Here is a 70,704-nt window from a genome sequence, read left to right as displayed (position 1 = left end):
TGTAAAAAGAAACAGATATGTTGTGGGCGCCACCAAAAAAGAAGAAGAAGAAGCCAGTGGGCACGTTGAGGGAATTCGCAAAAGATTAAGAGGGTGGTGGGCCATCATCTCAAGATGCCCACGTCAGATTGGAATCCCGGCCTAATCCGACGAGATGGGCATTCCAAACTTATTCCTAATCGCATCTGCTTTTAAATTTCGGGTTGAGTGTGTCAGGAGAGAGACGACTCTCCATTTCTTTACTATTTTTTTTATTTTCACTTTTCAATCATGACCGTACAAATTCATTTAACCAATAATTATGATTGGAAAGTGATGGAAAAATGAGGACACAAAAATGAAAACACCCCTCCACCTCACAAAAGGTATGATTTGATTCACTTTTTGTTAAAATATAAACCAAATCAAATCAATCACTTTATATAAAAAATGATACTTAATTAATTTTTTACTAACGTCAGTTTGGTTTAATTTTTAAACGATTTAATTCAATTTAATTCATACATAAATTAAATTTTAATATTTTTTAAGGTGTTTTTGTACTTTCATGTTTTAATGTTAAGTCACATTCTCAATTTTATTATTTATAAATGAAAATAAATATCATATAAAAAATAAAAATATTCAAACTTTGTTATTAATAAACATCAGATTATATGCATTGTAAGTAATGTTAACACAAGTTAAATTTCATTACAAATTATCTAAATATCTATAATAAAAAAAAACTTATTTTAAATCAATAAAAGTGAGACATGCTTCAGTAACAAGTTGTGAAATATTTAACCTCAATTAGCCACATCAATACACCTCTCTTTAGTTTGGACTCTCTTAAACTCTAAAAATAATTGGCAAGATTGAGAAAAGGAGAATTTGGAATTCTATTAAAATATTTTTGACTTAGGTTGGACTTTAGTTAAAGTTAAAATTTAAAAATAATAAACACTAATTAATAGTCTAACATTAATTATAAAAAATACATTTAAAATTATAAAAATGTATGGTTTAGGTTTGGTTAAGATTTCAAAAAAAAAAAAACTCAAAACTTAGACCAAACCATTCAGTTTTATAATTTATATAAAATCAAACCAAACCTTGCCAATGATAGGTTTTATTTGGATTGGTTTTGTTTTGGTTTTGCTGGCCCTTACCTCATATATTGTCATAAAGGTAATACATCCACTCTTAGGGAGAGCATTCGGTGGTTCGATTCCAATTTCTCAAAAATTGGACGACTGAGTTAAATAAAAAATTTAGATCGAATCGAATCAAAATACTTGATCAAATCGAATTAAAACCAAACTAAATTATAATGATTCAATTCAATCAGTCTGTTAATTTATAGATTTTGATTTATGAAATCAAATTATTTATATATTATTCTATCCATTTTTTCCTTAATATTGAAGGTCCAACCAAAAAATAACAATTTTATACTATAACTCATAAAAAAATTAATAAAACTCAATACTATTACATTAAAAATTAAATTATAGAAAAAAAAAATAAAACACTACATTAAACAAAAAAAAAATACTACTTTGACAAGTGGTAGAAAGATATTTTTTACACACATTTTTAAAAATATAAAAAAATATACATATAATTCAATCAAGTCAATTTATTTGATTTAAGAATTCAAAACCGAATCGAACTAATTAATCAAAATTTTCATTAAAAAAATTAAATCAAACTATATAACCAAATAGATCAAATCAAATAAATCAAATTCGATTCAACCTTCAGTTTTAATTCGATTTTGCTCACCCGTGTCCACTCCAAATAGTTAAAACACAAGTATTTGAATTTAAATATGTTAAATTCTTTAAATAAAAAAAATATAAACACATTATCATGAATGTTTACCCGAAAACTTAGTTTAATCGACATTACAAGATTGTTCTTATTGTGTTTTACTTATTTTAAACATAACACAAAGAATGAAAGTTCAATCCAATAAAATATAAACTGTTTAACTCAGGCAATTGGAATCATCCCAAAGTCAGCATTTACATTCCAAAAAACTTGAGAGAAAAACAGAGGGATGATATGATATTAACCCAAAGCTAATACATGACGAACCACTCTCGTTCGGAAAGCCAGACAGAGAACCATCGATCATGAACATATCGGACGTTAAAGACGAAAGATAAGCCTTCATGGAATGTTATGTACTGCAAAGGTATTTCTAAAACACCTTGGCATGACAACCATCCAAACAAAAATCTACAACGTAACAACATGCCGAAAGCAAAAATTCTACAGCCGACCGTATATTATTAGCTCATGTCTTTTGAGTATGCAGACGTTTCGTCAGCAAGCTTCTCCCACACAACTGCCATCTTCTCTGCATACCCCGCCTGCAAAATGCATCTAGCGATTCAACCACAAATGACCGTGTAAACATACAAAAAGGCTGCTCAACTTTCAACAAGAAATCATTTCAACATCCCCGTGATGCACGGGAACATGCCTGGTTTACACCGTTTTTTATTTTTGCACCCATGTAATAGCATCTCACAAAAAATAACTTACGTCATTCATTATCTCTAAACAAATCAATAGGCATGAAAATGAAGGTAGCCAACTGCAATTTCTCAGATGTAAAATTTGACATGAAAATAAACGTAAGCTTACCTGATTGATAACAAAACCGCGCAACATGCTTATGAAGTCATTATGTCTCTCTTGCTCAATTCTATCAAGTTCGCTCCTATTATTTTTCTGCAAACATTCCACAGTCAAACCTGATATTTTGACAAAATCTTCCCACATTATAAATTCCTAATGACGGTTCTACAAAGGCAAACTAGTTTACAAGGTATACAATAAATTGTGCATATTGACTTGAAAGCCCTTGAACATATAACAGAGACTTGATTTTCCTACTTTTCTGCAAAAACCGCATTCTTAACTTCAACATACACGTTGAACAAAGAGCTAGTATATTATTTCTTTTCGTCTCTCTCTTTTTTTTTAAAAAGGACACGTGTAATAATTCACCAACAACTTCATTCATGGGGTGAAGTTAAATTCCTAACTTTTGGGGTCTAAACTTACATTAGACAAAACAAACATTTAAAACAGATCTCACAATTAGTACATGTATAACTCTGTTTCTGCCACAAGTGAACTGATATGCCTATTCCATCAATCAACTTATGTCTTGAAGCAATGTTACAGTTATTCGAGCTCAGAATGACAACATAATTTGAAATCAAGTTTAAATCTGTTCCCAACTCTGCAAATGAACCACTATTGTAAAGTTAAGAGCCTAATGCAGCCCCAAATGAAACAATCATAAATAAATCAAATAAGAATCTTTGCACTCGTCCATTCTCATACTTGCATAATAGACAACAAGAGAATCATGTGAGAACTTGATAGTATGATCAATTTCATTATAATTTCATTTCACCTCACCGTCAACTTTCCATAGGGGCTATAGGCAAGTTACAAGTAAAGCAAATATAGAGTCAGCATTTGAGCAACAGTGTTATGGCTTGTTCTCCATGATACTAATCATGAAAGGAAAACATTGAGGGCAAATTAAGTAAAAAAAAAAAACTTCAAAACTCGGTGCAATTGGATGCAGCACTAGCATATAATGTCAAACAAAGCATAGAAAAGTCATTTTTTAATGTGGATATATCTTTATATTTATGGGGCAAGACCTAAGATTGCAAGAAAACAGATGAGTTGAATATGTAGAGTTAGCGGGGGGAAAAGTCAAAGAATAAGAAAGATGCTACCTTGATACGCTCATACTCTCTATCTGCACATAATTTAGCATTTTCAGTGACTCTGATGGCTTCTTTTAATTCTTCTACTTTTCGCAACCTAGACTTGTCCCCACCAAATATTTTGGATGAAGCAGCTTCAAGCTTCTCAATACGTGAATTTAAAGAGACTAGTTCTGATGAGAGTGTTTGAACTGTTAGTAATGCGCTTGATCGGTCAGCAAATGCATTGTCGATGGCTAGCATAGTTCCAAGGTATTCATGCAACTTATCCTGCAACATAGATAACATATTAAATTATTAATCATGAACAACAAAGCCTGCTTTTGCTTCCAATTGACATGTAAAAACATGCACTACAGGACTCAAATACAGCAATGAGATAGTTTCTCTTCTTGATTATATACGGGCCGAAAATTTCTACCAAGGTAAGGAGAAAATGTTTTACCAAATGTTTTATGGTTTGTGTGTTCAATTCTCTATATAATCTGCTTGATTTAACAGCTGCGGTTGCCACATTTCTCATGTCAGCTGCTCTTACTCTCTGAGCCTCAAATATGGCTTCTTCCGTCTCAAACTTAGTAAGCTTTACAAAAGCCAATCCTAGTTCACCCATTGTTTCACCCATGTCTTGCTGTGATTTAACAAGAGATTCAGCCTGGATTCGACAAGGACAAAAGTTATTAACCATTAAATAAATCACAGCATTGGGAAGAAAAATACTAGATGCTTATATATAAGAGTATCCACTCAGATACACAAGCAAGTTGACTAGCAAAATACATCAATATGAATGGTTCTAGTACCCAAGCTCCAGAACCCGAATAATTATGAACCGTTTAAACACCTCCCCCAAGTGATTGTAATGTGAGATTCAAGAGGAATTGTTCAACCACCTAGATCATATCGACAAACTCGCATAAAGCACCACTATATAATCATAAACCTGTTGAGAAACGCTGCTCAGTTGCTGCTCAAACTCTGCCAACTTATCCTTTCTCTCCAGAAACTCCTTGTCTTCTTCTACGACCAACGGCTTCGTTCCGCCCCAATCATTGGCAACTGACTGTTTCAGCTCCTTAAATAACCGCAACAAGTCCCTCCCACCCTTAGCAGGCTGTGCGACTTCACTTGCATCCACTGCCCCCACTGCCTCGCCCCCAAACAACTGCCTGGGTAGCTTCACCGCCCCATCAAGCATCCTCGACCCCACATCTGTACTTTTGGAGAGAGGCAGCTTCCCTTTTACCTCCAGAAACACTCTAAGCTCCTCGCTCGTTCTAATCACCGGGTGCGCAGCCAGTTTCCGCAGGTACTTCTCCAATGCAAGCCTCCTCTGCTCCACAAATTCCTGTTTTTGCATCACCTGGCTCTCTACTGTGTTCTTGTCAGGTCGTATGGGAATGAAGTATCCTCGGTACGACTCTGATAACCGATCCGACAGGGTTACCACGTCCCTGAACCGCCTGCGGACGCTAAATTCGGACCCAGCTCCTCCATACTCAGGAAAATTCGTTCTCGTCGTAATCAGGTAAGTGTAATAAGTATTGCCGCCGGGGACAAGAGAATTTGTCAATTCTTGCTCCTTCTGCGGATCCGAGACCGATATATACAAATATTCGGAATTAGAAGGGTTCGATCTGGAAGAAAGGTCCGGGATATCGTGGCCATTCGAAGAAGAATCGAAGGAGGTGAAGATTGCTTCGGCGTAAGATGGAGGGTCAAGGAAAGAATTGAAGGGAGATTTGGGGCTCTGGTTAGATGCGAGCGAGGAAGGGGATAGATTCAGCGGGTTATCCAATGCGGAAACTGACTCCGATGGAAGATGGCCGGAGGGGGATTGACCATTAGATGGCTCATCGAGGACCAGAGTTTCCATTTCATCATGGGGCACGTGCAATTGAGCGTCTTGGTAATCCTGCTGGACCTCATGATTCATCATCTTCAATCAAATCTCTGAAAATCGATATTGAGGGAGCTACGGGTTCATATCAAAGTCTCGGCGGGCGATGAAGGTGTAAGGCAGAAGGGAAGCTAGGGGGTGTAGCAGCATGCGGTGTCGGGCATTACACGGAAAGCAACGGCGAGAGTGAAGCAATCGAGGGAGCGAGACTCGGCCTAGTCGAGTCAACTCGGTTGGCGTTCACATATACGAACGCATCGATCTGGCGGTTTTTGGCATGGAGCGAGGCAAACGTGATATCCACTTGTCCAGCATTGCGACCGCTAATTCGAACGGGTTAGATTTGTTTAAATTGAATTTAAAATACTCTAATATATTAAAAAAAAAGCTTATAAAGTTAAGTTCGGCTTTAATATTTTGAGCTTTCAAGTTAACTCAGGTTAATTTAAATATAAGAAAAAGAAATTTGGGCTTATATTTCTTCAAATTTATTTAAATGACTTGAATAAATTTAAAGTAAAAAAAAATCTTCTAAACTTTTAAATATGACTTTAAGATTTTTTAAACTTATTTGAAATTGACCTATTCACTTAAATTTGGTTAAATTATCATTTCTAAAAACACATCATTCATGAGTGCCTGAAAACTGGCAAGAGCATTTGTGAGGCCAAACGACATGACTACTCACTCGTAATGGCCACGGTAAGTGTGGAAAGTGGTTTTAAGTCGGTCTGCTGGCTTAACCAATATCCGATGATATCCTAAATGGAGATCAAGTTTGGAGTAGAACTGAGACCCATACAACTCATCCAATAATTCATCAACAGTCAAAATGGGATAAGCATCCTTCACAGTGACCGCATTTAAAGCGTGGCAGTTGGTGCAAAAATGCTATGTGCCGTTTTTCTTATGAACCAACAAGATAGGGCCAGAGAAGGGATTTGGCTCAACTGAATAAGTCCTGAAGCAAGCATTTTAGTCACTTGATGCCCAATTTCTATTTTTTGTATAACCGAATAACGATATGGTTGGACCTTAACAGGGGGTGCGTTCAGCAATAGAGGAGTACTATGATCATGGGATCTCGGTGGTGGTAACCTTGTCAAAACCTAAAAAACACATTTTTTAATTGTAATAATGCTGCCAAATTTGAGGAAGATGATGTCAAAATTAGCAATGACACTGAAGATGATGGAGGATTTGTCAATTCATAGCTTAAGAGAAAACATTTTGAGATAGCAGCCATAGCGGACAATTGGCAGAGTTGGTGAAACTGTGAAGGACGAGGGGCAGGAAAATGAAAACCTTGCAAAATGACAAAAGAACCATCAAGAAAACATTTCAGGGTGGTAGTGTTTTAATTTACATATGATTGCCAAGCGTAGCCATCCAGTTGGCCCCTATAACTAAATCAGAACCAATGATCTGCAAGACAAAAGCATCTAATGTAACAGGGTGATCGAAAATCACAACACAGAGGTCACGAACTATCCCTTCACCCTCTATGAGAAACCCATCTCCAATCTAGACTCGCAATAGACAAGAAAGAGGCTCTATCGGAATACGAAAATGCTGCATAATTTGTGGATAGATAAAGCAATCTAAAATACCCTCGTCTAACAAAATCTGGATTGACTCACTCTGTAAAAAACCATCAAAACGAATAGTGCAATGGCCACCTACACCTTGAAAAGCCTGTAATGATAAATGATGTAGTGTTACCGAAGACGTCTCAATTGTCGTATCGATAATAGTGGATGAAACAGGATCAATAATCTCCTCAATGGTCACAAGAATCTCATCATTGGTGATCATTGTGAGTAACTTCTTGTTAGGACATTTGTAATTCAAAAAAAAAATCATCACAATTATAGCATAATCCCTTCTCATGTCAAAGTTGCATGTCGATAAGGGAGATACGTCGCACTGGACGTTGAAGCTTGGTGGTCAGCGTAGGAAGGAGGCCGGAAGAAGATCCTGACGACCTAGCACTACTACCTTTCGACAAAGAGGATGAAACTAGCCGTGGAGTAGAATTGAATGAATGAGTTGGTGTAAAGCTCGAATGTATACTAAAAGATGACTTAGGAAGGATCAAGGGCAGTAATTGCTTCTCAAAATACGAATGAGCAAGAGCCACAGCACGTAAGAAACTTAAGGGCTCCTTTGCTTGTACTTCCCGCTTCAAATCAAAGGGAAGGCCATTAATCAAGCAATCTTTCAAGGCAGCATCATCCAACCCATCAACCTTGTTAGCAAGTATCATAAACTCATGATAATAAGAATCAAGAGAGTCACACATAGTAAGCTTAAACAACTGGGCCCGAGGACAATCAAAGTAGGAAGGACTAAAATGATCCTCAATAGCTCACACTAGATAAACCCAACTAGAGAGCATATTGGCCTTTGTCAACATCTGAAACTAAGGAACTATATGACTATCAAAGTGCACAGATGCCACCAAAAGATGGTGAGCATCTGAAGTGTTGTAATAACAAAAAATTGCTCAACATAAAAAATCCAATTAAGAGGGTCAATGCCATCAATCGAGGAAAGTTCAGCTTAACTTGTCGAAGCTAAAATGGTTGCAATAGGGGTTTTGAAAATGATGACCCAGATAAAGACTGGTGCAGGATCTGATCACAGCGGTTGCCAATCATCTCTAACCAAATAGTCAAAGTATGCATAGTATCCTCCAAATGATCAAATTTAAAATTAGCCATAGCCACACTTTCCTCAACATGAGGTCACGTTGCTCCAACCGATATTGAAGTAGCTTATGATCACCAACGAGCATCGTCAAGTGTGTATCATCAGCCATTGAGAGGGCAATGAAAGCACCAATGATACGTATGCAATTAAATGAAAGAATTTAACTGTCAAAAGAGTACAAGGGAAGGTACTGAATGGTTACAAAGAGAAAATAACATAAAGCATAACAAAAAAGGAGAAAAACAACTTAGGAAGAATATTCGCGTAAATCTGCATGCTCTTTTTCTTACGTCCCTTGTCTTATATAGTTGCTACTGCACACTCTCGAACCTTTCACGTAGCCTTCTTAAGCCTCATGCTTCACCTCACATTGGGTCGATTATCATTAAGCCCATCCTTATGCAATACATTAGGCTCATAAGATGTCCTAATATCCCGGTGTTGCTGGATGCTCGTAATACATTCTCTCTATTTCTTCCCCTCCTCGTATAACATTGTGTTTGACGCAATCTTTTGTGTAGGAAAAGTATTTGCAAGTTAGTGATGATGAAATTTTTTTGTCCTTTCTTGTATTGCTATAGATTTTAAACCAAAACTCTGAAGCAGTGAGCAATAATTTAGTTTTTTTGATCTAGATGTGGCAATTGTTGTACATTTTTTAAGAAAGCTTCATTTGAAATCAAGGCTTGGAATGGATTATCTTATAGTAGGACTCCTCAATTTTGAGTAAGCAAGCTATAGTACAAATTGGAGATGATATGATAAAGCCACGCATCAAGAATGCTGAGTACTAATTCCAACGACACCTTATGCCTTATTTTTGAGACTGTGGCAGCAAATGGGGGCAACGAGGCTTGCCATTTTGTTAAAAAACTATGAACCTACTTTGTCTCTACTGAAAGTTTGAAATGCAGCATTAGCTCATCGGTAGTTCTAAAGCCCAAGCAGAGACCCCAGAGACCAAAGGCAACCCAAAATTCGGGATCGGTTTCCATGGATGAGCATGTGCTCATTCATGAAATGAGATCTGAACTATCCATATTTTAATTTGAATAGTCCAAATTTAATGTATTATTATATATATTAGATTTATTAAAATAAAAATTTGTAAAATTTATAAAATATTTTTAATAAGTTTTTTATTCTTGGTCTGATACAAATTTAATCTAGCAGATTCAATTCAATATTAAATTTTTTTAATTGATATATATTGATTATTCAGATGTACTCTGCACAATTATAAATTGTATAAAATAAATCTGAATAATTAATAAACATCAATTATAAAATTTTAATATTAAATTGAATCTTCTAAATTAAATTTAAACTAAATTAAAAATAAAAAATTTATAAAAATTATTTTATAATTTTTATTTTAATAAATATAATATATAATAATATAATAATATTTTAAATTTAGATGATTCACATCTTATTTTTTAGGATGAGCATGTTAAAATCAACAGAGAAATTAATTACGGTGCTCACTCTGGGAAGAGCAGGGAACCAAATCTCCCAAAATTCCTGTCTACATCAATGTTGACACCATTCTCATCCCTGTCCTTGTTGCCAATAACATCCACCTCAACGTGAACAATGCGGGGGAGTCCCTGCCTGGCATCAATCTTCATTTTTAATTATATTATGTCCTTTTTAAAAATAAATATCCCTCTCTTTTTTTTTTTTGGGATAAAACTGAAATGTATTTTAAGAGAAATAAAACGAACCAGTACAAATAAAACCACAAAAAGAGAGTCAAGAAATCAATCATCATCTATCCCATCAGCTAAATTATTCAACAAATTGTTTATCATTTTAATTTCATGTTCTTGATTGTTAGCTTCAATACGTACTTCTTCAAAAATCATCAAAAGGCTGCTACGATTGTGGCAGGTAATGGATCTTTCTGGCATCGATTCCCGTCCTATTTGGTCATGCTGTGCATTTTAACTTTTAAGGCATTTTTTAATCTATTTTTTCTTCCCCCACCCCACAACAAGGATTGGTTTCAGAGGTAAGTGCAGTGATAAACATCATGTTGTTGAGATTTAAATTTAAAATACTATTATATTTTATATTTATTAAAATAATAATTTATAAAAATTATAAAATAATTTTAATAATTTTTTATTTTTAATATGATTTAAATTTAATTCAAAAAGCCTAATTTAATATTAAAAGTTTCATAATTAATGCACATTAAATGTACTTTGTATAATCCAGATCTAATATGGTGTCAATCTAGACCATATTAAGAATAAAAAATTATTAAAATTATTTTATAATCTTTATCAATTTTTATTGTAATAAATATAAAATAAAAATATATAATAGTACTTAAATTTGGACCATCTAAATTAAATATGATTTAAATTTTGTCACAATAATAAGCATAAGCACAGAAACCAAACGTGATCTTGTTTACCTTTACCCTGCAGAAAAGAGCAAACCCTTGATTAGTATGGCCAAAAAAAAAAAAGAAAACGACATAAATTCCATTTAAACTTATAAATATGTGACAATTTAATGATTTTAGAAGGAATCAGGGTAACCCCCGAGCAAATGCACAAAGGTTTAGAAGCTTGTGCGCAAGGAAATGGAAGAAAAACGATGAGAAAAAGAAAATTTATGTGGTAGAGTGGCAGCGCAAAACATCCAACTTTGAAGAAAAATAAGATGAAAGGCCTTGGCGTCAAATTTCACTGACAAGGAACAACATAACAATTAACTGGACATTTGTGTTTTTTTGGTACAAAAGAGGGCCATAGCCCACGTAACATGCTAATTTTTATTTTTAAAAATTAAATAACATTATAACATTATAAGAAACGAAAGAAATAAGGGAGAGGAATGGGCGGAACATTGAGGGAGTATTAATTTACTAAGCTAGCAGCAGCACAAGTGTAAAAACAACAGTAAATCTCTGATCAACTATAACCCTCATAAACAAGCTGGTTGTCGATCAAAGATGTTAAAAAACATTATCAAGGGAATGACAAGTCCTGGCTAAACAATAAGTAGTAACATTAGCTTCCTTCTACGTGAAGCTAAGCGAGGCATTCCACTGCTCGTCCAATAAGCTTTTAGTGTCATCAGTGATTTCTTGGTAAGGATGATCAGAGGTGGAGGGTATTAGATTTAAAAGAAGGGGAAGAGAGAAGAGGGGTGGCTTGTATCGTGGGACACACACTAATATTTTAAAAACACCCCGAACCCTCTCTCTTTTCTTCATTCTTTTATTAAATCCTTCCTCTGCTTTACGGAGAGACAGAGCAAGTGCAGGAGTGAAAGGAGGGAGTGATTTTTTATTCAAGGCACTATAGGATGTTTTGGATGGGATTTTAAATTTTTTTTAAATTATATAAGTATTTTAAATATTTTTTTTAGTTACACATCCTCTTTAGTTTTTGATTTCTTGATAGTGAAAAACCTAAAGCTTGAAAGATTTTGAGTTTTTGGATATTTTAATTAATTATTTAACTTTTAATGAAGCTTAGAATAAGAGTATGTGTGGTTTAGATTTACTCAAATAATTTATATGAGGAATTAAAATTAGGTTTGAATTGAGAAAATTGTGATTTATGAATATGATGGTGATTCATTCGAATTTAATGGTTTATTTTAGTTTAATGAAAATTTTATTGATGATTAAATATATTTATTTTGAGGTTTATGAATGAGTATGAATGTTACTAATTTTTGTACGTATCATACAACATGTTGGAATTTTAAAATTAAGGATGATTTGAAAATATTATTGCTGTACAATGGCTCTAATGGGTGAAATAAGATTATTGAATGATAAGAACATAATTGAAATGGAGAAATTTATTTGTGATAGTGAACTGAAATTTTTAAAGAAAATAAAGTTTAGAAAAAAAATTAAATTTTTTTAAGTGATTAGGAGTTTATTTAGGTTTAGAATGATTGTAGGGTGTTGGAATAATGATTTGTGACATGAGATTAATTTTTTATTTATGGGGTATTTTTGTGCAAAATTATGAGACTAAAAAAAAACGAAAAATGACAATGCTAAAAATAAAGGGTTAAGATCTGAATTTATCTCTATACTTATTTTTTAAAAGTGTTGTGCATCTTTTACTCTTATGTGGACAATTTTTTACCTAAAGTATTTTTTCGAGATCCATGAATGCCTCTCTATTAGGTGGCTTTTAATTTTGCTATTTTCTACTGACATGGTATGTGCGTGAAACCCAGTAGAGTGGCAAGTAAGACTCCAATCATGTATTTTGGTGCTAATTTACCTTTAAATTATTTTTTCAAGAGCGTTGAGTATCCTAAAATCTTTTTTAAGAGTACTGAATACCTTAAAGTTTTAGTAAAATAAAATTTAATAAATATTATTAAAATATTAAATATTTTCATATTTAATAATTTAAATATTATTATTTATAAATATTCATTCAAAATTTATAAATTATTTCTTAAATATTATCAATTCAAAGTAAAATGATAAATTTATAAATAAATCTTTATTTTTTATATATAGATCTTCGATATTCTCTTTAAAATAGTGCCCCTCAGGGCTTATATTTTTAATATTAGTTAAGTTACTTAAATTTTTAGGTCATTTTTTTATAATTTTTTGGGTCAACTAACAATCTTTCTTTAAAATACTGCATTATCCAAAATTTAATACTCTTTGTATATTATAATGTTAGGAGTAAAATTAGAAAAATGATAAATCAGGACCAACAATATATCAATAAAAATGTTTATTTGAAAAATATAGCTTATTCCATCAATGTGCTACAAAAAAGTTACTTAATAAGATAAAAAGGGAAATATGAGGAAAAAAAACCCTTTTGTTAATTTAGAGGTTCATTCTTTTTTTTAAATACAAAATTACAAAATTTCAAAAATATTAAAATATAAAATTAGGTGATGTAATATTTTAAATGATAATATTTAAATTATTAAATGTTAAAATACTTAATATTTTAATAATATTTATTAAATTTTATTTCACAAGACTTCAAGGTACCCAAAACTCATAGAAAAAGATTTTAAGATGCTTAGCACTACTAAAAAAAAAGTTCAAAGGTAAATTAGCACCAAATAACATAGTCAAAGTCTTACGTGTCACTATGCATGACCGTATGCACATGCCATATTTGCAAAAAACAAAAAAGATAACAATTAACTAATAAAAGGAGTTTTTTGCTCCTTGAACAACTAGTTCAGAGGTAAAATTATCCCATTTAATAATATAGGGTACCCAATACTCATAAAAAATAAACACAAGGGTAAAATTAAACTTTAATACATAAATAAATTAGAGGTTAATTATAGCCCGCTGATGTTTATAACTTGTTAAAAGAGGGTTGAAATTTTGGTTAATCATACTAACCTTAGAAATTATGCAAATAATAAAGTTGAAAGTGTAAGTTATATCCTCTAACTCTAAAATTAGAATTATTTTATTAGTTTTAATAATTAAAAATAATATGCTATAATATTAAGACATGCATGGATTGTTTCATTGGTAAAGATTGTTGTAGAAGAAAAGCTTTAAAGGGCAATTTATTGATAAAGTCATGAAGTAATTATATTTTAATTTGTGATTAGTGTTGTCTACTCTTATTTGTATGGTTATTAGCACTGAGTAAGGGCTACAACTTGAGATCAATGAAAGGATATAAGAATGGTTGTTCGTCGTACATTACAATATCTATTGTATTTCTGTTTCAATTATATAATTGATGTTCCCCACTTAGCAAGCACACATATAGTTGATAGCGTACATTACTATGAATTAGCATTGGTTATTAGGACTTTCAAATCTTATTATGTTATTAACTAATTTCAAGAGAAGAGCCAAATGTATGGCACATGAAGAAGTCCTTGAGGCTTAGTGGTGAGGAATCACTTCCTTTTTCTAGGTCTGAATTTATGATTTTTATAACGCACTATTGCCAATGTTATGGCTTTTGATATTTATCTAGCATATATGGATTAATGGTTGTGGTCATGTCTCTTAAAATAGTTTCTACATCTTGTATGTTTTGAGATGACTATAAATCATGCATTGTTGATAAATATTTATGCATTCATTGAGGCATTAATGATATTTGACAATATTAGATATTGTGAAAAGCATATGATAATTGGGCTATATATGTTTTGGCTTACCTGTTGAGTTCGACCAATTGGTCTATCCATAAATGTTGGCTTTGATTTGTAATTATAGAAAGCATAAGGATGGGAAAATGATATTTTGACCTAAGTGTCACGTGGGAGGATAATTTTATGAAGATATTATGTTACGTAAACCAAAGCTAAATGCTAGATGAATTTATATTGATTTTACCTATGTAAATTACATTGGGTGGTTATAACCTAACTATGGTTCATTATATGTCAGAATGTCAGAGCAATATATTTTTATATTTTAGTTGAAAATGTTTCAAAGTTTTTCAAAATGCATGATGGCTTCTAAATTCCTATTTTATTTTATTTTGCAAGGTTTTAGATTATATGGCTTCTAAATGCCTTTCACACTTGTTTTTATTTATAAATGCTTGAGATCCCAACTTTTGAGAATGCATGTTAAAATAAGCTAAACTCTACTTATCCTGGTAGTCATTTTCACAGGATAATTTATATTATATAATTTATGTTTCATTATTTTCTATCATGAAGGTCCCTTTTCTGTCACGGTAATGTTTTTAAATTTAAGAATTATTTTAAAAAGGGATTAGCTGTTTGTTTAGCATGGGAGACACAATGGTGAAGCTAATAAATTGATATATATATATATATATATATATATATTTTGGAGTGTTTAACGCAAAAGGGATTAGAACCCAGGACTCGTTCAGTACCGGGGTCCTCAGGTGTTGAGGAGCCATATCATGAAAGACAGAAATAGAAAGACCATCCGCAGGCAGATTACAGGATTTTCGAGTGTATTGAAGCTTGATGTTCCAGGCCACAGGATCTTAGCCAGACCTCCCTTATCAACAGTGAATTGAATGTGAGAGGGTATGGTAGAGTTGATGTTGGACTTCGGAGTGACGGGCTTTGCTTGAAGTGGATCTATTACGACGCAGGCTCCTGCCTCGAATCTAATAACCATACCTTTTTGTTTCCACTGATGCGGCCTCAATCCCTCGCCGCCCCGCTTTTTCTTTTTGGGCTTACAACCCACACTCACAATATTTTTAATGTCAACAATTTTGGAGCAATTTGTTTTTTTAAGAAACTATAAACCAAATTTTTCAACTCTTCTTTCACCAGAACCCGTTTTTAAAATAAAAGCTGCACTTGAAAAGAAGCCATTATTACTTTATTGGCATTCTACTCGCCATCTATTATGAATTCATGATCCTCGGTAAAAAAAAAAAAAGTATATATAATTTTGTTCCTCAGAGACACAGCAGTTTCATATCCATAGTGCATGCTGCATTATAGCGACGTTCGACCTTTGACTCTCTGGTCCACCGAGACTTTTTGATCGCCTCGTAAAGCTTGCGTCTCCCCGAAAGCCTGATTGTACGATCTCGCTCCTATTTAATAATGCGTGCGTATAATTTTCAGTTTCATCGCCTTCAAAAGCCTCGCTCGTTTTTGGACGGCGAATCAGATCGACGGTGGATTCCTTGTTTCAACTTTTAATTACTTTTGTGCATGAGTTCGCAACAACTCGTAACTAACCATGAAAACGAAAATGTCAAGCAATCAAAATCCCAAACAAGACAATAAACCAAAAATTATAGACAAATTAAGTCGAGAAGCTTTTGAAAGACTGATCACCGGCAAATTTTGACGAGCATAATATATAGATGCACACTTTTCTGCTCTTCCGTCAATTTCACCATTCTATTTCTTTCTTTCTATTGTACTTTCTGTTTTTTCCTTCTTAAGAATCAGCAAAAGTCAATAACAAACTCTGCCAACTTTTGCACTGTGTCCTCTCATTCATTTCTTGTTCACCAATCCAAGTCGAAACAATCATTTTTGTTTCGACACCTCCCCGTGTTAATCTCCATCAGACATCCTCAGTTTTGACGAGCACATGCGTCCTAGTTTATTCGAAGAATCTAACGGCTCTTGACATCAAGAAACAATCCGTGGGGTTCTTGGCTAGACGTTGTTATCAACTCTAAAGTGGCTATTAATCCTGCATACCATAACCGGACAAAACATTCGGACAAGGCCCTCCTAACCGTATATAGCCTCAGAATATGTTAACAGTTAAATTAAAGGGAAACTTTCCATCTTCCTTGCGATTCAAGGATAATATTTTCCGAGAGATGATGTTATCACAAAAGGGACACAATGAAATAGACTAGTCCAAGCCTTTTCATTTCACGTCCTTTTTCAGCCCCCCGTCGTCATAAAGCCACCTTTCTGATCTGTCAAAGCATGAATATCAAATGTGTAGACTGCATAGCAGCTGTACCGGATGAATCTCATTGGCTGGAGTCGTTGAAACTTTAATTTCAAAGGAGCTCCACTTTTATATATTACAGTACCACCATAATTTTAGGTCTGACTTTTGGTAAATATTAAATATTTATTGTCGCATGTGGCAATTTTTGGTGATCCCGGCCAAAAAATAAAAACAAAAACAAAAGTAGCCCAGTCGACCACCCTTCGTCAACGTCGAAGTGAGATGTTATCTGGATTGTGCATTGGAGTACGTATCCATGAGTAGGACATACTTATGCGTGTGTATTGATTCAAAGTGTGAGAAGCTAGTTCTATGACGGGCCACCTAATTTGATACTCCAACTTACATTTTTCATGAGTGCCTCTAACTAAATTCTGGTTAGACCCAATCAAATCATTTCATGCTTTGTTACTATGTTATAGCTAGAAACCTAACGGTAGTCCACTCTTCGCTTGACGCCGAGAGCCTGACGACAATATTCATAGATATTCCTTCAGATTTTATTTAACCCAAATAATGTGCTATGTCCATATGCAATATTTGATATGTTATCGTATAATAAAAACTCTATATTCTATATATAATACTATGAAGTTTATCGAAAACTATAAACAGCGCCGATCTAGTTTGTTAGATATGGGCAATATATTATTGACAAGTGAATGGCAGAACAGGAAGCAGGTGTCTTAATATATATAATAATCAACATTTTTTCTAAAGTGGATTACTTTCTCATCAGACAATAATCAAAAGGATACTTGAAACTCTATTTTCCGCAACAACCAGAAGCGGGAATAGTCAAACTAAGATTAATGCAATTGCAGCACTCCCTGGCAATAACAATTAAGATAATTGTCCCAAATTACAAGAAATGCTGAATTAATGAAAAGGAAAATAACAGTTCTTCATTCCGCCAACCACCCTGCTTTTTTACGGTGGTCATTTTGGGGCCACTTAGCTTCATGATAAAAAGTAAAACTATATTTCCCACCACCGCCCCTTTTTAATTTGGTGGTGTATTTGGTATAAGTAAACTGAAAAATTGGATGATGAAAAGGTAGGGATTAATGGCATCACTTGAATAACAACAACTTTTTTTAAATAAAAAAGGACGGAGTAAAATCTGGGGTAGTAATATTTAGATGATACGAAAGTTCAAAACTAAGGATGGTGAATCCGCAAGGGATTAAAGTCGAGGGAATGGAGACTTTGGAAGCAAGCATATAAATTGAGGGGAAAAAAAAAACAGTGGGTGCAACAACTCGTATAGAGTTGAACTAAGTTTTCTCCGTAGTCTGACCACGATGCCGTATTAAAACCTAATCTGCCAACCACAAGCGACTAATCTCCCTCCTCCAGTTTGCCCTATAAAATTGCCCCCCTCCTCTCTTTCCCTCCCATCATTCACCAACGTTCTATCCTCTCATCACTATCGAACATGGAGGCTCTCAATGCCAAATATTCCTGTGTCTTCCTCGCCATGCTCGTCCTCTTGTCAGCTCTGGCCAACGCCAAACTTCACGAACACGAGTTCGTTGTACGTTATAACTTAATTACGTCTCCCCCGCAATGGCTTTACCAATCTCGGTTCTTTAATTTTGCCTCTCTTTGATTTTACTGTGTTTGACGGAACAGGTCCAAGCAACCCCAGTGAAGAGGCTGTGCAACACCCACAACGCTATCACTGTGAACGGCCAGCTCCCAGGCCCAACCCTGGAAGTCAACAACGGAGATACGTTGGTCATCAAAGTCACAAATAAAGCTCAATACAACCTGACCATCCACTGGTACATACACGCATGCATACATACACTTAAATACCTATATGCTGCACTGTTGTTTGCATTGCGAGTGGGAGTGATCTGTTGCCATTTGGATGGGCAGGCATGGTGTGAGGCAAATAAGAACTGGATGGGCTGATGGGCCAGAGTTTGTGACGCAATGTCCCATTCGTCCCGGGGAAAGCTACACCTACCGTTTCACTATTCAGGGACAAGAAGGCACTCTCTGGTGGCACGCGCATAGCTCCTGGCTCAGAGCCACCGTATACGGAGCTATAATCATTCATCCGAGGGAAGGCCAGCCTTACCCTTTCCCCAAGCCAAACCGCGATTCCGTCCTTCTTCTAGGTACTTCATCATCTACTTCTCTCTCCCTTTAACATTGAGATAGCCAGCTAACCGGCCCGGTTCTATATATATATATATATAGAAGACAAAGATTATGTTAACGATGGCGACAGATTAACGAGAGAATATGTATGATGGCTCGCAGGGGAATGGTGGGACGCTAACCCCATTGACGTCGTGAGGGAGGCCACGCGAACCGGAGCAGCTCCCAATATCTCTGATGCTTTCACTATTAATGGCCAGCCTGGTGATCTTTACAAGTGCTCGAGCCAAGGTTTGTGCGCCATTTTTGTCAACACAGTCACACATGAGAAATTAAACCAATTAAAATTCAAAGCACGCAATCATTAATCTTTAAATGTTTAGAATCATCGTTAATAATCAACTAACGAGCAACATGCAGTATTTGATTAAGGAAAACAAAACGCAATTATGCCCGTGGATCGTGGATAATAATTTTGGCCGAAACTTAATGATTTTAGGCACGTTACGATGTCGCTGGCTATCGTGGCTAGAGCCAGCAAGCAATAAATGACCGTATCTAATTGATATAAATATATAATTGTGCACGATAGTCTCATAAATTTTAAAATATAAAAAGATTATTAGTCCGTGCCCGAACCGATAGGAGGAACTTACTTTTGGTCGATGCCCGTGCAGACACAATTATTGTTCCGATAGACTCTGGCGAGACCAACCTTCTCAGGGTGATCAACGCCGGGCTGAACCAACCCCTTTTCTTCACCATCGCCAACCATCAGATGACGGTGGTCGGCGCCGATGCTTCCTACCTCAAGCCCTTCACCACCAAAGTCCTCATGCTCGGACCTGGCCAAACCACCGACGTATTAATCACTGGTGACCAGCCACCCTCCAAATACTACATTGCGGCGCGTGCATACCAATCCGCCCAGAACGCGCCGTTCGACAACACCACCACCACCGCCATTCTCCAGTACAAATCCGCTCCGTGTCCCGCAAAAGGAGTGTCCATTAAACCGTTGATGCCTTCCCTGCCTGCGTACAATGACACGAACACCGTCACTTCCTTCAGCAGAAGCCTCCGAAGCCCGAGGAAAGTGGAAGTCCCCGCTGAGATCGACGAGAACCTCTTCTTCACAGTCGGTCTGGGCCTCAACAATTGCCCTCCAAATTTCGGGTCGAGTCGATGCCAGGGACCCAACGGGACCCGATTCACTGCGAGCATGAACAACGTGTCTTTCGTGCTTCCCAACAACATCTCCATCCTGCAGGCCCACCACCACAGGATTCCCGGAGTCTTCACCGCCGACTTTCCGGCCAACCCGCTGGTGAAGTTCGATTACACTGGCAACGTGAGCAGGTCCCTCTGGCAACCCATCCAGGGGACGAAAGTATACAAGCTGAGGTTCGGATCCGGGGTGCAGATTGTGTTGCAGGACACCAGCATTGTGACTCCAGAGAACCACCCCATCCATCTCCACGGGTATGATTTCTATATTGTGGCGGAAGGGTTCGGGAATTTTGATCCAAAGAAAGATACTTCGAAATTCAACCTCGTTGATCCCCCAATGAGGAACACGGTGGCCGTTCCGGCGAATGGATGGGCAGTTATACGATTCGTTGCCGATAACCCAGGTAGTGCATTTTTCTTAAAAACACATAAGAGTTAAAAGTAATTTGGCGTCTGATCTCAAAATGGTTAATGGGATAATGTTATGATGGCAGGTGCGTGGATTATGCATTGTCACTTGGATGTTCATATCACGTGGGGTTTGGCGACGGTGCTCGTGGTGGAGAACGGGCTCGGGGAGCTAGAAGCCTTGGAGCCTCCTCCGGAGGACCTGCCTCTCTGCTAGGAATTATCTGCAAAACGATTAAATTAGTTATTTAAATAATGAAGGTCGTCAATTCTTCTTAGTTTGGAAGTTCATTATTTTTGTTTCCCTCCCCGCATTTGGGGAACTTCATAGCTTGCTTTTGCTCTGTTTCTTTGTTCTTTTCTTTTCTTTTGTTTTTTGTTTTTAAACAGAGAGATAAAGAGATGGCAATGATCTGATTCGAGACAGAGTGTCATCTGATATTAGCCACTTGTTAAATTGATCTTAGATCGATGAAATGTTGTTTCTCCTCTTTAACGTGTGAAGTCTTTCTATATTATATTTAATCATGTATGATCGCCCCCACAACTGCCGCTCAGTTATGCAGGTGTTAGAGAAGAACGTAAATGGGGAAGTTAATTTATAGTGAGAATCGATAATGATGGGCAGATGGCATCGGGTTAAGATGATCGGAACTCTATTTTCCTTTTTCTTTTCTTTTTTTTTTTTATTGTAAAGGCTAGTGCAAGAACTAGAGAAGATTACAAGCTATCGGCAAAGTCCCACTCTTGTCAGCTAAAAGATAGGCTAAGGCATTTTCCTGGAGCTTCAAATAATTGGGTCAATCCGCAAGGATTGTGATAGCGTTGTTTCGCAATAAAGTCAGCAAAGAGAGTAGCTTCGTGAGGGGCGTAGGGGACATGTATAGCACAATTGCAAAATTGAAGGAGTGGATTGTCATTCACGTGTTTAGAAAAGAAAACACGTGTGCGTGAGAGCAGATAAATAACGTAGCATAAGCAGTTGTTAGTTTGGGCTATCGGGGATTCCACTGAAGTCAAGGCTTGATGTGGAGGAGCGGTGAAGCGAAGCACGCGCAGAGCAGAGGCAAGGGAATTAAAAACCAAAAAAAAAAAAAAAAAAAACTAAGCCTGACTAGATTCTATTTTAAAAAATAGTTTTTGTTTTTTTTAAATAAACAATTTAAAAATTTATTTGGATGAATGTTTTAAATCTAATTATTTTAAAACTGTTTTCATTTTTTAAAATAAAAAGTATAAATATCTTAAATTTTTTTTTTACAATACATTACATCTGGTTATTGAAAAATATAGTTATCTTGATTCATAATTATTATAAGACATTATCATTAATTGCCCATGACCTTCATTATTGAATGATTTTTTAATTAAATTAACACAGCTAAATAAATTTTTTTATTTTGTTTTGAAAAATAATTCCAAAAATTATATTATAAAACTGTTTTAAAATAAAAAAATAGAAATAGAAGCCAAATATATCCTAAAATTAGAGGTTTCATGAGTGGTGAGTCTTGATGGATTGCCTGGGCCTTGGTATTGGTGGTATTGTGGTAACCATAGTCAACATTATCTGCCCTAACAGGGCTGATTGAAATTACACGACGAGTTAATTTTCATACTAACCAAGTCTGAGACGGATATTTTTCTAAAAACGACTTCGTTTAAATTTAGACAACTAAATTGAACCAAACTATTCGGTTTAGCTAAGTTTAATTTATCACTTCGACTTTGTCTAGATCGTGCTTGAATGACTTTTTTTTTTCACTCTTTTTGTTATCAATAACTTTTCTTCTTTTTGCCCCTCTTTTTTTTTAAAAAAAAGTTCAAGCTAATGTATTATATGGTCTATAATTATACTTTCTCGTTCATTCATTTTTTATTTGTTTATTTATTTTACTGGGAATTCTTTGTCAGTCCTCATCAATTCATCAAGTCCCCACCCTGCAGCAACCATAAATTAGTGGGTCATGGGAAATAATCATTTTTTGCATCAATTTCTTGTTATATCTCCTCGACGAGAGGCTTGATGCTTAGCCTCGTTCTTTCCTGCGCGTTAACAGAAAGATGGCCCCCAATCTCAACATTTCCTCAATCAGTGGGCTGGGCTTTTAGTTTGGTATTGAGTTATATTAAACTATTAGGGCTGGTGGGTTGCAATGCTGGGCCTATATGAGATTTTAGTTTTAGCATGCCAATGAATAATTAAATTAAATATAATACAGATCTGTACAACGACAACCCCTACAGTGTTTATATTTTTTGAAAAATTAATCTGACGACTATCAATTAAAGGATTATTTTAAAAAACTGAAAAAAAATAATACAATTATGTACCCAAAATATATACTTAACACGAATAGACCCGCGGCCGCGTTTTTTCCTCCCCGGGTTGGGCGTCTCACACGGTCACACCATTTAATTCACGAGCGTCCAATTCACAGGTTCTATCCATGTATGGATCATAACCAAAATCCGCGTGGTTGCTTAAATACGACGTGCTCGCCAACGACTGCATAAAGTGGCACCTTCAATAGCAAACCACTTGGCGCACTTGTTCTGACTTCTCCTCCTGACGTGTCAATCAAATCCCAGCTGCCTTGGGATATGCCGTTCTCGGAGTTATCCACTTCTTATCCTATTTACTCTACAGTCTACACGTGCCTTCCATAATCCACTCCTTGGTGCCTGCTTTTTTTTTTTTAGGAAAAAAAAATTTCCATTCATGATTCACAGCATCATGACCCCACCCCCAACTTGTTCTTATTTTTGGCTCATCATTCGTAATCAGAGAAAGCCGAACCCTCATGAGATTTTTTGTTAATCATGAACGAAATTAGGCGATCGGCCCAGTTTTGGTTTCTGTGGACAATCGAGCCCGGGATCTGATGCACGTAATCACTGTATAGGTCAAGGTATAATATATTAGTATGTCAAGATTAATTTCACAATAAATTAAATAATAAGGTTTTTTTTTATTTTTCTTACATCAAGAAAAATTAATTAGAATAAGTTAATTGACTAAAATTAAAATTAAAATTAATAAAGACTCAATGACAAGCTTAAATCCAACAATCATCTAAAAAAGAGCAACTTAGAGTCACTAATTTTCTATTAACTTTTTAGGTTGCGTTTGTTTATTAAAAAAAATAAAATATAATTGATTAAAAAAAGAAAGGTGAAAATAAGATTATTAAATAAGATAAGTGAACATGTTTACAGGAGGAGGGGTAATTTAGTTTGTAGGGTTAAAAATAATGATTTATGATGTTTTTTAAGAGTGTAATGATTCTCACATTTATAATATATATTAATAAGTTTCACCATAATTGTCATAGGAGAAGGGTGATTCAGTTCACTTTTACCTTAATTTTTTTAATCAATTTCATTCTATTTCTCTTTAATAACTAAACGTGGCCTTATATTCCATTTTAATCCAATTAATTAATTTCAAGTTAATTCTATTATTTTAGAGTTTTAATAGTTATTAGGATCTTTCAATCCACTAACAACCCTTTCTTAAGTTATTGTTATTTCTAGCCCAATTATTCAAGAGGTAACTTAAACTAAGAACACTCCATGAAAATTATATGAGGCAATTAGGTACTCCTTTCATTTAAAAATAAAAAAATTTTTAACCGAATTGCACCTCTTAATAAAGTAGTTATTAAACTAATCTCATCTTTTCATATTTACCCCTATTAAACACCTTATAATAAATATAAAGTTATTCATCAATATAATCACTTTTTAAAAAAAGGCAATAATTAAATATTGAAAAACTAAAAATACTTTATATTTATTAACATCAAACTTCTCAAAAAATGCCTTACTTTTTTTTTTCTATCGGAGAGAGTATATGTTTATCCTAATCACATATTAGATAAAGTCTAGCCCTATATTACTCAATCCAATAGTTTAGATGCAATTCCCCTTTGACAAATAAAAATCTTTAACACATAAAATCATATTTAATGGTGGCTAAGTATCAAATAAATATTAAAGCATAAGACTAAGTAATCAAAATCAACATTAAACATAACTAATGGGTAAAATGAACCTAATCCATCAATAAGTTCATGATTCTTCTAAGTCTAAGAGATTCAGCCACATATGAGTTTGGAAATTACAAAACTAAATAGAGAATATATCAAGATAGAAAGGAAAAGCAAAAAAAAATTTAATTGAAGTGATTTTGGACGAAAATCACTAATCTCTTATGAAACTCAAATTTCTTCATTTCATCATCGACATTTTTCTTTTTTCATTGATTAGTTTGTAATTGTTGGAGACGAGCAAAGATAAAGAATGACAAGCAACAACATTTATAAAATACTAAAAATATCAGTTTTTTACAAAAGTTGTGCATTTCATTAACTGATGCTTACACTACGGCATAATCAGGTTACACTGCAGTGTAAACCATTCTGTCACTAATATTGTGCATTATGTTATGTCTTAATTCATATATGCCATAGTATAAACCCTGCTTTTTTTCATCTTCAGTTTTTATTTGTATATTGTGCTTTGACTTTTATTTTTCGATCACCCTAAATAAAAAATAACATTATAAATGAAATTTTAACTCAAGCAATCTTTCATTCAACAAAATACCACCAATTTTCCCTTCTTATATTCTAAAGCACTTTTCGTTCCCTTCTCTCAAATAAAAGTTTCATCTTCTCTCAAGTTACATGACTTCAAATTGTGAACTTAGAATTTTTCAACAACACGTGAAAATATTTGAAGTTTTCAGGATCCCAGTAAGTGAGCCGAAAATAAAAACTCGACGAACTCAACCAGAATGCATCAATAGGATGGCCTCCCTCTTAGAACAAAGGTTTTACGTGATTGGATATATTTTATTACTTAAAAAATAAAATACACGCGAAATTGATCTACGAAAGTTTAAATTTATTCAAAACTACCTCAACACTAAACCAGAGCATATCTGTAAAATTATGCATCGACTGCATTACTTCAAAAATGCTATATTTACAGTTTCATATAGTAGTCCGTTAGTTGGAATATAAATAATAACATAAATTCAACGTTCATTTAAATTTTAAATGCTCACGTTTTCTGTACCTCATGAATTTTTCTTTTTTTTTTCTTTTGACCAGCCATGATTTTATTTTATAAAGCTGATTTGGTGTGTAAGTAAAATAATTGAAATTTTGCAAAAATTAACCCTAAAAAACTTGTTTCGCAGCCTGTTTTGAAAATAAATTTATGTTCTTTAAAATAAAAAAAATCTATTTGATAACATATTTTTAAAAAATATTTAAAAAATTAAATATTATTTTTAAAAATAAAAATATTTTTTAAGTATTCTAGTATTATTGTTTTAAAGAATAACAAAAAATATAAAAAATATTTTTTTATTTTCAAAACATATTTACAAAATATTAGTTCTCACTTTTTGGAGGAATAAGATAAAAAAAAACTATAAACAAACCTATAAATTTTCCTTTTGCTTTTTTGGTGAAAAAAGATCTGCGATTTTAATTCCACAAATATAAAATATTGAAGTAAGGCAGTGGCGTAAGCGTAAATATGTGAAAAAAGAGATGCAAAAGAGGGAAGGAAACGCTTTAAAGAAGGGTAATACAGTAATGCTTGGGGATGAAGAAAGCGACGTGAGGTTTTGTTGGTTCGGGAACCTTCGGGCGACACGTGCTACAAGGTTCGGGAGTCCGAAGCTAAGCGACTCGACTAAGGAAGTGCCACGTCACCTTTTCTGAAGCCATTAAAACTAAAATATCAGAAATATCTAGAGAAGAGCGTTAGAGCTTTTTAGATTTGCTAGCTAATACAGAAAGAGCGAGAGAAGCCTTTGCGAATTCGGCGTTGTCTAGACGAGAACTTTCACAGGCTTGCCGCTGAAGGAAGACCGTCGAGAAAATATCTCAACAAGGATAAAGAAAAGCCCTGATTTTCTCCAAAGATCTTAGCTTGATCGAATTACAATAGGGGAATATTGCGCGCCCGTTCTGTGTACCTACTCACAGGTTGGTTCTCTCGATTAGTCCATTACTTTCAATTCTCCTTCACTTATCTGTTTGTCTTCTGTAGGGAGAAATGTTTGAATGAATCTGATGAGTTTTCTAGGATGGCGTGTTTGTGATCTGGGTTAGTTTTCTTTGTTCATAGAGGATTCTGGGTTTTCTACTCGCGATTCTGGCTTATCTGTAGGTATAGTATGTTTCTGGGGTAGAATGGGTGTTTGTTCTAAAATCCGGCGATTGCTGAAATTTTTTTACAAACAAGTGTTTTTCTGGGACGCGTTAATGGATTTCTTTTATTGATGGTACCTTGCTTGGGGTCCAAGGATTTTCGATCAAGTGTTAAAATTATGTTCATAAATTTCTCTCTGGATGCGTGTGGGAGAAGCATTTTATTTGCCCTAAGATTAGTAGAATTGCCTCCTAAGCTCCATTTGACGTCTCTACTAATATAGTTCTGCTTATCAAGCTGCAGATTTTGAAGATCTTACTTATCCAGATCTGATTGTTGACGGGAAAGACTGTCCAATTATTTTTGTGGTGTACGAAGTTTATCAAGTGGAAGGTGGTTTCCTGTACAAAATTACTGAACTCTCTGTGACAAACCGGGCCATGGGCGTTTACGATCAAGGTTCTAACATCACTTCTTTGCCAATGGATTCTTCTAGGAAGAGGAAAAGTCGAAGTAGGCGCGATGGTTCTAAATCTGTGGCTGAGACTCTTGCAAAGTGGAAAGAATACAATGAATATCTCGAGTCTAGCAAAGGTGAGAGTAAACCAACTCGCAGAGCCCCGGCCAAAGGTTCAAAGAAAGGATGTATGAAGGGTAAGGGAGGGCCTGACAACTCAAGATGTAACTACAGAGGCGTTAGACAGAGAACCTGGGGAAAATGGGTCGCTGAGATTAGGGAACCAAACAGAGGAAGTAGGCTGTGGTTGGGCACGTTCGCTACTGCATACGAAGCTGCTCTTGCTTATGATGAAGCTGCTAGAGCCATGTACGGTGCTTGTGCCCGCCTCAATTTTCCTCACATATCGGATCATACTTCTTGCAAGGAATCCCTCAAGGACTTTTCACCGGCTACAACTTTATCAAGTTCTTCAGTGGCAACTCCTGCTGGTTCGGACACAACAACCATGTCAAATCATTCCGAGGTCTGTGCGGCTGAGGATGTCAAGACAACACATCAACCTACCAAAATCAAGGATGTGGACGATGTGCGTCTCGAAGCTGATGAAGTTGCCTCTGCAAATATCAAAGTGAAGTCGGAACCAAAGGATGGGTCTGTCGATCTCACAGATCATGAGTGCGGGGGGTGTCAATTTGTGAAACCACAAGAACCCGGGATTAGAAGGGATGGCAATGATGAAAGTAAGGATCTAATGGACTATTCTTGGCTTGAAGGGAATGGTTTGGATGGTGATTACTTGCAGAATTTCTCTATGGACGAGATGTTTGACGTGGATGAACTTTTGGGGGCTATGGACAAGAATCCAATTGGTGACTCTGAAACGTTTGGTTGTGGTCAAATGGGCCACGCTGGAGACGGAAACCTCAAGAGTGAAATGCCATCAAGCTTCTCCTATGAACTGCAGAACCCCGATGCCAAGCTGCTGGGAAGTCTGCACCACATGGAACAGACACCATCAGATGTTGATTATGGTTTTGATTTTTTGAAAATAGAGGAGCCAGAGAACAATAGTAGTAGAGAGGATGAACCGCAATTTCTTGATTTCAGATTACCAGATCTGTGATGCATGATAAATGGAGAAGGCTGCATGAATTTTGTTTGATGTGGTTGCGGAGGACGTGCGTTATGGGCAGTATTATTCGCTTTAACACCTAGTACGACTGTAACTTGTAATGTGTTTGCAAGTTGCGGAACGAATGCTGGAGTTGCGTCGTGGGATATGTACATTTGTCCATGCCTTTTTAGAACATAGGCTGAGCTGATTCTCTTAGTTTTTTTTGTGGAATGGAGAATTTAGCGAGTGTCATTTGTTGATTTTTCTCCTTTACTTTTGTATTTTTGCTTTTGTTCGAGTCAGAGTGGCTCTCAAGAGAAGGGCTGCACGAGCAAGGGGCATAGGGTAGGAGATTGGCGCACTTGATACAGCGTAGTGTGCTGTCGACAGGAATTTTCTTAGAACGAAAGTTAGTTTTTCGCTGAAGTCGTCACTGACTCTTGTATACAAGTAAAGATGAATGCAGGAAAAAAAATAGATTTGGTGTTGCTGACTTTTGTTGATAGACTAACGTAAGTGGAGGAGAAGTGATTATTGCGGCTTTACCCGTGTTGGATAAACGTTTTGCCTACTGCTCTTCCTTTATGTTTCAACAAGAGGGAAGACACTTGCCTTTGAGGTTCCATAATATCTGCGAGAATCATGACCCCGAGTCTTTCAAGTGCTCTATGCATGAACATGAGAAGGGACATGGTTTAATTGTTGTGTTCTGTTGCTTGCGTATTTGTGTATTTGAGATTCAGCCTTATTTTGTTTGTTTTTAAAATAAAAAATATTAAAAAACTTACATGGGTGGGTGTTTTAATTCCAATTGTTTCTAAACCCATTTTTTTTAAAAAAACAGACCATAAAAATATTTTAAAGCTGTTTTGATTTATTCTTTTTATTTTTAAAATACATTATTTTTAATGATAGAAAATTAAAGTTATATTGAACAATAAATATCATGAATGCCAATCTCTTTTTTTATTTTCTTATCTCATCACAATTTCAATTTACAAGGAATTCACATTATTGTGAGTCAAACTATGATTTTTATAAAATTTTATGTGTTATTATAGTTAAAAGTCATTAGATTTGTCAGTTAGAACTAAGCTCGTAAGCCCTGTTTGATTGGGGGGAGGAGGGGAGCCCCTCCCCTCCCCTCCTTTGGTTAGAAGGAGGGGAGGGAAAAATTTTAAAATTTTTCCCTCCCCTCCCCTCCAAAGCCTCCCCTCCTTCCCCTCCCTCCTTCCCCTCCTCCCCCTCCCCCTCTTCCCTCACCTCCCCTCTCCTTTCCTCGAACCAAACAGACCCGTAAGGTCGGCCTTTTTAAGCTCCAAAAAATTAAGAGTTGGGTTGCTGCGTTAATTTTTAAAAAGATAAATTGGGCTTAAAAGGAAGCTATTTTAAGCTTAAAAATAAAAGGGTCAGCCTCAACCCTAAAGGGCTGGCTCTTTTAAGCCTTAATATATTTTTTTTTGAAAAAAATAAAAAAAAAATATCACTCAGGCTTAGCATCATTCTCTAATTTAGATAGTAGACACACAAATTATTATTTACTTACTTTGAATTTTTTTTATTTTTTAAATATCTTGAAATTATGATTTTGGTTTATTATTTGTTACAAATAATGAGGATGAAGAAAGAAGATATGAAAAGTTTAACATATTTGTTATAGATGAGAATCCATAAGGAGAATGATCAAATTATATTGATACTGATGATGCTAAAAAATATTAAAATTTAGCTGATAATGCTACTAATGTGTAATTGATGTCGTAGTTAATTTTGAAATGTTATTTTTTTATCAGACTTAAAACTTTTGTTATATGAATTAATTTTATTTTATTTTTTTAGACCCAATAAGATGTGTAATAACTTTGTTAGGATTTTAAATATATTTTTTAATATTAATTAAAAAATTAAAAAATAATTAGGGTTGAGGCCTTAAGGATTGGCCTTTCAACCTTAAAGGTTAAGGTCGGATTGTTAAAAATAAAATTCTGAAATATAATCAAATTTAAAAAGATTAATTTATTTAAACTTTCGCTCTTAAAAGACTGATTTTTTTGAGTCAGGCTAATTTTAATTTATACTTCTAAGAGTCATCACTTACGTGTATTGTAGCGGAAAAGAATGTTTCTGGGCCATTGGGCCATGTTCAAAAACTGTCAGGGTCTAATTGAGCTTTAGTAAACTTTTGGTGGAAAGGGAATTCCAGAACAGGCCCTACTTGAGGTTACGTGGAGGGTTTTGGTTGAGGCACTGGAGGTTAGCTGATGAGTGATGTTTCTAGAAAGTAGTGGCCTTCGTTTTGTTTTTAAAGCTTTGTTTTATTTAATAAAATCCTCCTTATTTTGTCAGAAGCTCCTCAGAACCTAAAGCCTTGTCAAGTTGCCAAATTGAATTGGGTATTTTTCCATGGGCCCAACTCCCAACCTGATTGGGTTCCTTCATTGATTTGATATCCTGGTATTGCACATATCTATCCAAACAGTTAACTATTTGCAACATGCCAACTTGGCTGTTATTTTACATTGATCTTATTATATCACTCTCTCTCACCTCTCTCTTCATTTCATTATTAATATCACGTTTGTTTATTGTTATGTCTGCTTGAATCATTATAAGGCGAACATGTCACTAAAGTTTTAATTAATTGACCTTTTCTGTCACACCCCCCACCCCGATATGATTTATTCAGAGGTTTCTAATATTATCAGAGTAGTGTATAAAAAATGTAGCAAACAATTTCAGATGAAAATTTATCAAAGATGATCCAAATTAAATTTGCCAGTACAATGTTAAAGAACATGTAAATGTTACGATATCGTGGTTCTAGACATAAATATCTATAACCTCGGGATATTTTCACGTCTAGCGATGTTGAGTTTGTCGGTGAGAGAGAGAGAGAGAGCCATTTTCATGCTTCCGCGTAATTAATTAAAATCTAAAGCTAAGTTCAACTAATAATACATGTACGATATACACTGCAATTACTTTTCTTAATTTGATCATATATAGTACTTGGCATATATAAATAAAGGGCAGTCAGTGGGTGGGATCAAGTGAACTGCGCTGGCTGAGTATATAGATGGCAGATGGCACGGGTTAGGGAAAGTGTTAAGTAAAACCGAAGAATTGATCAAAATATTCTGCAAATCTCCACCTGAAATCAAGACACAGTAAAAAGTCAGAGCTTAATTATTCTTCTACTGCTGCAAGACTCGTACGTCGATCGTGGTAGTGCATTGAAAGAATAACATTTGCAAGTTGAAGTAGGAGCAACCGCTCTCCCATCAATTAATCTACGAACAGTTGGGACGAGGAATCTCCCTCATCTGATTTGTCTCTAACATTTTTCTAATTAGTCTTGTTTGAATTTTTCTTCGGAAGGAATAGGGATCTCGAGCGCTAGGAGTACTGTCAAACGAGGATGGATTAGTCACGGAGATAATTCAAAAGGATATATAAAAGAAAATCAAGTTGGTGAAAGATGGCAGGAATAGATAAAAGAAAAAGGATAAAGGATAAAGGACAACAAAGAAAGTCAAAAGAGGACATAAAATCAGTGATTTAAAAATCAAATTGAATTAAGAACTGGCTCTAATTCGGTTGACCTTTTAAATCAATCACAAAAAAACTTGTCATGGCAAAACCGGTTAAAACTAGACCGGTTTCTTTTAAAATGATTTGAATTAATTAAAAATTTAAAAAAATAATTAAACCAAACAACAATTAAGAATAATTAATATTAATCATATATTCATCAACAATATATTATTTTACCAAGTATTTATTAATATTTTTTTGAAAAATATAAACATTTGCATATATTTTTTATTTATTTATGATACATAAATTTAAAATATATTAATTTAATATTAACCAATTTAATCATAATTTAACCACAATAATGAATTAAGAACTAGCTTGATTTCTAATTTTTAAAACCTTATTTAAAATCAATCATTCGAAAAGTTGTTGCGAGTAAATTGAATGGTGAAAACCAACAACCCTTTTACCCTCTCCGGCTTTAATTTAACCCAATCGCATGCAATGGACGATTGAAGTTGATATATAATAATATATGCCCTACTTGATCGGTGAAATTATGATATTAACCTCGCAGAACTTTCTAGATGCATTGCAGTCCACAGTTCATGCACAAGATCAATAATTAATAATTTCGACTTTTTTTCCCTTCTGCTGAAACTAGGCATAGTTAATTTGTTTGAATACCGCTGATTCCAGACAGATTCCTCATGGAAAAAAAAAATAATGAAAGATTTAGTCCTTCAAATTTGTGTCAATTATCAATTTAATCTTTTAAATTTAATTTCTATTAATTTGATCTCTTATATTTTGTTGAAATTATCATGTGAGTCCTTTAAGTTTTAAAACATAAATTAATTCTTAAAATAATTTAACATGTAAAGTATATTGATAACTTAGTTAAATGAAAATAAGTTAACTCTCAAATATTATTCAATTTTAATTAATATAATAATTTGCATTGTGTTTTGTTCTTTTATTTTTTAAAATTATATAGCCTAGCAATTTTTTCCTATCTAAATGATTGTATTTTTTTTATTAATTTATATGGCTGCCATCAATATTCTGTTATCCATGTCAGCAAATTTTAATAGCATAAACTCCTTTTTAAACAAAATAAACTTAAAGAACTAAATTAATAAGAATTAAAGTTGAGAGAGTAAATTATCTAAAATAATTTTGAGGGATTAGAAGTCAAAAGTAACACCGGAGCTGGTGTTACATTAATAATCTACAGCACACTGCTCTCTGAACGGTGTGCAAGTCCTTTAATTTCTCTGTGTGCGAGTGTGTGTATGTTTTAAAAATATCTTGTTAACCAAGACATCAGCAACGGAAATGGACGAGATCTTTAATTTTATATAAAAAAAAACTCATTGTATTATGATTATGGCGTTCGAATAATATAACTCGATCGTCATATGCCCAGAGAAAAAGTTCAGAAAATTTTATTGACATATTGACACGCATGGTGGTATATTAGTAATGCGCGTGTGAGGAATTAGCAGTTGCGTGGATTGAATAATAATTACCAGGATTGGGAGTGTGAGTATTAAAAGGGGCCGGGTTCCAGGTTCCCACACACCTTGACCATATGCTCGTAGTTCTGTTTATAACTTTAGCTTAATTAATTTGGTAGGTACGTATTATCTCCTCCGGGGCATGCAAACAGAGACATAAGAAACAACGATGCATAAGGATCTATGGAAACAAAAAGTGGTACTTAGCTTGCAGTATGATTTATTCGTGCATGTGCCAAAAGCTCATTATGACGCATGCAAACGCCGCATGTACATAAATAAAACCATTTACGATTAAACCTTAAACGGACCTGGAGGAAATTATTAAAGGAGTGAAATCTACACATAGCTCTCCCGCAATAATATGCCAACATGCCATATGCGTACATGTTACAGTGTCCGTAGAGGAAAATTCAAAGGGATTCACTATGCCATTATCTGTACATATAGCGGGGGATATTGTTCTTTTTTTTTTTTTTTCAACTGATCTTTTAGGTCGAAGATTAAACAAACAGGAAGGGAATTATTCAACTTTAATCAAATGTTGACGTATAAGGGAATACTTATCGTGATCTCTCGTTCTTAATTTACCCTCGTGCTCTTTGCCCCGTTCTCTATTCGGCGTCGATATATGTTTGAAAAGTTGAATGGATGGATATATTACCCATGCGCGCGCGCTTGCACATATTTATATTTAATTTAATTATGAGAGTTTTCACGCGAATAAAAATTTCCACATCTGAATTATGCGTGTGACGTGGTACTTTTGTGTATTAAAAGAACAGACAGTGGATCACACTGACACATGAACTGCTGCTTCACATTTAAAGAAATAATGCTTATATTGTTAATTCCTCTCTGATAAACAAGAGACTTGAAATCAATGATGAATTTAGAGGATGAGAAATAAGAAGAAGCAAGGGCATTTGGAAGCAGTACTGGGAATACTAATAAGGAGATTAAAGAGAGGCGGAGAAATTAAAAACGCAAGGGAAAGGGGTTGTTGGAAAATGAAGCACGTAAAGAAATAACAGCAGATAGGCAAGTAGGAATAATATAATATGAAAACGCAAGCTGCCATGATAATAATGACATAAAAACAAGGAAAAGGGGCAAAGTTGTAGATTGAAATAAAGAAAAAGGAGGGAATGGCGAAAGCAGGTCCAAATACAGTTGCAAGTTGAGCATCCACTTGCAAAATAAGTGCCGCGGAAGCTATAGCTTGTAAGCTAATCTCCTCAATATATCATTTCAAGTCTCAACCACCACCGGCGGCGGCACCACCATAAACAAATGCAACAAACCCTCCCTCCGTCGGCCCCTCTAACCCCGAACCCAAAACTAATTCAACTTGGACTACAAAAATATTTACTCCCAACCTCATACAGTACCGTCTCCTTTGCTTTCGTTTATAATATATACCATACGGCCACTCCTTTTAACCCCAACCCAATCCATCCAATCCGCCTCTCGCTTCCCACACTTCACTATACTCAAAATGCAATCTTCCCCGCAACTTCACTGCTTCAATCCCGCCACCGTCTCCAACGCCTTCATCTGCCCCAAACACCACCGTCTCTTCCTTCCCATCTCCTCCGCTCAACTCAGCCTCCCGCTTCCAGAAACCACCACTTGCCGCCATGCCCACTTAGTGGGGCCCGACCAGTGCTGCTCCGTCGTCATCCAGTCCATCGACGCCCCTGTCGACACCGTCTGGTCCGTGGTCCGTCGTTTCGACAATCCCCAGGCCTACAAGCACTTCGTGAAGAGCTGCCGGGTCATCGTGGGCGACGGCATTCGCGTGGGGACGCTCCGCGAGGTCCGCGTGGTCTCCGGACTTCCCGCCGTGTCCAGCACCGAGCGGTTAGACATCCTGGATGACGAGCAGCACGTCCTCAGCTTCAGCGTCGTCGGCGGAGATCATCGCCTGCGGAACTACCGTTCCGTCACTACCCTGCACGCCGTCGAAACCGGGACGCTCGTCATCGAATCGTACGAGGTGGACGTCCCTCAGGGTAACACCAAGGAAGAGACCTGCGTCTTCGTCGACACGATAGTGCGATGCAATTTGCAGTCTCTGGCTCAGATCGCGGAGACTATGGCCGCGAAGGACCACAAAGAGAAATAGCGACTGTCCCGGTGAATATATATACTCAATATAAGTGACGATTCCTTCTTTGTTTCTCCTTCTTTGACATCTTATTCGTTCTTGTCGTGCGTGCTTCGGGTCTTTTTGTTTTCCAACACGGTTCGGATCTTGTATGTCAGAAGACATCCATGACCTGAAACCCGTATTTGGGAATTAATGGGTAGATCGTTAGAATTTTTGCAAGGCTCTCGATCAGACGGAAAGGGTTGAATTTGAAAGTATATATCTATATATGATAATTGAGTGATATATGTGTGTTCATATATATATATATATATATAATTCTATATTCTTTTTTTTGGTTCAAACCATTCTTTCTGATCGAGGCTATCTTGCTGGTCATTCTTGTAGTAGCATTGAACGTGGGATACCTTTGTAGCCGTCCGTTAAATTAAAAGTTCTTTTTAGGATAAGTGGCTCAAAAGGATTTTGTTGCATTGTCGGCCTATCCAGTTGTTAATTTTTCGGTGTTGCGCTCGTGTCATGTGGTCGTATTAGTTTTTAAAATGCTTATATAACGAGATGAAGAATGCAATAAGACTTTGAGAATTTTAATTTTGTGCGTATATTTGGCGACGGATGACGATCGTATCCATCTTTGAAAGTGCGTCGAAACGAAACGAAATGTAGCAGATATGAACATACAGCACAGCTCGAGAAAGCGCTGTGTAAAGTTTAAAACAGTAGCAGTCAACGAGAGATCCATTAAAGTCACCGAAGTAAGCGAGAATGTTATAGAGTTGATGGATCCACTGTGTGATTGATAATTCATTGTTTATCAAACACTCGGTTATTACAACATCGACTCATTTAATATTGAGATTTTGGATTTTGTAAATTTCAAGCACCGAATGAGAAGAACCTCGAATGCACAGTGTTTGATGTCACGCACAGCGCAACAAGAAAAAGAATGAGCGGCCATTGGTTGATTTGGATATACATTGATTTTATGACAATTTGTTAAGATGTAAAAGAACTAGTGGTTTTAGCTTAGATTCTAGCATCGTATAAGATAAAAATATGCATCATGTGTTGCCATTCACACACACACGGAAAGAACCCATCGAAGTCTTGCTGGGAGCATTAATTGCTGTGGAAGGGATGAGGTTTTATTTTTATCCTTTGATCCTTGAGCACGGGAATCGTTGCCTGACGATGGCGTTGCTTTGTGCAGTCTACAAGTTGCACCGAAACTTCCAATAGTAATTTTCCAATCCGATAAATATTGTCGTGATTATATATTTGCGTATGACGGTATGAGTGAAGGAAGAGATATCCGACATAAATGAGAATAAATAAAATAAGCGAGGGAAGAGAGAAGAGGAAAGATATTCGGTGGAAAATCCATGCACGGAGAGTGGGAACGTATAGAAAAAAGAATAAAATTAAGGTGGAGGATAGTGATAAGATGGAGATTATGACAGCAATTAATAATTACACATCAAATATTTGAAAGATGGCAGAGTTAGGGGTGGAAATAAGACAAATTCTTATTAAAAGCCTTTGCTCTGGTTTACTTAAGGCCTATCTTAATTAGCCTGTTTACTCTAGATTCTGGTATTTAATTAGGCTGCCTATTTAGTTAAATAAGTTAAGTCTAGTTTTTTCAAGGCCCAATCAATGGGCCTAATCTACGAATCTAGCAGGTTGGTCTAGTTACATATATACATATATACGTACATATAATGTAATACATCAGACATACATTAGTTTCACGATTTAATTTTTAATCAATTTATATTTTTTATTTTCAGTTATGTTTTCAATCAAATTAAACTTATCTATTAATTTTGATATTATTACTTTATTATTGTATTATAGTTGATAAGTTTTTTTAATTATTATATATTGTGATTGAGACATTTAAAGTTAAAATACGAGCTTATTTAAAAAATAAATTTTTAAGTTAGGCAGGGCTTTAAAAAGGTTCAAATTTGAGTCATTAAAAAAAATTTATATAAGTTTTAGGCCAAGCTCAAGCATATGATTTATCACACAAGTTTAGACTTATTTAACCTATTTTCAACCTTAGACAGAATCAACGTCTGAAATGCAACTTGCGCAGGCTTAACTCAACTTGTTACGTAAACAAAGTCAAGTTGTTAATCTCTGGCCCCCTCATTATTATTCTTTCACTTTTTTTCTGGGTGATGCATTTTATTATTATTACAACTAATTAATTAAGAACAATATGAGTTGTCAGGTGGAAGAATAGCAACTTGGCTTGCAAGTGGGCAAGGAAACGTACGTGTATGATCACCCTCTTGCCCTTTGCATTGTTTGCTCAACTTTTAGAAATTAGAATATAAAAAGAAACCATACATTGCCCCCCGTTTCCGTTCTTCCCCCTCATATTTCATTTTACATTATACGACTTGAATCGCGTCCATTTTTTTGCCTCCTTCTCCGATCCAACCGGCCACGAGCTTGTTTCCCTTTTACTTTCATTTTAAAAATATTATTTGTTTCAGACAATGAGGTCGTCTTTATTATTAATTAGCTCCGTAACCACCAGAGAAAATTAAAGCTGCTTTCGAATAGTCGCAGGCAAATCTTTCTGCTTAAAAAAAAATTAAAATTTTTATTTTGTTACACATTAACGGAATGCCAAAACAGCTTGCGGTCGTTCAATCAGTGAAAATTATGTTGTAGCTTTTCTTTGCATGGTAATAGTCCATCTTCTTATCTGCTCACGCGTCGCTGGGATCAAAATTTTCAGTCATGGTTTTAAAAGGAAATAAAGCCTTCGCTCGAAATCACGGCTTCGAAAATAAATATCAAATTGAAGACCATGCCGACCATCCTTTCGTGAAATCCACCATCCACTTTCTTTCTCGTACATTTGGAATTATATAGACTTGGATGGCAGAGGTAAATAATAAAAAATTAATAACGGACACGTCCAGTTAATTAGCTCCATATGTATGCTCCCGGGGCAGTCCAGTTGAGCAGATCCAAAAAACCCTCGTCTGGGGGACAAAATATCAGTGCGCTTGAATATATGACTACACTGTTTAAATAATTAACCCTAATGAGATCGAAACCAGAAGTCAATATATATCTCAATGAGTCTTGTAGTAGGCGTCCCTCGATAATCAGTCACCTCTTGACAGCACTTCAAATATAGCTCTTCTTGTTTTTTCCCCCCGTAAAGAGTATAGTTCGGTTTTTCTTTCCTGGCTAAGCTTCTTCTATGAATACCACAATGTACGTACAGACACGCACGGCGACGTGGATGATTGAATTTTCTAAGAACCGGCTGATAGCTGCTTTGAGCAAAACCAGAGCTTCGAAAATGATTCGCACGGATGCATGAGATCCTCAGAAACATCTTCCACTCTAAGATATTTGGGGGAGAAAAAGGAGGATTTGAAATTTTTTTCCCGGCCGCCAGAAAGGAATATCGTAAAATACCGACCCACGCGGAGGAGGAAATGGATACAGTGCACGTGCTTAAAAAATATGTGCTTGATGATCGTCAAACATGTATGATGTATACAATCTCGGAACCATACATATGGATACACAAGGACGTATTTAATTTGAGAAAAAGGCAAAATGGAAAACTGAGAAAGGATAAAGAGGAGCGATTTTAGTTCGGAAGAAATAAAGGGGAGGGTGCTTTCCGAAACTGAAGCTTCGCGTGTCAATTGGGGATATGGTTTGCTTACTCTTTGGGTTATTGGAAATGGAATATGGAAAAGAGGCGCAGCGACAATGGAGGAGCTCTGGTCCAGGTTCTGCTTTGAAGGGCACAAAAAGAAGGGGTGAGGCAAGCGCTGAGGCGGGGAGACGATGATTTCAGAAAGGGCCCACCGGATCGTCACAGAATTTTCTCGGGGGACCTCGTACTGTTCTTGCTCGTGCCATGCAATGTATCCATGGCGTACGTGTGCGTGGCGTGCCATGTAATGGACTGGGATTTAAATTCGATAATTATATTTAATATAGTTATTAAATTTTTGTATTATTTAAATTATTAAAATTAAATTAATAATTCTAAATTCAGACTCCTAATAAAATAAATAAATGAATTTATTTCAACCATTAATACAAACTTCAACTACTGAGATAATACAAGTATTTAGTATTTACAGTTATCAAATCCAAATTTGATAAACTCATTAAAAGAAACACATACAGAGAGAAAAGGGTGGGGGGTCATTCAGTTGAATTTGATGTTTATTTAATACGAGCGGGCTTTTGTCGTCGTCATTCGTTTTGTTGGTGGTCGGGTTGGGATGATATAGCATTATATCTACGCCATCAAAATCAGCCGCGGTGGCCCTTCGTTTTCTTTTAAATTCCCGTCCTCTTGTTGGATCCGGAGAAAGTATTATAGCACAAGAAATATATATAAATTAATAATTAATAATTAATAATATAAAAGGTTGAGTTAAAAGTTCCATTTAGGTCTCCTCAATTGCGGAGGGGCCTATAATAGTATTAGTTTGTGAACTGTGACATTTAGGTCTCCTCAATTGCTCAATTGTTCAAAGGAGGAGAGGGGTAGGGGTTGATACAACACAAGACACCGTAAGGCTTGTTGACCGGTAAACCACGCCCCTATCTCTGCATTCATATTCTCGTTGAGCAATTTTTATTTTTTTCGGTTGGGCTGAATCAATTGAGAAAATCTAAATGGGTTTAGAAATTTGGGCTTTAGTTGGGCCAAGAATCCCAATTTGGCACGAGCAATTGAACACTTTACAGCGAACCGAACGTAACGCCCATTTAGTAAGGTGCAGTTAGTACGGGAAGCGAGACTAATAGGAATAATGCATTGCATTCTTGTGTTACCAAAAAGAAAAAAAAAAAAAAAAAGAGGCAAAGCGTAGGTGAAGACAAGGAAGGGGTCAAGGATAAAAGAGCTTGGCAAAAAGGAGGTGGTTCCAAGTATCTTGGAGGCCAGGCAAACACCAGTGGACGCAATCCGCGTAGCTGACGGGGTTGGCTAGCTGCTCTGCAGTCAAGGGGCTCCACTGCTTCTTGTAAATGGAAGTGTGCGCGTCTTTCCTGTAACTCGACAGCTGCGTTATGTTCAGGAACGTTATCGGCACCCTCGTCCTCCTCAGCACCTCCCCTATCACTTGCATTATGCTCTTCCTGCAATCTGATCCCCAGTACGTGGCATTCTCTATCATCCTCGTCTCGTTGTAGCAGTTCCCTCCTTCTCTTCCTCCCCAGTCTATGCTCCTGTCTCCGCGTCACAGCCATTTTGCCCAAGCGTGCGTCAGTGCAGACATTACAAAGTTGTTCAGTTCTCGACTGTCAAGTGAGTGTGTGTGTGTGTGTGTGTTATCCATACTGCCACTCACTTGCCATGAGAAGGAGACATGCTGGTGAAGAACACTCTGGTCTTCTTCGGGTCCATATTCAGCCTCACCCACCTCAGCATACTTTTCATGGCCATGCGATACGCATCCTCTGTTGGCACCTCCACTATCTCTTTCGCTTCATCGTCAAATGATCCCAGCCTGCCCATTTTTCACACCATCGTTTTAGTTCCGGTTCCTTCTCTCTGCAAATCAGAAACTGCGATTGGCATGTTAAAACGGAAAAAGAGAAAACGTACAAGATCTTCATCTTCAAGCCTGTCATCCACCAGAGATAGGTATTGAACACCAGAATGTCTACACCTTTCCAATTGCGACCGTGCTTGTTGATCGAACCTTTTCTCACGATCCTATCGGATATCCTGTGGACGACGGCGTTGTCGGAGTTGGATTCCAGAAGGAATGGCGCCCAGTAGAACTCTATGGTGGCATTGTATTCCTTATCAAATGTGAATCACACAGAGAGTAATTCTTAGATGAAGAAGCAGAAGAGGAGGAATCAAGGTTGAAGCAAGAGATTGAGAGGATAAAATGAAACGGTACCTTGGCAGTGAAGACGGTGAGGGAGTCAAAGGTTTCCATGGACTTGGCATCCTCGGGAATGAGTCGATGGAGAAGGCAGACCAGAGAGACATACTGACCCCTGTTCAAAGAATCTCCGACGAACATCATCCTCTTGCCGCGAAGCGTTTCCAGCATCAAACTCGCATTGAATCTGCACAATGAGGTTGCTTTCGATAACAGAGACTTATTAAAGGAAGAGGGAGCGAGGTTAGGAAGCACGTACTCGGGAAGATCGCAGGCGTGAGGCTGCCACCTCCAAAACTGATAATCCTTGTCGGGGCGTCCGTGTGCCTGACAAGTCAACTGAGGCTGTATGTAGGGACACTCCCACTCCTTGTAGAGAGGCCGGTTAGCCTCGTCCCGAACCCACCTCCCGCTGAACACGTCGCACCCTTCCTCTGTTTTCCCTATCGCAAACGGAAGCTTTTGCCTTTTCACTCTCTCTTCGCAACCCCGCCATTGAGGATCACAACCCATTTCAGATTGACAAGTATAATATGTTGGGAAGGACTAAATTTAGAATGGAAGTGTGAACTGACCGGGTGAGGAGAAGAAGGCGTGAGGGTTGGGGTAGAGTTGTAGCTGCTGGCCGAAGATGCAGATGAAGTCCTCGCCATAGAGTATGGCGACGAAGAAAATGAAAACCAAGAGGGTGAAGAGGTAGGGAGAGAAGCAAGCCTTGTTCCTTAGAAGAGAGGACGGAGACGGAGACAGTGAGAAGGGCGTCTTCATTTCATTCGCATCCACTGTCGCTTTTCGACCCTGCCACCTCTTCCTCCTCTGTCAATTAATATACAACACTCATTCTCATTCATACCTCCATTATAATTTTTTGCCCTTTTAATATATTAACAAGTTTTATAGGTGAAATGAATCAGTGACGAGTGGTAATTGCAAATAAATAATTGAGCCTACATTGCACCCAAGCTAAGCAACCATCAAAACACGTTGGGTTAAAAGGGGGAAAACACGGTACCATATCGTGTATACTTTCGATTAAGCAAGTCATCCTCTCACTGTCATCTATCATTCACTTGCTTATTTTCCAAATAAGTTCACAAGTCATTATACCAATCAAGATAATATAAAATTCCACTGTTCAGGGGTTATAAATAACGAAACTTGTTAATGCATGTCTAATCAAGAGATAAATATGCGAAAAATGTATTATATGCAAACATATGCACGTTTACATGTTAGTCAATGAAATATTTTATTTATTCATTTTGTGTGAGTGAGAATAAAATCTCTATAAGTATACTCGTGTCAAGTAATTAATTTCCTTCTGCTTTCCTGAGAGAGACAGCAAGAGTTGGAAGTCATGAACATAATAAAAGAAAGATAAAGGGTATGGTGGATTGCGAACGATCAAGATGATGTGATGGTGCAAGAGGGAGGAGGAGGACAGCCTGGCTTGGCTTCAAAGCTAAGGTTGAGGAGTAAGATTGCGAACCATAATCACTTTGCCTTTTTGTCATATAAAATCATTGTACCAACTAAACCCATAAAAAAAGTTTCAACCAGAGGGACCATTATTAATTTATGATACATATGGTTTTGAGGGAAGCTAATTAGAGAGGCGCATTAGTTCACCCTTTGCTTTCATTTGGAAATTAAATTTCCTTACTTTAATATTCATCCACACATACGACACAGCATTTACATTATTGGTATGCGTGCCTGGACATCCAAAAAGTGCTAAAGCGATGCGCCAACTATATAAACTTGTGTACTAAACTAATCTCCACCTAATTAAATATTTTTTAGCTTTACAATATTTCTATATTTGTAGTCAATCTACCCGATTCTTCTCTTTGCAGTAGCCACCACTACCCGCCATACCCAACTATACAGATCACTTATGGTGTTTATGTTGTTAGATAAACAACTTAATCAGTAATCTATTTGTAACATTAAAATAATCAGACTTTTTTTTTTGTTTATTACAAAGACTTAAAAAATGAATTATACTTCCTTCGATCTTTTTTTTAAGATCCTTTTAATCACTTTCATGAGATTATAGAAATTAGTTGAAATAGTTAAATGTAAAAAAAAAAAAAATTAACAACGTTTCCAAACAACCCTTTGATTGCTATGATAAGGATTTTTCACAAAATTTATTACGAATAATTGATTAAATTTTGCAGAGTTATATTAAGGATCAATAGATATGGTCTTATAAATAAGACACGACCGAACACTATTTATAACCCATTCATGAATGATCTAACTTAAAATTTATACTTTTTATAGATATATCGATAGTGTCCAGTGGAAGAGGATGTAGTCCTTAGTTCGTCTTAGCAATAGCTTTTCATGAGGCGTGTGTCTAAACAAATGGCTGATGTAGGTTCAATTTTTTTTTGTCTTGCCATAGCAAAAACTTCTTTATTTGTTTGTTTGTTTGTTTTTTTCCCTTTAGAAAGAAGGAATACCAAAGAAGAAGAAGAAGAATAGAACCGGTTGATTGGGACTAACCGAAGTCTTTGACTATGTTCTTGGTCCCCATATCCTACGGCTTGTATGGGATCTAAAATGTTTATCCTTTTTTTTTTATTCGTTGGCCATCCACAAACGATCACGATCACCTAATCACTTGAAAGGATTTAATTAATTCACCCTCACCGCAATTGAAATATATCAACTACTAGATAAGAAATTCTTGTATAAATCATGTACACCATGTTATTTATGCCCTTTGATTTAGATGAAAAATGGTTTGTTTTTCATGATATGTAAATTTAGATACTTAATACTTATTACATCCTTATAATCGTTATTTCTTCATGTTTTCCTAATTCAGGATTATAAAACACATTTCATATCTGCAAAATATTTTTTTCCCAACTTCATTCTCATTTTATTTCATTTTATTATGTGTCGCACTTCAGCACTTGAGGCGTCAAGATAAGCACAATCCTTCAAATCCAATCTGTTCATAAATTAACCATATCAACTTAAGCAGCTTAGCAGGAAACTGGAGGGAAAGTCAACAAAGGCAAAGAAACGATCATTTTAGACAAGCCGTATTCACTCAAATGCCACTTGAGATTGTCATCATAACTCTGCTATTATACCAATTTCCCCATAAAATTACATTCAAGAATTTCTTAATTTTCTCAATTCCTTCTTCCACTTTCTCTCTCTGAAAAAAAAAATTAAGGGGGGATAGAAGGATGTGAAAGCACCAAATTCATGGGGTAAAGAGTCAAGGCAAGAGGCATAGATTTCAAGGTTCTGTCCCAAAGGATGCATCTGGATCTGACCAGCGGGGTATCTGAAAAGCGACTTATTTGCACTTCTCTGCAGAACCATCGTGCACATACGCGATGGTCCGTAATGAATCCAGAACGATTTAAAAAAAAAAAAAAAATCGCCCTCAGAAGTTCACAGGAGAATATGAGCTCCGGTAACCTTGAGAAGGTCCCTTAAACTTCCTCACCAAAGAAGCACAAAGAGCCTGCGAAGACAAAGTACAAAACCATAATTATAGAACAGACTTCAACTCCGCCAAGTCAGTATGAGCTTTGTTCATCCCGTATTCCCTCTGATGTCAGATTTAAAAAGCTGATCTTGAAAGTATTGAAGTGGAGAATACCTGGGTTCTTCGGGGCAAGGTTGACCAGAAGTCCAAATTGGGGATGACCTGAAATACAGGGGAAATAAAATTATAGTTCAGTCCAAATTACGGTAAAGAACCATAAAAAGTTGCTCGCTCTGATAAGCATTATAAACAATTATTGTATTGCAATTCTCACCGACAGATCGTAATCCAAAAAAGTAAGCAATGATAGTTAACTTTACCAACACAGATAACAGATGACAGATGACAACAAATATGAAATCAGTAAACCCCTACAAGACAGAACTAATGCATCCTCAGATAAAGATTCACCCTCAAAAAAACAGTACCATCACATTATGATGATTTAAGTGGAGTCTTTTTCCGGAATCATGCATTGCTAGCAGACAGTTAATGTGGGGGAACAAGATATGTGATGATTTAAATTAACTCTTCCAAGATCTTTTGCTCCTCATGCGTATGAACTAGACCAGAGACATGGCCGGTGGGAAAAAAAGAACTAGACCAGAGACAACCGATTTCATGAGAACTAAGCATGCCAACAAAAGTTAGGACTTAATCACAAAGTAGTAGGAGAATTCACCAACCAAGATATAATTACCACTAGGCATACAGCAACAAGTAGGACAAGTGAGAAACATACATCTATACCACGAATCCCAAGGAAGAAATGCCGATAAACTATGCCAGCCAGTAGATATACTCCACAAAGGCATAAGACACTGAAATGAGATGAGCCAAACAATCAAAATAAAACTAACATTGACCAAATAAAAGAAATTTGTAGCAATTAAAAGTATTGGGTGAGAAGGTAGAATCCTCACGTGGTTATTAAGGTGACAAACCACCCCCACCCTTTTTCATGAACATTTAAGATAACGGCACATCCAGATGGATGCTTCAGCTCTGCAGCCTGCTTAAGAAAAAAGGTTATTAACATATAAAACAGCTAAATCACTGTAAACCATTGAATTTAATAAAGTCATACAAGAGGATTATTTGAATAAGGAACAATCAGATGATACCAAATTTCATCTTCAAATCTCCACTTTTAGCTCTTGCACAATCATCGTTTTTATTTCTCAAGCCATGCTTAGCACATTTTAATGAAGGGAATGAAAGATTAATTTATTATTATTTATACTAGAGTGCTTCCAAGATAAATAGACAAGAAATCACAAGATTCATACCCACTAATTCAAAATGGACAACCATGTCAATTTGATAAAAATTATGAAGTTATTATAACCTACTAGTAAGCTAGATAAATGGAACCATGCAACAATATCAATCATGTTATTCTTGATGATACAAAGAGTACATATTCAATATGGTCCAGATTTTCGACAATTGCCATTGATTTTCCATTTCTAATCTTAGGACTTTTATGAAATAGCAAATGCACTTTATTCCACACATGGTTACAAAAAGAGAGAGCGTTAAAAATTCTCCATAAAATAGAATTAAATAACAATCAAGGAACCTAAAAATAGAAAATCCCTAAACAGAGTACTCACATAGTTACAGGTCCCTAATCTCTCCAGAGAGCGCGGTCCCTGTAAGCAGAAGATTCAAAATGAGACATATTTCTGAAGCACAAAATACAAAAGATTTCAATTTATTCAACAAAAACTGAAATAGACGGGGGAAAAAATTACTTGAACACCATTTGAGCAGCATAGCACAGACACCGACAGCGAACAATTTAGATTAGGGCTATTGCTTGACATCTTAACAATGACACCACTGTCGGGATTTTTCTTATCTGCCATGAGAATAGCATTAAAACCGTGAATGCATAACAGCTTTTATTTTTTTTTGGCCATCATGAATGCACAATAGCTATGCTCACAATTAGTGATTCAGTTCAAATGAACAGCAATGCAATGAAACACAGAAAGACAAGCACCAACCAAGCAGTAAAAATTACATTAAGGCACCATCTGAAGTAAATAAAACTAAAAGGAAGAAAAAGTGAGGAGCATTGAGCTTACCAAATATATCAATATCTATTTTTGGGCCCCGTCCTATGGTTGTGCATACATGATAACCTGCATTAATCACACTGTTAAGAAAAGATGGACTCCCACCTAGTACCAGTTAAAATTCCATTAACAGAAATACAAACTAAATGCCCTATATGATATGTTCTTTAATTAAAAGAATTAACAAGAATTATAGTAAGTAAAGACATCATTTTAATTCCAATTCTCAATTTCTCACAACCCACAGACTTGGCCAACTGATGGTGAGGTAACTCTACATGAGTACATTCAAAACCTAAACCAACTTCATTCTGATTCCGACATCCGAAGTAAATCCATTTTCCAAATAACTTCTGCAAAGCAAAAATAAGTCTTTCACTTCATGCATGGAAACATTAAATAAGGTAAACAAGTAACTACATATAGATGTTGATGAAACCCAAAACCAGATGACACGAATGACCTTCAGCTATGTAACACAATGAATTATAGAATCCTATCACATTCAAAGGAATCAATGAGGATTGGTTTACAGCAGCGGAACATAATCAGCAGTAAAAGGAAGATAACAGAGAACAAAAGAAAATGCTCCCTGGCATTCAAACGGCTAGAGAAGTCTCCTCTTGCTATCTTAATTCTTGCCTCCTTCTCACTAAACCCTCCCCCACCAAAAAAAAAAAAAAAAATTCTCACATATCCCCTATCAATGGCCCTACCTCTCTCTCACCCTTTCACAATCCACACCTCACAACCCAAGTAAGTCAGTCTTGGCCCATTAGGGTCCCAACAGATGTGAGGCTAAAGGTTCTTTGTACAATACAGATAGCATGCAGAGGGAAGAACATAATTGTCAATTTTTCCGGTTAGAAGTTATCAAGAGCCAGTTTGTACAAACATCTAATGTTTTCATGGGGCACCGCCAATTAACAGAATGACTTTCATTAGCAGCAAAATCTATTGACCTGTACTGAGAGAACATCTACTAACAACAAAAGTAGAGTATGAATTAGCTAGATTACTTTTTCCTCAATGGGGGGTCTTTCGTAAGTTAAGAAAAAATTTTCTAGTAATAGGTGAAATTTAGTGGCAAGGTAAAGCATTTCATTTATTCATTGAATCATATAATTCCATTAATGATGTATAACAAGCTGCCCTTGCAACAACCGCTAGAAGATACTAGACACATCTAATTTCATGGAGGCAAACATAAGTATTTACAGTTACAGCATGTCACAAGTTCTACCTCCAATGTTGTTTGCCACAAGTCCAGTGCAATCCATTCCACACCGAATAGGCCCTCCACAATCCTATGTCATGCAATGAAGCAATCAAATAAGTAAACAATTTTGTGAAAATATAGAACAAAATAATAACTATCAAAACAAGCAAAGGAAGGCTTTGAATGTTCCATCATGTAAAACCAAAAACAGTCCATGAATTCTGCATGACAACGAGGACCTTTTTTGTAAAAAGAAAAAGAAAAAAGCCAGGACTTTCAAAAGCGACAAGAATGTTAATATTGTTCTTACTGTGAGTAGTCAGTATTATGGTCCACCATTTCACCTCAACTCAGAGGAACAGATCAACACACTGTTTTGTCTAGGAAAAAAAACTGGATAGACTTATTTGAATCAGTTAAAGTTGATAGAATCATAATTTACCAGCATAATCTAGCATATCAGTACAATATGATGCCAAAGCATGCTTAAAGCTTATTTACAAGGTAACTAATCTAATAATTTTCTATCGTAAGTATTAAGTAGCATGCCTTTATTGTTATTTGTTGCTGGCTTCTTACTCTAAGTGCATATTCATAGGAAAGGAAGTATGAATGTGTTGAAGCTTCATATAAACAAAGGGTTCGCTACTTATTAACTCAACTGTCAAAAATCATTTTTACTCCAGACGTCTTCAAGGAAGCTAAGAAGCATGGATATTTTTACTCCATAAGAGGGTGAGCAAGACATACAAGGCATTATTAAATATTATATCAATCTAGCAAAGGATGGAAAATACAAAATCAAGATAACTATAGGCCAGTCTATCAAGTTTGACGCATAAAATAGCTTGGACTGTGAAGTGAAGCATTTACCCAGCAGTCAACACATGTAGGAGGGTCATGATTGAAAATCATCCCATCACAAAGCTGCACCAAACAACCAAGAACCCAAAAAAAAAAAAAAACTCAATTATAGCTAGGCATGAAACACACAAAAGGTCAGTATTGCTGATGAAAAAGAAAACATTATGTTTGAAATGTGCATCTCTTCATAGACAATCCAAGTATAGTGTTTCACCTTGCATTTACCGCAATGACAATTCAGCCATTGCAGTTGTAGGAGCGTGCATAAAAAATAAGCATGGTGCTATTTACAAAGTCAGTGTGCTAGAGCCCCAAAGGAAGGGAGAGAGAAAAATCTCTTTTGTCATATTACTAGTTATGGCTGAAGATGATAGATATAGTAAAAGTACAATTGCTGACAACTGAGAGCAAGTTTGGTAAGCATAATAGAGTGGGATGAAAATAAACATGCAAAGGGAAAAAAGTGATTTTATAGTTTGGAAATGCCCTTTAAGTCCTTAAATGAAAAATAAAACTAATAATAGCAAAAGAAGGTAAGTAATGACAACAAGAGTATAATAGACTTTATGTATATCTATTTTTGTGCAATGAAGAGAAACAGATTTATTTTCCCAAAAGCTATTACTAATCAACCTTACTGAAATCAAAGAATTAAGTGTGACCTGATGAAGCCAACCTGAAACCATAGGATGGTCTCGTTTGCTGCCACTTTGTAATATCTACAAGCAAAAATAAATGAGTGAGTGAGTGAGTGAAAGAAATTCGTTACCAGAAACATATCAATTAAATTAGACTCCTGGTACATAGCCCTGTACAAAAATATTGCATGTTAAAATTGAGATCAATACAGTGACAGTCTTTTCCCCACAGTGATAGAAGCAGTCTATCATTTGAAGTGCTAACATTGAGTAATCACCCAGAAAGAGAAGAAACAAAGTCTAGACATAATTTCCAACACCCGCCACACAATTAAGTTTCAGTACTATTAGCTCCTTTGAAATTTAAAGCCACTTAAAAGGTTATATTGCTACGTTACTTATGCAGTACCGAGGATTTTTCTACATTTAATTTAGCCAATTGGAGCAAAAATCAACGGAGAATGGTATATATTTAAAAAAAAAAAAAACACCGGTTCGTCAAAGCAACAAATATAAGATTCGTATAAATAAACTCCCCAAAACGACAAACAGCAGGGATACATTAAACCACACCAAATCAATAGCAATGAAACGTATATTGGACAATATAAATCGAGGATTTCGCCCAGATCAAGCCAAAAAAAAAACAGAGAGAGAAAATAGAGGGGCGGAAGGCGCACCCATCTTCACTGCGAACGCCGTGGGGGAAGTCCCGCACAGGAGAAGTCAAGGTATAGTTATAAATCCTGTTTCCATCATGAAAACTGAAGTCGCAGGCTGCAAGGGCGAAGTTAAGAGACCCAACTCGGTGTAAAATCGCAACAAGAGGAATAAGCCATTTCAGAATTTTTTGTTCACCTATCATTCTCTTCACTCAAGAACTATCTCATACTGGTAATCACAATATGTTCGCAGGGCAATCTCAGATGTAGACTAAAGTGTACTCTTGTTTTGGCTAAAGCGGAGAAGAGAATGCCCAGACACGGATAATTTGATTAATGAGCAACGGAAGAAGGACGAGCCCAAACGTGACGAACGAGAAAGAAAGTTCCATCACTTTCACTAGGTTCAGGGTACGCTAGTTCCCGTTATTCGCTCAACGCCTCGTGGCTTTAGTAAAATACTTCAGACGCCCCTCCAAGAAATTTTTAAAAAATTGTAGACAGGTCCAGGCCAATTTTATTCTAAGCATGGCTGGGATATTAAACGTGATCAACTTTCTTCAATGGTAATTCAAATCTTGATTCATAACTTTGTCAAGTAGTAGCTTTTTCTATTAAGTCAAATCCTAGTTGATTATATTTAGGTAAAATAATAATAAAATTTTTAAAAAAATTAGTGACAGTTAAATTCTTAACAAAAAATTTTGTGCAATAAATTATATTCTCTCCGATCCTATTTATAAGGCAGAAAGAAAAGAATTTTTTTAATTTTATTCATAAATCATGTTATTAAATTTTTATTATAAGTTTTCTCTTTTAATCTAAATTGAATGTTGGGAAGAAAAAATATATTATTAAAATATATATTTAATAGGGATAAAGTTAAAAATTTATTAAATTTTAAAATAAAGTTAATAAATTTTAAGTTTTTTTTATGTTGGTAAAATATGTTAAAAATAACTTATAAATAAGACCAGAGGAATAAATATCAATTTAAACAATAATAAATAAAAATTTAAATTGTAAACTAATTATTATATTTAGAATTTAAATATTATATTTATAATTAAAATTTTTAAATTTATAAATATTTGAATCAATATTTATAATTAATTTTTTTAAAAATTTTTATCAGAAATTTAATTATCATTATTTTTTTTCTTAAACTTGATCTCCCGGATATTTATGATCATTCAATGAATGATGACGTGGTTTCTCTTTATTTATGGTTGTCGATGGATGAGTCAAACAAAAGTTCTCCGTTCACCCAATTCCATGGGTTAATTAAAAAAAATACTTTCATAAAAATATCGGTGAAAATGACTCAAGTGAAAGCAAAAATTATATGAGTTTTAACTTTAGGAAAAATATCGTTCATGAACCGCTTAGAGTATTTAATACCAAAAGATTATAAAATATCTTTATAAGATTAAGGAACTGACTTGAAAAAAAAAAAGCTTTGGATGAAAAAAATACTATAATTCCCTTCCCTTGCCTTTGTTTTTTCAATTGATAAGTAACCATTCATTAAATAATAAGTAGTTAATTATTAATTAATAAATATCCATTCACATGTAACAATAAATCATCCATTAATTGACAAATCTTAGAATATGAAAGAGCTTGGTTGTGATAAGAGGACAAGTATGTTTCATGTTTCAATAAATAATTATTCATTAATTAATGAGTGTCCATTGATATTCAACAAGAAGCCATTCACTAATTGACAAGTTTAAAAATATAAAATAACTTAGTTGTGTAACAGAATACGTGTACATTATATTTCAACAAATAGTTATTCATTAATTAATAAATATCTATTCACATTTAATAAGAAGTCATTCGCTAACTGATGAGTTCAAGAATTTATGAAAGAACTTTATTGTGTACAAGTATGTATCATATTTTAATAAGTAATTATTCTTTCATTAACACGTACTCTTTGGTATTTAATATGAAACCATTTAGTAGTTGACAAGATTAAAAAAAAGAAAGAAAAACATGTGCATTATAATGTTTATTCATCTAAAATTATTTTTAAATCAGTCTCTCAACCTTTTAGTCCTTGTTTGAGATAAAGCTACATGGGCGCGAATAGAGAGGTGAGTTCTTTGGTTGCCACTTGCTTGATATCAACATGCTGGATGCTTATGCTTGGAGCAAGGCAGACATGAATGCACATTGTAGTGGGATCACATGTGCAACAACCCTGACGAACTTGGCAAAGATTCATATAAAGGAGTGGCGGTTAGGCTGAGTCTAAAATTATCGTTGTCCATTTCATAATTTTTCTCAACACTACTAACGCTATCAATTGATAAAGATAATTCTTCTCTAGAAATCGAGCCACTAAATAAATACCACCTTCGATAGAACTCATTACTGCTTGGGCTATCCTAGGCACGCCTTTTCTTTTTGTAAACTTGTGTGGAAATTTCTAATTTGTTTCCCATGTTTCTTTTTGAGCGACATTTTTTTTTATCCATCTATTTTTTTTATTATAAACCCCTAGCTTCTCGGGATTTCCCCTTCTTTGCATAAGCATTATTATTACTTGTGGTTGCTTAGTATTACCATCCTCGTCAAGCATGGCTGCTATTGCCACAAAATAAGAGGGCATTAGATTTCTTCGCAGAGATTATTTGATTGTTCTTTAATCCTCATTACCTTTTTCCTTGGTAAAGGATGTGACAATTTTTTGAAGATTACGTTTAACAATCATGGAAGGCTTATATTCTTCCCGAACAAGAACGTGTTAACAATCCTCATCTTGGATTTTACCTGCCTTTAAAGAAAGGAAGAAGAAGGTCAGGGTTTCATCGATCATGTTTTTTTTTTTTTTAACGAATTATGAGGTGTTTACCTTCCTGTCCTGACGTTCAAAATTTCAGACATTCACTTGGTCAATGATTAAAAAAGTTTTATTTGATTTTCTTAAACGAAGGCTGGGATATTGTGCATTATGGGACAGTAAAGAGGGTGGTATTAGTATAACCCTCAAATCTTTATTTTTCACATTAAAAAATAATATCTGAACCTGCATGATCCACTGAACGCTTTTAACAAACGTTTTTTTAAATATATATCTCAATACTGCTTATTTTTACAAATCTAGCCCTCTCTAATTTATTCTCATCGTAAACGTTTGCATGACAACAACTTAGAGTGCGTACATGCCTAGGTTATCTACTCTAGCCTCCTAAACAAAGTTTGATTACAAGATTATCAAATATCAATACATGTTGCCAATTTTCTAAGGCTTAAAACCTTAAATGATAGAGACGGGTCCATCTCTGTATTAACATCCTGTTGTTTACTTCCCCCAAAAGATGCGCCACTTATATGAGTTGATCGTTATGATTGATTACTCACGGCCTGTTTATTTAGTGCCTGTTTGGATAGGGTTTAATCGACTTTGTTCTCAAAAAAATCGATTATTTGGTTTATTAGCCAAACACTTGAAAAAGTAAAAAATTGATTTCAACCATTAAAATCAATTTTTTTTTTCAAAAGCCAAGATTTTGAGCTTTTCTGAAAATGCTGATAAAAAAGTATTAGAGAAATTACAAAAAAGGGCTCAAAAAAAATTATAAGAAAGGCATAAAATTTTATTAAAAAAAATCAAACTCTGTTCTCTTCTCTTTCTTTTTTCTTCATAAAATTTAAATTTTAAATCTTTAAAAAAATTGCTAACATAATTAGTTTCTATCAACCATCACCTTCCACTTAGTACTTATTGTAGAACAAATTCAAATAAGATATTAATTGGTGAAGGAAAATTAATTTAATTTAGTGTCATAACAAAGATTGTTGTAATGGTCTCAAGAAAGAGATTCTGCATCATTTGTTACATTACTTAATTTTTTATATTGCCAAAATTTTAAAGTAATGCTTAACATTTTTGTCAGATATGGCTTATATCTATGATGTTATTAGAAATTAATTTATATATTATTATCTTTATTAGTTATTGTAAAATTAATGTTTGGCATTTAAGAATTAAATCTTTCTCTTTTATTAAATTTATTTAAACTAAGATATATTGAGTTATTTATTTACGTAAATTAAATTGTTAATATTAATATAATTTAAATTTTTATAATTAGTTAGATATGTAATTTAAATAATATATTTTACTTATTAAGTAAATTTTAAAAAATTTAATAATATTAGATACAAATATATTAATAATTTAATTTTAAAAAGCAATGTTTTTTATAGTAATTTATACAGTAAAAATTAATTTTGAATAAATTATTCAGACATCTTCAATTCTGTTAAAATTAATTTTAGAAAAATAATATCCAAGTAGATTGCGTTATAAGATAATCAATTATGATTAAAATTTATCACTTAATCAATTATTTTCATAATCTATTATACCCAACTGAAATCCAAATAGGCACAAGAATAGCATGGAGGAAAGGGTGTGGTGATGTGGCAGCGAGGTATGTGGTTTTTCAATTTTACTTGGTACTAGGTGCAACAATTTTTTATTGATAACTGAACCAATAACGAGTTATCTTTTATCAAATAAGTCAAAAAAGTTTTTAAAGAGCTTGAAACTATTGAAGTAATTAATGACACTTTCATTATTCTAATCTTTAAGAATGATCATCTCACTTGCATAAAAGATTTTCGTCCTATATCATTCTGTAATGTTAGCTATAAAATTATCATCAAAATACTATCCAATCATCTTCATACAAGCATGAACCACTTAATCAGTGATAACTAATGCAGTTTCATAAAAGGGCAACAGAGTAGTGATAATATTAAAATTGCCCAATAAGTCATTCATTCCATAAGGAACAAAATGGGTAAAAAGGTTTTTATGACTCTTAAGGTGGATCTTGAGAAGGTTTTCAATAGATTATCTTATAACTTCTTTAATGATACTTTCAAATCCATTGAGATTAATAGTCACTTCAAGAAATTGATCCAAACAACCATCTCTATTACACACATATGCGAGTCCTTTGACATGGAGAACCATCTAATGAAGTCACACCTTCAAGTGGCGTCTATCAAGGGGATCATCTTTCTCCTTATCTTTTTATACTATGCATTGAACGCTTAAACCGTTACATTAATAGTAGCATTGATAACAAAGAATGGATGCCAATTAGACTAACAACTAATAGGCTTCCTATCTCTTACTTATTTTTTGCTGACAACCTTCTACTTTTTGTAGAGTATTCTTTATCTCAAGCTAGGGTCATGCAACACTACCTTTCTGATTTTTGCAACGCCTCTAGATAGAAAATAAATACTAATAAATCCAAACTCTTCTGTTTGAAGAATGTCAGCATTAACAGAGCTACAAAAATTAGTGTTGAGTTAGGAATTTATCTCATAGGCAATCTTGAAAAATACCTTAAGATTTCTATTATTCATGAAAAGGCTTCTAAACTTACCTTTGACTCTCTTCTTGATAAGATGAATTTATAGTTTGAAAAGCTGATTTGAACATGGCTGGAGAATATGTACTTATCAAATATGTTATTTTGATTCTTCCTAACTATATCATGCAAACCATGCTTTTACCTGATAGTGTTTTTATTTGAATTAGAAAAAACTTTTTAGAAATTTCCTTTGGGATTCATCTAATGGTAATAAAAAATCTCATCTTTTTTCTTTAGATTGCATTATGAAGGACAAAAAAGATGAGGGACTTGACCTTAAGAAGTGTAAAAATTAAAATATTGCTTTTATTGTGAAGCTTTATTGGGGCTTTATCAGTAAACCTAATTGCCTTTAGATGTGGATTTTATGAAATAAATACAAGTGCAACAAACCCAAAATTTCAATGGTGGTCAAACCTAACACTTGCTCCTATACTTGTAATAGCATATGAAAAGGTTGGGATAAGTTAATGCTGCATGTTGGTTGGAAAGTTAGTAGATGAGATTAAATATCTTTTTATTATGATAAATGATCTCCACTCCCAGAGTCTCTTGTTAAATGTGCTTTCCATAATGCTAACTTTATTCTCCATGCTAGAGTTTCTAATTTTTGCTTTAATGCAAGATATAATATTGATCTCTTAAGTCACTACCTTTACCCAAATATAATCAAACAGATCTTGGTTGTGCAAACTTCTAATCAATAGAGTGAAGAAGTTATTATTTTGTGGAGAGCTTTCTTTGATGGCAACTTTTCTATTAAATCTGCTTACAAAGCTATAGAGACCTACAAGGACCAATATCACTCATATATCTAGTATAGCATTTGGAAGTGGCCCATGTAAAAAAAAAAATTAAATATTTTCTTTAGAAGGTTGCTTGAAATTGCTTGCATAACAACTACATGCATCATACCATTAGTCACTCTCCCCAACAAAGCAATTGTCCTTTTGGTTGTAACTCCTTTAACTTTACTATTCATATTTTAAGAGATTGTGATGAAGCTACATAGATTTGAAAAAAAAAATAATAATTTTGGTGAATCTTACAAAACTTTACACCTTTTTTTCTCTTAATTTGTGAGACTGGATAATTTAGAATGAAAAGAGTGAAGTAGGCAGCTTAAACACAAGAAGAACACCTTAGCAAAGACTTTTTGCCTAAGCTTGTTGGAATATTTGGGAAGCCAGATGCAAGAAACTCCACTCTGAAGATGAGATCTTGAATAACGATATTTCCTTCTTTAGCATTTAACAAATTAATAATAATCTAAAGCTTCTATTAAAATTCAACCACTTGAACAAAAGAGATGCTAGATATGATGCTAAATTAAGCCTACCTTAGCTTGGATGGATTAGACTCTTACAAATGCATAATTAGAGACAGTAAAGGAAATTGGATTAAAGGACTTTTTAAATTTTTTTGCTATCATCATAGTATAGTGGTAGAATTGATGGAAGTTTTTGAAGGATTTAACCTTTGTTGGAAAGAGGAATTATCTACAATTAACATCTACCTTGATTCAATGGATGTGTTGTCTTTTATTAGCCATAACTACTCTGAAAGTCATCCCTTTTCTGACATTATCAAGAAAATTAGAGATATCATAATGAGGGATTGAGATGTCACATTTGATCATGTTTATAGAGAAGAAAATAGATATGCAGATCTTCTAGCCCATTAGATAATATGTAACAACTTCAATATTACGATCTTTGATAAACTCTCACAAGACTGTATAAACTTCTTGATATTAGACATGACTAAATCTCAGTCTTTATGGACGGTTTACCGTGGCCATATATTAAAAATATATATAGGAATTGAGTTAAAAATTTAGTGAAATTATAAGACCAATTAATTATTTTTTTTTTCAAAAATCGAATATCAGCATTGATGATGAGTATATTAGCTGTTACATTCATGTTAAATACTCCATACGAAGACGGCTTTCTCAATAGGACATGTGGCTTCAATACCCCATCCGTCCTTATGCATGAAACGTTTTAAAACTTTTTTTGTTCTAAATATAAAATTTTGTTAGCATTCGTTTAATAAGTGAATCATTATATTTTTATTAAATTAAAAAGAGAAAAAATAAATATTCTTATTAATTTATTTTAAAAATAATTTATTTTTTATTTATAATAATTAAAAATGAAAATAAAATTTTAGTATGCTTTTAATTAAATAATTAATTTTTATTAATTTACATGATCCGATGAAAAAATATTAGCCTCTTGTTTCTTTTCGGGCTTTGTTTTGTTTCGTTTTCCTCTCTTCTTTGTGACAAAAACCTGTTTGTTACAATTAGGTGTTTGAAGGAAGAATTCGTGTCTATTTGGATACGTCTTTAACCAATTTTTTTTTTAAAAATCAATTATTTGATTTATTAGCCAAACACCTAAAAAAGCAAAAAATTGATTTCAACCATTAAAATTAATTTTTTTCAAAAGCCAAGATTTTGAGCTCTTTCAAAAACGCTGATAAAAAAGTATTGGAGAAATTATAAAGAAATGCTCAAGAAAAAATTATATTTTTTTTAAAAATAAAACTCTCTTCTATTCTCTTTTTTTTAGTAAAATTTAAATTTTAAATCTTTAAAAAAATTGCTAACATAATTAGTTTTTGTCAACCATCACTTTTCACTTAACACTTATTATAAAACAAATTCAAATAAAATATTAATTGGTGAAGGAAAATTAATTTAATTTAGTGTATGATAAAAATTGTTGCAAAGGTCTTGAGAGAGAAATTTTGCATCATTTGTTACATTGCTATATTTTTTATTTGCCAAAATTTTAAAGCAGTACTTAACATTTTCGTCAGATATGGTTCATATCCATGATGTCATTAGAAATTAATTTATATATTATTATATTTATTAGTTATTGTAAAATTAATGTTTGGCATTTAAGAATTAAATCTTTCTCTTTTATTAAATTTATTTGAACTAAGATATATTAAATTATTTATTTATGTAAATTAAATTATTAATATTAATATAATTTAAATTTTTATAATTAATCATATATATAATTTAAATAATATATTTTACTTCTTAAGTAAATTTTAACAAATTTAATAATATTATATATAAATATATTAATAATTTAATTTTGAAAAGCAATATCCTTTATAGTAATTATACAGTAAAAATTAATTTTAAATAAATTATTCAGACATCTTTAATTTTATTAAAATTAATTTTAAAAAATAATATTTAAATAGATTGCATTATAACATAATCAATTATGATTAAAATTTACCGCTTAATTAATTATTTTTATAATTTATTATATTCAATTGAAATCCAAACAGACATTTAGAATGAAATTCAGAAAAGAGGGGAGATTTTAATGAGTTTGATTTAAAAATAAATAAATAAAGAAGTCAAGTTTATTTATTTATTTATTTATTTTGCAAATTTATTTCACTCCTTTACTTTGTATGCTATTTTTATTAAAATTTCATAAACTCATTTTTATCTCCCAGTTTCCCTCCAACCAAACACGGCAAAGCAAAGCAGTCATATCCTCGATGCCTTGTGACTGCGCGACTCCTTGGGGTCGGATGATTCCTCGGCGCCTTCGACCCTGTATAAACCGGGAATTCTTGATCACTGCACTGGCCACTCTTCGTTGCATCCTACAAAGTATCCTTTCTATCGTCACGTGCAATTCAGAAGCAGAGCCTCAACAATCTGCTCCCGACACCCCAACATTTGATCCCGGTCAACCCTCCCTGCCTATTTCTTATCCAATCAAAACGCTTCACGAGCTGGAGTCCCGGTCCTATTTTAACTCCTTTCACTACCCTTTTAACAAAGCTTCCGTCCCCATCCGAAGTCTTGGCTCTTCTTCTTCATTGCCCCTCAGGCGCAGATTGCTCGTGTGCCATGATATGGCCGGGGGTTATACTGATGATAAGTGGGTTCAGGGTGGCACTAACGCCGATGCCTATGCCATATGGCACTGGCACTTGATAGATGTGTTTGTGTACTTTTCTCATAGTCTAGTTACTCTTCCTCCTCCTTGTTGGACAAACACAGGTCATCGTCATGGCGTTAAGGTACTTGATCTTCTGATCACGATGAGGTGACACTGTGGTTTAAAAAATTTATAACACATGCTTCATTACAACCTAGTCATTGAAGTCAACTGAATTCCTCCACATTTGGTTGAGTTTAACTGACATGATATGAGATTATATGGTAATCCTAAACATCTTTCCCGAATGTTATATCGGGTTTTATTTTGTCTGTTGCAGGTTGATTTTTCTAACATCATTTATTGCTTGTAATTTAATCACAAGAGGTGGATGATTTCATTGCATCTTTCATCTTGTAAATAGTTTCAAATTGATAAACTGAAGGATGTTGTACTTGATCTTTCTTGGCTGTATTTTGATATCTTAGGTGCTGGGAACTTTCATCACGGAATGGGATGAGGGAAAAGCGGTCTGTAATGAGATGCTTGCAACTAAGGAGTCTGCACAAATGTATGCAGAGCGTTTGGCAGAGCTTGCTGCTGCTTTAGGCTTTGATGGGTGGCTGGTAAAAAACTCATCGTTGGTGCTCTTTATGGGGGTTCATTGACGTGTCTGTGTAAATTTAAATCTAAGTAAAGGGTGATTCCATTGATAATTGTTATATTTATTATGATATCTGGGGCGAACTTCTTGATCTGCAGTGCAACAGAGTATCCTGGTGCAAATGTAGTGATTGTCAAAAATTTATTAAACTTGAATATTATAAGTTTGGGTTCCATGAAATTGGACTATTTGAGCTGAAGCTGCGTAAAGAATTCGTTTGATCCAAGTGCTTTCTTGCTAAAAAATTTACAGACATTGTCTGTGACAATAGAATTAATAAGAAAATCACGTTAGGGAAATATATATGTTTATAGTGAGAAACAGATACCACTATTCTTCTTTGGTTTGAAGCATTGCATTTACTGTACTCTACTATTCTTGTGATCTTCCCAGTGGCTGAAACACCAGCCTTTTATTGCAGGTAAACATGGAGGTGAAATTGGACGTGGGTCAAATTGAAATTTTGAAGGAGTTTGTCAAACATTTAACGTTGATAATGCATTCTTCAGTGCCTGGATCATTAGTAATATGGTCAGTATTAGAAGAAACAAATTAATTTTTCTTGTAACATTTCATTTGCTTATGGCGTGAAACTTGACTTTTTCTTTTCTTTTCTTTTTCTTTTTTGGTTCATATAGGTATGACAGTGTTACAATCAATGGTATCTTAGAGTGGCAGGATAAGTTAGATGAATACAATAAGCCTTTCTTTGATATATGCGATGGAATTTTTGTAAACTATACGTGGAAGGTATTGTCTATTCCTCTTGTATGCTCCCACTATACCACTGTATGATCAATTCTTATCTACCATAATCTAGTTTTTATGTACCATCTAGGAAGACTATCCAAGGCTCTCTGCCGATGTTGCTGGTGACAGAAAATTTGATGTGTACATGGGAATTGATGTATTTGGAAGGAACACATACGGTGGTGGACAGTGGAATGTAAGTGGTTGGCAACATTAGAGAATCTTATTGTATAGCTACAGATTATCTCTACTATTTCAACATATAACTTATTTGGAAATCAATATAATTCTGCATAGAACATCCAGGAACTGAAGTCTACCAATTACTCCTATATAGTTCTTGGTGCATGCATGGGATTGCTATGATAGATATTCTAGATTTATTGCCTGTTTTATTTCAATTGAAGTATATACCTTGTAGATGGTAGGTATTCTTGTAGCATACTACATCCAAAAAATACATAAGAAAACTTGTTATTCTTCGTTTTAGCTGCCAGGATGTGGAATAACTTGCATGCTTTGAGGTCAAGTTAATTACTCAAATATGATGTCGCAGATATTCTAAACATATAAAATATCAAAGTATTTTGATTTTATTTTACTACATAATGGCTTTTATCAGAGATGTTTTCTTTCTTCTTGTTTATGGGCTTATAATTGACTTTAGAGTTATTACCCCAAATAGTTAATGTTGCATTTCTTCCTTAGTGAAGTGTTTAGCCTTTAATTCCATTAAAAGTCATTAGATTCTTCTCTTCATAAACTTGCACCTCTTTGTTTGTTTTTCTTTATAGTGACTGCTAGAAAATCCATAGCCAAAGATCTCCTATTGTGTCTAAAGATGGGAGTACTCTAGTATTCTTTTTTCTGGAATTGTAGTACCACTCTGATCCTCAATGTGAGACCTTTCCAGAAGGTGTTCTTGGTCCTGATTGTTAGTCACCTTACTTATTAGTGAAACATTAACTATTTTTCTTCCAGATATGCTTAAGCAATGTGGTTAATAAGGGTAATATTGGGAACTATTTGAATTTCTTGACAACGTTAATGATTTAAAAGTGTCCTATATAAAAGTGATCTATATCAAAAGCTGGAGGGAGTATTTGTTATTTAAGACTCTTGATGGCAGTCATTATATGCCATTTTCCCAAACAGAGTATTAAATCCTTTCCTCACCATTGCAAGTTATATTTAATATACGTAGTATCACTTATATTTTATGAGAAATTATGCAAATAGGATATGTTTTTACTAGCTTCATGACTCTAAGCTAACTATGGATGTGTTGTATTAGGCAAATGTTGCTCTTGATGTGCTAAGAAAGGAGGATGTCTCAGCTGCAGTATTTGCTCCTGGGTGGGTCTATGAGACTAAGCAACCACCAGATTTTCAGACTAGTCAAAATCGGTAATGCAGCTACTAGTGTTGTCATACCTTTGTCATTTTTGTCAATCGATGAGCAGGATCTATATAGACACATAGACCCATGGATCCATACCTCTCGATTGGAAAAGAATCAACAGAAAAGGAATCATAATTGATTGCTATATCTCTCAAAACAAACAAAAAGAAAATGAAAGACGAAACATAAATCATTGATCCACTAAGCTCTCTCGGGGATTTGCTTAAGAATAATTATGCACTCAATCTGTGGAGTTAAAATATCTTGGTGTGTTCAGATTAATGGAAATTTAGATTGGATTTGGATTTAGATCAAATTCCTCATTTTTATTAATAAAATTTTATGGATTTGGATTTGATTTCATCTCTTATCACATTTCCTTTGTAATTTTAAATTCCTCCTATACCGTAGTCATATGGAATTCCAATAACTTCAAATATCCCATTCTCTTTGTGTTTTTACTATTGATGCCTCTATGATTCTTGTATCTTTTCTCATTTCTCGTTGATTAAAAAATATAAGTAAACTCATCACTTTCAATTTTTTTATTTTTATTTTGAATCTCACCTCATCTCTCTTCATTTGAATTTTTTTTTTTAAACTACCCAAACAAAGGATTTTGAATACATGAATTTTAAATGCAAGATTTTAAACCTAAAATTCAAATCCAAATCCATCAATGCAAATACTACCTTGAAGAAAAGCTGAGGAATTTGAGCATCTTCGTCCAAAAGCAATTCTTCAATATCTAAAGTTATTCCAGTGGCATCTTTAAGTTTTAAGCTTTGACTATATTGCTTGTGTAGCTTGTGACAAATAAAACCTGGATCATTTGGCTCGCATGGTATTTTTGGGTTGTCAATCATATTTGGATGATTTCAAATGATTCATGTTGAATTTCTGAACTGAGGGAATCTCTTTTCAGAACGCTCCGTGTGAGTTTATAATTCTACCTGAGTGTAAGTTTAAGTAAGAACTATTGTTCCGGGAAATAGAAATAGAAGAAGTACCAGCTTACTGATTCCTGTACAATTTGAAAGGCAGAGGCTTTCCTACCAAACTCATATTCCTTTTGCCTTGTCTCCATTTGTTCCTACACTATATTCTTCTGCTCTCACCTCTAACAGCCCAATGCACCTTAATTGCTCTTTTGCCCCTTAACTGTTCTCTGGGCCATGTTCTCTTGTTCAAGGACTTTTTCTAGAGTAAGCAAGCAAAAGCACACGTTTTGCTTTCTTTCCTCTTCTAGTGTACATGAATAGTGGAGGCTCAGTTCCATCATGAACTTTCTCACCGCTACATTTCTTTTTTAATCATTTTCACAATTTTAAAGTTTTCTAACTTCTTGAATTTTCATATTAGGCAAACAAGTTTCATACTCATGCTGGAGATTCCATTTTGAAATACTTATCATATAAGTGCCTGCGTCATTGCATTACATTTGTTATTGTAGTTGGTGGGGTCTTTTGGAGAAATCATGGGGCGTACTACGAAACTACTCTGGAATACTGCCATTCTTCACAAACTTTGATCAGGTAAACAATTGTGATTCTTGTCCCCTTCGATACTTCGATATTGTCTTCCTACTGCTCAAATGGGACTTTGTAAGCTTCTGGTATGAATAAAAACTTTGAAAATACTTTTTGCCCATACTCAATTGCATAGAACTTCAAGTCATTGTTGAATTTTAGTCTAAGTTACTATAAAATTAATTGTGAATAAGATAGGCAAATGAAAATGAGAATTCATTTTTCTTCAAGTCATTGTTGAATTTTAGTCTAAGTTACTATAAAATTAATTGTGAATAAGATAGGCAAATGGAAATGAGAATTCATTTTTTTTTTTTAATAAAAGATGGACTTTGCTTTATCTCCCTTTAAGCTGAGTGAATGACACTCTTGAGAAGAAGGCGAAAAGCAATACAAATCATAGCTTTAAACACTCCTGTTAAAGAAAATGTTCGTCTGGCACCTAAAGGTCATAATAAAAGCCCAGACCAGACTGCTTCCAATTTGTCCACGTCTACTTAATGGTTTCTTGTGTTGGTAATGCGTATATAAATCATAAGACATCTAATTTTTTTTTTTAACTCCAAATAATTCTCTTCATTGTAAACTTCTGTCATTAATTGGTCATAAGATAAAAGTGATGGGTAATTTTAGCTTGTATAGTGCCCTTGTACATGAATTGGGGTTCTACAATTAGTTCACTAGATGCAATCCTTGAGATATTTCATGGTTGCTATTTCTGTTCTGCTTACTTAACCTTTGGGTTGAGGAAAAAACACTCTAGATTAGATTCTTGTGAATCTTTCAAATGTGGACATTCTTTGTTACTTTCAGGGACGTGGTTATCATATTTCAATTGACGGAGACACAGTGTATGATGCTGCTTGGTGCAACATTTCTTCTCAAGGTTTACAGGTATGTGCTCAAATAAGTACCATATGGATGGTTGCGTATACATACATACACCATTCATTAATTGCTTGTTTGTCATTTCTGACATCCAGTAATATCAATTTAATAAAGCTAATCTGCAGTAACAAGTAAAATATTTGTGATCTTTGATAGACACTCCCAGTCTTATTCCAGGTCCTCATGTTCATCACAGATCCTTCTTTTCTTGTGCAATGGATGGTTTACTTTTTTCCTTCAATTGCAACTATACACCAATGCCATGCCTTCTAATCTGTAATTCCTTCTTTGATACAAGTGGTCCTTGTTCAAAGTTTGTTTATATTCTGTTACATATATGTGTGCAGCCGTTCCTTGAGTTTGCTGGTGTCACTCCAAATGCTTCTATTCAAGCCTTTGTTGAGTAAGTACATATCAGAATTTCCTTCTACTAATTTTTTTTAATTGATTAACAACGCAGAATGTATGTCATATAATTCATATGTTCAAAACCAATGTACTCAAACAGAAGACATAATTGACTGACTCACTCTGATATTTAGATTATATGAGGATGTTTCAGGATAGGTAATCCTTGTTCAATTGCAAAGAACTGTTTTTGTCGCCTGATGATGAAAAAAAACTGTTCTATTTTAAATCATGCCTTTAATTATGGGGTCATCCTCTAGAACATCTTTATTGGCAAGATTAGGAGTTTGATGTTTGATGGCTAAGCTGATAGTGGTGCAGAGTCTTCTCTCATATTCACACTTCTTTCTTTCTTTCTTTTCTAATGACTTTATCACAACATTGCTTTTCTGTTTTTTCATCTACATAGTGAATAGTTTTCCAAAATTAATTATGAAAAGATGTCAATCATTTGCTTTCTTTCTTTGGAACTTGCAGCTTTAAGGAAGCATCCTATAGTGGAGGGGGGAACATTACATTTAAAGGATCTCTCGAGGGACAAACTTATTTCCAGAAGAGAATTTTTCAGGGGCAGTTTCCTGTGGGGGAGTCACCTATCCACATATTATATTCTGTAAGCTTTCTCTTTGTGAAAAGTATAGCATATATTTGTCATTTGTAAACTCAAGGCTACACAATCAGGAAAAAGGAAATGGGGCGTATTTTGCTTGGCCAATTGTTACAGGGAGAATGACAATTAAGGACCTTCTAAGAATATTAATTCCAATTACAGACTGTGAAATTTTGAAATCCCAGTTAAGGACCATGGTTCTTAATTGTGATAAAAAAAATGTAGTTTGTAAGGTGGAATTCATTATTGCCACTTGGGAATTCACTAACCCAACTTGAGAAAATTTGTAACGTATATTGTAAAAACATGAAACCCTACTTGGAAATCAATTGTTTAACAAAAAGCGCTACTTGATAATTCACTAACTCGACTTGAAAAAATTTCTAACGTATATTGTGAAAACATGAAACTCCATTTGGGAATCGATTGTTTAATAAAAAACATCAATTTGGACAAGTCACTTTTTATTAATAATTCTCAAGTAGGGTTTCATTTTTTCACAATATACGTTAGAATTTTTTTCAAGTTTAGTTAGTGAATTCCCAAGTGGCACTTTTTGTTAAAAATTCCATTTCCAAGTAGGGTTTCATGTTTTCACAATATACGTTAGTAATTTTCTCAAGTTGGGTTAGTAAATTCTCAAGTCGCGTTAGTGAATCCCACCTCACAAATTACATTTTTTTTATCACAATTAAGGACCATAGTCCTTGCCTGGGATTTTAAAATTTCACGGTCCGAAATTGAGATTAATGTTCTTAGAAGTTCCTTAACTGTCATTCTCCCATTGTTATACTGCCCAACTGGACAATTCCGGCTCTTTTCTTTAATCTCGTTCACTCATGAAACCTACGACTAATGCAGGTGAAATCTGATAGCAATTCTTCATTGGGACTTGTGCTTGAGTTCACTTCCATTGCAAACGAAAGAACTTCAGTACTCCTTACATCCCCGCAAATGAATCAGCTCTCAAGCAAATTCGACAAAGCACTCACGACGCATGAACTCAGGGGACTTTCCCCTCAATGGGTTGTACATGAAGGCACAATCACCATGACTGGGTACGTGTTGACAGCAATCCATGCAGTGTGCTACAGATCAGAGCCTCCGTATAATATGCCAAGACTTAAGTCCAGATCATATGGCCCTGATAGCAGGGTGGGTTCTTCAACGGACTATTTTGCGGTTCTTGGTCACATTACAATCAAGACTTCTGCTCATAACTCAGATTTTCCCATCTCTACTTCGTGGCTAGTTAGTGGTGAATACATCAAATGGATATCAGATTCCGAGGGTTCAAAGGCCCTTAGTCTCAAACTTCTCTGGAACCTGAAAGATGGTGATAATTACGTGTTCCTTAACTACAAAGTGTATGTCGAGAAACTATCAGAACAAACAGAACGTGTGCCAATGCCAGAGTACCTTGGAATTGCACAAGTGAATTGCTTCTACGTTGCTGACCTCAAAATTCCTGCTGTCATTTCCCGTGTCAGATTTATTATACAAGTTTGTAGTGATGACGGTACCAATCAGAAGCTGGATGATTCTCCATATTATGAATTGCATGTTGAAAATGCTTAAATGTTCATTTTTAATGTAACATCACTTCTCCTTCATAGGAAGACTCTATTGTAAAATGTGAGGTTGGAGAGGGCATCTACTTGTTAAACTTATGCTGCAAAAATTAATGAAACTTCATTCTAACGGTACAAGTGAAGTGCCCTTTTTATCGTTGTTGTTACTACTGCTTCATGCTGATCAGTCAGAAGCACTGCGCAGGTTTGGGTTAAACAGGATGCTGGTGATGAGTCCAAAAGCAGGCTGGGAATTGACTATAATTATTTTTTAGAGGGCTACATACAGTAGTCACTGTGAGTAGGTTCAATGCTCCAGGCTGCTTAATGTATATTAAATCCTTTGAATCAGCAGCATAACCGCTTTGTTCGTATCTACATTGTAGTGCGGAAAAGCACAAGAGAGAGAGAGAGAGAGAGAGAAGGGAAAAGAAAATAAATCTGTATGAGTAGCTTCTACATAGTGTAGATTTTCTCCACCATAGGTTAAAAAAATCTTACTTTGACTTGACAAGTGGAAGGAAAAAAGAAGAAAAACGAAAGACAACTGAAAAGGGACGGGTTAGTGGCATCTGGATTCCAGAAGAAAATGTTTTGGAAGTATTATCCTCGAGCCCTCAAATGAAAACTAAGTTCCTACTTCCACTTTTGTTGTCTCCGCAATAATTCAAAATTTCATATTGGAAAGCAGGGGTGTGCTTTTGTTTTGCGTATTTTGACAAATGTCTGAAATTTTCTCTTCAATTGCTGTTATATTTTGACTAACTACAAGCTAAAGTTATACGTATTCTAACAGAGCGAATGGAGTGAAAGCTGCAAATTGGCTTTATCTCGTTTGCAGTTTCTGCAATCCAAGGCTTCTGGCCTCTTCAAATTTTTATCCAGAAGCATCTAGTAATCTCCAATTCACTCTAAGTTTCAAACCTTCACTTTACTTTGGCGTCTTGCTGGACCTTTAATTATCTGTATTTAGGCCTTCAGGGTTTTATATAAATAACTAATAACTAATTATATTATAGTAAACAAATGGTGGGTGGACCCGTTATGGGACATCTTTAGTAAGAAGCATTAAGGTTAACCAAAAAATATTTAAATAGATCAAGTGTATCATGTCATTTGTGATCTATTTAATTAAAATATTTCAAGTATTTAAATAAAATTTTTTGTAACACTTTTTTAATTGATTTTATTTTTATAACAGAATGCACATTCAATTTTTTTTATTTTTTTCTTTTTATTATCATTAATATCAGAATTAATTTATATTAAATAATATCTAAATGTCATGTTCTTATTAAACAGATTATAAATAATATGATACATTCGATCAATCTAAATATTTCTCAAGATTAACAACACTATATAACAACCATCCTATCTTATCTTACCTTATCTTATCTTATTTTGCCGGGAACAACCGTTTCACTTTAAGAAAAACACGCAATCAATTTGTCCTTTCTTGCCGTTTGAGGCAAAAACCAGTATGCTTCTTTAAATCAAATACATGTTCACTTTTTTTCATAATAAAAAATTTGGAATTATAACAAGCTTCAAGGTCAAAAATATTTCAAAATTAATTATTAATAAATTTCTTGCATCAGGCAACAAGAATTATGCTCTTGAGAGCAATAATATAACATTTTGATTTACATTTTTCAAAAAAAGTTAGTTAGCATTTGATTTTTTAAAAAATTTCACATTTTTCAAATTATGCTCTTGAGAGCAATAAATATAACATTTGACTTTCTAATACATTCTCATTAATTACTTAATAAAAATGGTGTAATTGAAAAAAAATATTGAACACCTATTTACTATTCTATATTTTGTATTAACGGCTTATATTATGATTTGGAAGGAGTAATCATTCGGCTATTCTATGCATGACTTATTTTGATTCATTAATTATTAATTAATAATTCCGAAAAACGTGCCAGCCGCATTTGTGTTGGTGGAGTGTGTAACAATGAAGAGTAAAACTGGGGGAAAGGTTACAAGAAAAAAGTCTGGAAAATCTAATGTTTAGTTCAGATAATGACTGAAGCCTGGAATCAAAAGAAGACCGAAGTGTATAGTCTTGGGGGGAATAATTAGCACTGTAAATTAGTGGTGTTTAATAGTAACAGAAATCTAATGATCAAGATACACAGATGTGCCATAATTTTTATAGACGTTGCAGATATCTTATATAGTAAGTTGAAGTCATAAACACATATATACATGCAGAGAATTTTTTTTTTAATATGTTAATTATCAGAAAAATAACATTTGAGGATTTTTAACGAATTAATTGAAATTGAGGAATTTAAATTTTTCATAAATAAGTGTTGACCTTTAGAAGTTCATGTTATTTCATCACATTTTCTTTAGATTCTAATCCATTTTGGTTCAATTGTATATATTTTTATTGCCCAAATTAGGAAATATATGCATTTTGTTTTGGGCTTGTGTTCTTGACTTTAATTTGATATTTTTAGCCTAATTTCATGTTATTTTGATTGAAGTTTTGATTAGAAGCATTTCTGGAGCTTTGTAAATTTTTTAGAAGGCTTTTGGATGAAGAAATCAAGAGCAAAATGAATGATTTTCGGTAGCTGTAAAAACAATGCAAAACTGCCAAAGTCGTCTCAAAGTCGTGACTTTCGTTTTTGACTTTTGCCGCTGTCAACTGCGTTTCATTTATTAAAGATTAGTTGGTTAGGATACATATAAGTTGAGAGCTCGACCCAATGCATTCTTTCTTCGACTTTTAGACACTTTTGAAGCTTGGTTATACTAGGATTTGGGCATTAAAAGAGTTAGGATCAAGAGATTGAAGCTTTGAAGACATTTGGAGCTCATTTTCTTCGATTTTTCCATTCCTCTTCCCTTTCCTCTCTGTAATTTGAAATGTGTCTACTTATTTTATATATTTGTAGATTGTGGATGATTATGAGTAGCTAAACCCTTTGTTCTAGGATTATTGGAACCCTTATATGAATTAACACTATCTTTCTCCTCTCTTTTTGTGATTAATGATATATATATATGTATGTGTGTTGTTGTGTGTGTGTTTATTTTACTCTTTCCTTAATGCCTCTACATGATTGGCCACCATTTAGATGTTGGGTTCACTTAATTGATGCTTGAGAGGGCTAGGTTGACTGTAGAATTTGGATACTATTGTGCAAGAACTTGATATTTGCATGTTGAATGGATGGTTTTGCTAGTAGAGAAGAGATA

The 70,704-nt window shown here is 34.5% G+C and overlaps 7 protein-coding genes across 12 annotated transcripts; 4 read left to right on the top strand and 3 right to left on the bottom strand.

Moving 5' to 3' along the window:
* Window positions 1-1,941: 1,941 nt before the first annotated feature.
* On the bottom strand, window positions 1,942-5,895 carry LOC129294694 (sorting nexin 2A-like). Its single transcript, XM_054933154.1, has 5 exons — window positions 4,687-5,895; window positions 4,189-4,398; window positions 3,753-4,013; window positions 2,638-2,724; window positions 1,942-2,360 (listed from the first exon to the last, which is right to left on the bottom strand). Exons 1-5 carry the CDS (start codon window positions 5,680-5,682, stop codon window positions 2,280-2,282), a joined length of 1,635 nt encoding a protein of 544 aa, XP_054789129.1. The 5' UTR covers window positions 5,683-5,895; the 3' UTR covers window positions 1,942-2,279.
* A 12,265-nt stretch (window positions 5,896-18,160) lies between these two features.
* LOC129294141 (laccase-12-like) lies at window positions 18,161-21,017 on the top strand. The gene is made up of 6 exons (XM_054932287.1): window positions 18,161-18,308; window positions 18,407-18,558; window positions 18,656-18,900; window positions 19,046-19,174; window positions 19,561-20,517; window positions 20,608-21,017. The coding sequence occupies exons 1-6, from the start codon at window positions 18,210-18,212 to the stop codon at window positions 20,736-20,738; spliced, it is 1,713 nt and encodes a 570-aa protein (XP_054788262.1). The 5' UTR covers window positions 18,161-18,209; the 3' UTR covers window positions 20,739-21,017.
* Window positions 21,018-26,310: 5,293 nt separating this feature from the next.
* Window positions 26,311-28,759, top strand: LOC129294142 (dehydration-responsive element-binding protein 2C-like). 3 transcript variants are annotated; one of them, XM_054932289.1, is made up of 2 exons: window positions 26,311-26,529; window positions 26,999-28,759. In XM_054932289.1, the coding sequence occupies exon 2, from the start codon at window positions 27,136-27,138 to the stop codon at window positions 28,276-28,278; it is 1,143 nt and encodes a 380-aa protein (XP_054788264.1). In that variant the 5' UTR covers window positions 26,311-26,529; window positions 26,999-27,135; the 3' UTR covers window positions 28,279-28,759. The 3 variants fall into 3 exon arrangements, with proteins under 3 accessions (XP_054788264.1, XP_054788265.1, XP_054788263.1); XM_054932290.1 differs by having other exon boundaries at window positions 26,993-28,759; XM_054932288.1 differs by lacking the exon at window positions 26,311-26,529 and adding an exon at window positions 26,602-26,650.
* A 5,744-nt stretch (window positions 28,760-34,503) lies between these two features.
* On the top strand, window positions 34,504-35,722 carry LOC129294140 (abscisic acid receptor PYL4-like). Its single transcript, XM_054932286.1, has one exon. The coding sequence runs from the start codon at window positions 34,825-34,827 to the stop codon at window positions 35,452-35,454; it is 630 nt and encodes a 209-aa protein (XP_054788261.1). The 5' UTR covers window positions 34,504-34,824; the 3' UTR covers window positions 35,455-35,722.
* Window positions 35,723-40,121: 4,399 nt separating this feature from the next.
* LOC129294643 (protein trichome birefringence-like 33) lies at window positions 40,122-42,202 on the bottom strand. The gene is made up of 6 exons (XM_054933090.1): window positions 41,915-42,202; window positions 41,599-41,818; window positions 41,355-41,526; window positions 41,051-41,250; window positions 40,794-40,952; window positions 40,122-40,671 (listed from the first exon to the last, which is right to left on the bottom strand). Exons 1-6 carry the CDS (start codon window positions 42,105-42,107, stop codon window positions 40,332-40,334), a joined length of 1,284 nt encoding a protein of 427 aa, XP_054789065.1. The 5' UTR covers window positions 42,108-42,202; the 3' UTR covers window positions 40,122-40,331.
* A 2,224-nt stretch (window positions 42,203-44,426) lies between these two features.
* On the bottom strand, window positions 44,427-50,752 carry LOC129294780 (uncharacterized). 4 transcript variants are annotated; one of them, XM_054933270.1, is made up of 12 exons: window positions 50,523-50,752; window positions 50,345-50,441; window positions 49,703-49,745; window positions 49,036-49,089; window positions 48,187-48,250; window positions 46,953-47,009; window positions 46,617-46,723; window positions 46,476-46,514; window positions 45,783-45,871; window positions 45,560-45,680; window positions 44,974-45,021; window positions 44,427-44,835 (listed from the first exon to the last, which is right to left on the bottom strand). In XM_054933270.1, the coding sequence occupies exons 1-12, from the start codon at window positions 50,527-50,529 to the stop codon at window positions 44,755-44,757; spliced, it is 807 nt and encodes a 268-aa protein (XP_054789245.1). In that variant the 5' UTR covers window positions 50,530-50,752; the 3' UTR covers window positions 44,427-44,754. The 4 variants fall into 4 exon arrangements, with proteins under 4 accessions (XP_054789245.1, XP_054789243.1, XP_054789244.1 ...); XM_054933268.1 differs by having other exon boundaries at window positions 50,345-50,751; XM_054933269.1 differs by having other exon boundaries at window positions 45,602-45,680; window positions 50,345-50,748.
* Window positions 50,753-59,250: 8,498 nt separating this feature from the next.
* On the top strand, window positions 59,251-67,635 carry LOC129294238 (cytosolic endo-beta-N-acetylglucosaminidase 1-like). The gene is made up of 11 exons (XM_054932449.1): window positions 59,251-59,802; window positions 60,149-60,286; window positions 60,746-60,855; window positions 60,963-61,074; window positions 61,163-61,270; window positions 62,369-62,481; window positions 63,930-64,011; window positions 64,819-64,899; window positions 65,241-65,296; window positions 65,779-65,914; window positions 66,773-67,635. Exons 1-11 carry the CDS (start codon window positions 59,272-59,274, stop codon window positions 67,487-67,489), a joined length of 2,184 nt encoding a protein of 727 aa, XP_054788424.1. The 5' UTR covers window positions 59,251-59,271; the 3' UTR covers window positions 67,490-67,635.
* The last annotated feature ends 3,069 nt before the right edge of the window (window positions 67,636-70,704 follow it).

This window comes from Prosopis cineraria, unplaced genomic scaffold (assembly GCF_029017545.1).
Source record: "Prosopis cineraria cultivar Desert tree isolate PC_DT_omini unplaced genomic scaffold, ASM2901754v1 PC15, whole genome shotgun sequence".
NCBI lineage: Eukaryota > Viridiplantae > Streptophyta > Magnoliopsida > Fabales > Fabaceae > Prosopis > Prosopis cineraria.
This window is presented reverse-complemented; position numbering and strand designations above follow the sequence as displayed.

What these genes read in the sequence shown, in the direction of transcription:
- LOC129294694 (XM_054933154.1), bottom strand. Translation starts at nt 5,682, where the DNA reads ATGATGAATCATGAGGTCCAGCAGGATTACCAAGACGCTCAATTGCAC. An exon ending in CACAAACCATAAAACATTTG is followed by an intron (nt 4,014 to 4,188) that starts GTAAAACATTTT and finishes TCTATGTTGCAG; the next exon opens with GATAAGTTGCATGAATACCT. An exon ending in GAGAGTATGAGCGTATCAAG is followed by an intron (nt 2,725 to 3,752) that starts GTAGCATCTTTC and finishes GAATGTTTGCAG; the next exon opens with AAAAATAATAGGAGCGAACT.
- LOC129294142 (XM_054932288.1), top strand. Translation starts at nt 26,608, where the DNA reads ATGAATCTGATGAGTTTTCTAGGATGGCGTGTTTGTGATCTGG. An exon ending in ATGGCGTGTTTGTGATCTGG is followed by an intron (nt 26,651 to 26,998) that starts GTTAGTTTTCTT and finishes ATCAAGCTGCAG; the next exon opens with ATTTTGAAGATCTTACTTAT.
- LOC129294238 (XM_054932449.1), top strand. Translation starts at nt 59,272, where the DNA reads ATGCCTTGTGACTGCGCGACTCCTTGGGGTCGGATGATTCCTCGGCGC. An exon ending in TTTCTTCTCAAGGTTTACAG is followed by an intron (nt 64,900 to 65,240) that starts GTATGTGCTCAA and finishes ATATGTGTGCAG; the next exon opens with CCGTTCCTTGAGTTTGCTGG. An exon ending in CTATCCACATATTATATTCT is followed by an intron (nt 65,915 to 66,772) that starts GTAAGCTTTCTC and finishes CGACTAATGCAG; the next exon opens with GTGAAATCTGATAGCAATTC.
- LOC129294780 (XM_054933268.1), bottom strand. Translation starts at nt 50,529, where the DNA reads ATGATAGGTGAACAAAAAATTCTGAAATGGCTTATTCCTCTTGTTGCG. An exon ending in TGTGGCAAACAACATTGGAG is followed by an intron (nt 47,010 to 48,186) that starts GTAGAACTTGTG and finishes TGATTAATGCAG; the next exon opens with GTTATCATGTATGCACAACC. An exon ending in AATAGATATTGATATATTTG is followed by an intron (nt 46,724 to 46,952) that starts GTAAGCTCAATG and finishes TTCTCATGGCAG; the next exon opens with ATAAGAAAAATCCCGACAGT.
- LOC129294140 (XM_054932286.1), top strand. Translation starts at nt 34,825, where the DNA reads ATGCAATCTTCCCCGCAACTTCACTGCTTCAATCCCGCCACCGTCTCC.
- LOC129294643 (XM_054933090.1), bottom strand. Translation starts at nt 42,107, where the DNA reads ATGAAGACGCCCTTCTCACTGTCTCCGTCTCCGTCCTCTCTTCTAAGG. An exon ending in CGCCTTCTTCTCCTCACCCG is followed by an intron (nt 41,819 to 41,914) that starts GTCAGTTCACAC and finishes GGGGTTGCGAAG; the next exon opens with AGAGAGTGAAAAGGCAAAAG. An exon ending in GGCTTGAAGATGAAGATCTT is followed by an intron (nt 40,953 to 41,050) that starts GTACGTTTTCTC and finishes AAAAATGGGCAG; the next exon opens with GCTGGGATCATTTGACGATG.
- LOC129294141 (XM_054932287.1), top strand. Translation starts at nt 18,210, where the DNA reads ATGGAGGCTCTCAATGCCAAATATTCCTGTGTCTTCCTCGCCATGCTC. An exon ending in TACAACCTGACCATCCACTG is followed by an intron (nt 18,559 to 18,655) that starts GTACATACACGC and finishes TTGGATGGGCAG; the next exon opens with GCATGGTGTGAGGCAAATAA. An exon ending in ATTCGTTGCCGATAACCCAG is followed by an intron (nt 20,518 to 20,607) that starts GTAGTGCATTTT and finishes TTATGATGGCAG; the next exon opens with GTGCGTGGATTATGCATTGT.